General features: G+C 45.5%; 1 protein-coding gene across 1 annotated transcript; it reads left to right on the top strand.

Moving 5' to 3' along the window:
* Window positions 1-18,676: 18,676 nt before the first annotated feature.
* On the top strand, window positions 18,677-54,301 carry LOC140207643 (NACHT, LRR and PYD domains-containing protein 3-like). The gene is made up of 12 exons (XM_072276197.1): window positions 18,677-18,886; window positions 24,005-24,096; window positions 25,733-25,899; window positions 31,440-31,611; window positions 31,709-31,774; window positions 39,698-41,453; window positions 42,370-42,456; window positions 42,612-42,782; window positions 42,938-43,108; window positions 52,881-53,051; window positions 53,207-53,374; window positions 53,540-54,301. Exons 2-12 carry the CDS (start codon window positions 24,087-24,089, stop codon window positions 53,625-53,627), a joined length of 3,027 nt encoding a protein of 1,008 aa, XP_072132298.1. The 5' UTR covers window positions 18,677-18,886; window positions 24,005-24,086; the 3' UTR covers window positions 53,628-54,301.
* Window positions 54,302-72,089: the final 17,788 nt, after the last annotated feature.

The following is a 72,089-nucleotide window of genomic DNA, read 5'->3' as shown; positions in this document are numbered from 1 at the left end:
CGGTGGGACTAGGATAGGGTAAGAGTTCGGAAAGGAATAGAAGGGCCGAGATGGCCTGTTTCCGTGCTGTAATTGTTATATGGTTATATATATGGTTATAGAACATAGAACATAAAACATAAAGCATAGATCATAGAAAACCTACAGCAGAATACAGACCATTCGCCCCACGAAGCTGTGCCGAACAATTCCTTACATTTAGAAATTACCTAGGGTTGCCTAGAGCCCTCTATTATTCTGAGCACCAGACACCTGTTCAGGAGTCTCTTTGAAGACGCTATCTTATCCACCTCCACCACTGTTGCCGGCAGCCCACTACAGGCACATACCACCCTCTGCCTAAAAAAAAACTTCCCCGGACATCTCCTCGGTACCTACTTCAAATCACGGTAAAACTGTGCGCTCTCGTGTAGTCATTTTAGCCCTGGGAAATCTCCTCTGACTATCCGCACAATCAATGCCTGTCATAATCTTATACACCTCTGTCAGGTCACCACTCACCCTGCGTCGCTCCAAGGAAAAAAAGCCCGAGTTCACTCAACCGATTGTCATACAAGCAATATCCTTGTAAATTTCCTCTGCACCATTTCTATGGTTTCCACATCCTTCCTGTAATGAGGCAACCAGAACTGAGCACAGTAGTCCAAGTGGGGTCTGACCAGGGTCCTATATAGCTGAAACATTACCTCTCAACTCCTATACTCAATCCCATGATTTATGAAGGCCAATGGACTGTATGCTTTCTGAACCGCAGAGTAACCTGCGCAACAGCTTTGAGTGTCCTATGGACTTTACCCCAAAATCCCTCTAATCCTCCATATTCTCAAGAGTCTTACTATTAATATCATATTCTGTCGTAATATTTGACCAACCAAAATGAACCACCTCACACATTTGGGTTGAACTCAATCTGCCACTTCTCAGCCAGTTTTCCATTCTAACTATGTCCCGCTGTAACCTCTTACAGCCCTCCACACTATTCACAACAGCCCCCCTCAACCTTTCTGTCATCAGCAAATTTAGTAAACCGTCCCTCTACTTCCTCATCCAGGATATATATATATATATATATATATATATATATATATATATATATATATATATTTAAATCACGAAGTGTCGGGGTCCCAGAACAGATCCATGCAGAATATAACCCGTCTATAACCACTTTGTGCCTTCTGTGGGAAACCACTTCTCGATCCACAAAGCAATGTCCCCTTGGATCCCATTCCTCCTTAACTTCTCAATAAGCCTTGCATGGGGTAGCTTGTCAAATACCTTGCTGAAATCCATATACACTGCATCTGCTGCTCTACCTTTATCAGTGTGTTTAGTCACATCCTCAAACAATTCAATCAGGCTCGTAAGGCACGACCTGCCTTCACAAAGCGAAGCTGACTATTCCTAATCTTGTTATTCCTCTCCAAATGTTCATAAATCCTGCCTCTCAGGATGTTTTCCATCAAATTACCAACAACTGAAGTAAGACTCACTAGATTAAATTTCCTGGACTATATTTACTCCTTTTCTTGAAAAATGGAACAACATCCGCAACCCTCCAATCCTCCAAAACCTCTCCCGTCCTCATTGATAATGGAAAGAACATCGCCAGAGGCTCAGCAATCCGCCCGCTTACCTCCCAAAGTAGTCTGGGGTACATCTTGTCCGGTCCAGGTGACTTATGCAACTTGATGCTTTCCAAACGTTCCAGCGCATCGTTTCCCTTAATATCTACATGCTTAAGATTTTATATATGGTTATATAAGATTCTATAAGTCATCCCTACAATTGCCAAGATAATTTTCGTCGTGAATACTGAAACAAATTACTCAATAAGTACACCTGTATTCGCCTCCTGTTCCATATACACTTTTCCGCTGTCACACTTGATAGGTCTTATACTCTCATGTGTTACCCTCTTGCTCTTCACATATTTGTAGAATGCCTTCTGGATTTTCTTAATCCTGTCCACAAAGGGATTCGCATGGCCCCTTCTGATTTTCCAGGTTTCTTTCTTAATTTCTTTCCTGCTGGCCTTATAACCTTCCAGATCTCTATGGTTACCTAGTATTTTGAACCTTTCATAAGCTCTTCTTTCCCTCCTGACTAGATTAACAGCAGCTTTTGTACACCACGGTTCCTGTACCCTACCATCCTATCCCTGTCTCATTGGAAAGTACCTCTGCAGAGCTCCACCCAAATATCGCCTGAACATTTGCCACATTACTTCCGCACATTTCCCTGAGGACAACTGTTCCCAATTTATGCTTCCAAATTGCTGCCCGATAGCCTTATATTTCCCTTACTCCAAGTGAACGCTTTCCTAACTTGTCTATTCCTATCCCTCTCAAATGTTATGGTAAATGAGACAGAATTGTGATCACTATCTTCCATATGCTCTCCCTCTGAGCGATCTGACTTCTGACCAGGTTCATTTCCAAACACCAGATCAAGTATAGCCCCTCCTCTTCTAGGCTTATCTACATATTGTGTCAAGACCTTCCTGAACACACCTAACAAACTCCACCCCATCTATTCTCCTTGCTCTACGGACGTGCGAAATGATATTTGGGAAATTAAAATCTCCCACCACGACAGCCCTGTTACTACTACACCTTTCCAGAATCTGTCTCCCGATCTACTCTTCCATGTCCCTGTTACTATTGGGTGGTCTATAAAATCACCCAGTAGATTTATTGACCTTTTCCTGTTCTAACCTCCACCCGCAGAGACTCCGTGTGTTCTTCTTTTTCTTCAGCCATGACACTATCTCTGATCAACAGATCCACGCCGCCGCCTCTTCTTTCCTCCCTCTTTTTTTTTATTTCCCGAAACACCTAAAGCCTGGCACTCGACGCAACCATTCCTGCCCCTGCGCCATCCAAGTCTCTGTAATCGCCACAACATCATATCTCCGAGAACGGATACACGCTCTAAGCTCATCAGAATACTCCTTGCATTAAAATAGACAGATCACAAACCATCGTTTTGAGCGCATACCTTCTCCGTCAAATGCCTATCCTCCCTCTCGCACTGTCTCCATGCTTTCTCTATTTGTGAGCCAATCGCCTCTACCTCCGTCTCTTCGGTTTGGTTCCCACCTCCCCCCCCCCACCCCAGAAATCCGAGTTTAAACTCTCCCCAATAGCCTTAACAAACCTCCCCGTCAGTACATTATTAACCCTGGGATTCAAGTGGAACCCATCCATTTTGTACCGGTCACTCCTGCCCCTGAAGAATTAAGGAAAAAAAAACTCAAGACGTCGGAAGATAGAGAGAAAAAAAAGGCAAAACACAGATCATAAAATAAATTGAAGCTAACAGCAACAATCAAACCACAATCTGTGTTTTCATCTGAAACCCGAAACAGCCCCAAAAGCTCTCTCATCAGTTTTTCATATCAGCGAATACGGAGCACAACAGTAAGGACAGTTTTCATTGCTTGAACGGCTTAAGGAACTTATCATGACCATCACACAGCCCGAGCGACGACGGCTGTCACCGCGGACGCCATCACTTTGTCTTTTCAGTCTGTCCAGCAGACGTTTAAATTGACAAGAACACGGACCGGCGAAAGGATTCTGTGTCCCGAGAGAGGATGAACTTCGATGAATACGAGCCAAATCCCGTCTGCAATCTGGGCTGTTTATTTTATATTATATTATTGTTTAGATAGCTTGTGCTGCTTTACACTGGGACTTAGGCACCGCTGCAGCGAAGGCCTTCAGACCGAGAACACGCTGTCTGGCGACAGGCAGCGGGAACATACTGCAAGGCAGTTTGGCGAACCAAGTCTCATCATCCCGGGCTGTGCCTTCTCCTTCGTCGCTCAGAGCGCTCCAAGCACAGCCGGGCCATTTGCATGGTCTTCACAACTCCAGCTGCCACGATTCTGCAACAGCCCATCTCGGCACATCCCTCACGTAGCCTCACTGTCGTTAGCCTGTTCACTGTTTGTGGCGATGCAGACTATGTCTCATAAGACTCTACCACCATCCCTAGCCCCCAGCAGTCTGTGCAGAAAGGCCAGTATATCTAATATTTCCCCTTCAGTTTCCTCCAATCACCTTCAACGCTCTCTAATATCAGCCATTACGGCTCTCAGGAAAAGAGAAAATCTGGTTGTCGACTCTATCTATGCCTCTTATCATCCTACACACCTCTATCAGTCACCTCTCATTCTACCTCTCTTCAAATATTAAAGCCCGAGCTTGCACAGATACCCTCAGAGGATATACCCCCTAATCCAGCCAGCATTCTGGTAAATATTTACTGCACCTTCTCTAAGACTTCCACGAACTTCGTACAACTTGGCGAACTGAACTGAACACAATGCCACAAGTGTGGTATAGTCAGGATTTGAGTTCGCGGCTCCTTAACTCAAATTTAATAGGGGCCTCAAGGCCAATGCTTTCATGCTAAGCGTGTTCGGGATGGGAAATGAGGTGACAGAGGCCGGTACAATAACAAGAATTAAAAGTGATTAGATTGGGTACATAGATAGTAACTGTTTAGAGGGATATGGGCAGTAATGGTACGAACTCAGGTATATGAATCGGCTGGGCTGGATAAAAGGGGCTGAATAGCCAGTTTCCGTTCATCATAGATTTTGGACTCGATGACTACCTCAGCTCTATTCTGGTCTGGGAATTCACCATCCATGTGGCGTGCATTGAAATGGCGCTTCTATCACCGTATCGTGAGCACCACATTTAGCAGATGTACCGTGTAACCCCACACGTTGCGAAAACAAACAGTCCTCAATACCAGCCGACAGTGCGTCTAGATGAACGTGTCGTGCTGTTGGAGCATAGTATAACTTCAACCTGTTCTCTGTTTTACTGAGATCTTAGAGAAAATTGTACCACCATTTTTCCAATTTACCCAATCAGCATATCAGCATTTCCAATGAAATTAATAAGCGATTGCCACTTTCGACAACCACCTCCTGCAGCAACATAACGCGGGGGGCGGGGGGGGGGGGACTTGGTAGTTGCAGTATATGCCTCTAAAAGTTTTGCTGATATTAGTTTCATTGTTCAACTGCAACCTGAGGGGATAGCTACAATTGTATCACAAAACGGCGAAATTGACTGCACCAGTGCACTACGAAATATAACTCTTCTTTCAATAAAACTGATTGCCCCGGAGGGAAGCGGTCAGCGCGATTTCCAGAGGTCGAATAGCAATTCGGTGCTGCTCAGTCCCCGTAAAATGCACGGGTTCTCCCTGTCCCATAGTTTCACCCACAGTACAAAAATGCATCGTAGAACTGGTCATTGCAAAAAAATCACGAGATTACATTCTGATTAATCGTGTTTTTCCGGGGTTGCACGGGCGAAACGTCTCAAAGGGCCAGACGGTTATATTCTGCACTGTCTCGTTAAATGGCGAATTAACTCTACAGACAAACCACTTAATTGCAAATATTTTAAACCGTCTTTGTAACATTTATTTGATTATGCAGATTAAGGCTGAGTCAATTACAATAAACTACATCGAAATTGTCCAAATCAGTGTTACAGTCAGGACGCTGGAGCAGGGATCCAATCGCAGACCCAGTACTGTGCACACAGTGATAGTAATTGAGTAACAAATCCCGAGGTGCAAACAAAGTCGGCGTCAAAGTTCAGGCAAAGATCCAAACATCCAGAGAAATCCAAAAACCAGAATCGGGAAACAGGCAGAGTCAATATTGAGACGGGCAGAGTACAGATATGAATGCTGGAAAGACTCACGAAAATTCACTCGTACGATCTAGCAACAAACAGGTGAAAACAAAGGACTAAAATGTACTAAACAAGAACACATGGCAATACAAAAAAGACAGACTGACGGCGAGCGGGAAACACGCAAAATTACAGTTACACTGTTGGTACTGACAGTTACTTCAATAACTCTGTTAAGTAACTTGCTATAACATACTTCATTCTTGGTATTCCATGATTCACAACCGTCTGTAACATTTATTTTGATTGCGAATAGACTTAATTCTATAACAAAACATTTTTTTTATAAATGAATTTGCCTGTGAGCAGCGATTATTGAGAAATCGTGAAGCCTGAGAATATGTAGGTCAGTCAGGTTCTCCGACTGAGTGGGAAACGCACCGACTGGCGGCATTTTGGAGTTTTGAGCAGCGATAAATTGGAGAACTGAAGCCTGATCACACGTAACTTGCTCAGGTTCTCCGATTGGGTTGAAAAGGAAGCGAATCGCGGCTACTTGGAGCTTTGATTTTCAATTGATTGGCAACAACAAATTAACGTGAGGCAAGATCGTGTGGGTAGGCATTGTCTGATCAGTCATCTCTAGACAGATCAGAAATAGAGTGGAGATTTCTTGGGCATTGGCTCATCTAGGTTTCAGAAAAGAGAGGTTTGAGTGAGAGAAGGCAGCGTTCCTCCCTCACAATTCTTTGTTTTCTTGCTCAGTTCCAGATGCCAGGAAGGACAATGGAATGCATGTCGTGGGAAGTGGGAAGGCAGGAGTACTTTCATTGTTTCTGATAATTACGCCTGCGAAAAGTGCATAGAGATGCAGCTTCTTACCTCCACGCAAGGAGCTGGAGATGAGATTTAATAGAATCTGGATTATCTGGGAGCCTAGGTCTGACAGTCACGGCATATAGATGTGCAGATCACAAGTAATTCGGTGACAGCCTGTCAAGTTAAGTCGGTTAAACAGACAATGCCGAATGCCATTGTGGCCTTTCCCCTCAACAGCAGATATCACTTTGGATATGTTGTGCGGAAAGACCCAGCAGAGGTCAGAGTGGTCAGGTATCTAGTACTGAGACTGACTCTGCGATTCCAATTGAAAAGAAGAAGAAGAGGCTACCCGTGGTTATACGAGATTCGCTGGTTAGGGGAATAGAAATGATGTTTTGAGGCGGTGAACGATATTCCAAGATGCCACATTGCCTCCCTGGGTGCCAAGCTCCGCGATATCTCGGATCACGACCTGAGCAATCTGAAGTAGAAGGAGGACCAGACAGAAGTCGTGGCATCGGTAGGAAGAATGGCGAGGTTCCTCAAAGCGTATTCAACTGTAAAGTGCTAAGTTAATTGGCCGGAACTTCAAGCTTCTCATCTCAGGATTGCTACCCGTACAGTGAGGTCCGAAATAGGAAGATGTTACAAGAGACGCAGGCTCGTACTGTGAGTGTTACTTTAAGAGCTCCTAAGTAAGGCGAGACTATGTCGTCGGTCGCAAGCTGCGGCAGCCGGCTGCAGACTTAATCCGAGAGAGAGAGAGAGAGAGAGAGACTGCAAAAGCTATTGGAACTTCAGTTTGTTGCTGTCATTGTAAGACTGAGAGTTCCATACCCTCCCACGAACAAAACGTTGGGTTGTTTTATCGTCACGCAGTGCACACTGGATGTGTGACTGCCACTTTGTATAATCCATATGTATGGATTTGTTGGAGTATCCTTTTGTTGTGGTCCAGTCCGTGAAGTCCGCATTACGGTTCACGGTCCGCTTCATCGATCCTTGTTCTGGGTTTTCCTGTTTTATCCCTTGTTCTGTTGAGTGCCTCAATTGAGGCACCTGATTCTCATTTTGGTCTGGCTACTTAAATAGCTCCGAGGTTCAGCTTCATTTGGTGGACTGTTCCCTTCCCCTTTCATCTGAAGCCTTGCCCTGAAGCCCTGCCTGCAACCTTCTCCTGAAGCCCTGTCTGCAACCTCGCCTGCATCGTCGTCTGTAATGCCGTCAAGTTTAACCGCTGGAGCAAGACCAGGGCTTTGCAGTCTCAAGATAAGGAACAGTCTGTCGTTGTTTGGAATTGTTTCTTTGTTTCCTCGCCTTGGCTAGGTAGGTCTCGCCGTTTGCCGCTACCTTGAGTTGGAACTGTTTCTGTATCCTCACTTCGCTAGATAGGTCCGGCCATTTACTGCTACACTGAATAGAGAACTGCCTCTTCCTGTTCAGTGTACTGTGTACAGAAAGAGCTCCGGCCCTTGGTCCATTCCCAAGGAGGGGGTTCTGGCTTTGTGTGCTGTGTACGAGTCCGGGCCCTACGTCCTGCTCCCAAGGAGGGGTCCCGGCTCTGTGTTCCGTGTTCCTGTGTTCAAAGTCCAAGGCTCCGAGGTTCCAGTCTCCCAAGACCAAGGATCTGTGTCCCAGTCTCTCAAGACCAAGTCAAGGCTTCGTGTTCTCGTCCTGTCTACGTGCCTCGCCCAGCCCCGTGCTGAAGTTTCCTCGCCCTGTGCTGGAATTCCCTCGTCCAGTCCTGCAGCCACGCCTCGTCCTGTTGCCATATCTTGTCCTCGCCTGGATCCGGGGTCCGAGTTCGAGTCAAGATCCATGTTCCGGGTCCCTGTCCAGTCTTTGGCTCGAAGTCCTAGACGAGGCTCCAAGTTCCAAGTTCCTCATCCAGGTCCAGTTTTCCTATTTAAGTCCTTGTCCAGGCTCTGAATCCTAGTCTCATCCAGGGCCTGTGTCAATGTCCAGCGTCCTTTCTTCCCCACTACCCTTGCTTTCTTATCACTCCGAGTCCTGTTCCGAGTACTTCAGTGTCTGTGTCTTCCATTTGGGTCCGCTACTAACGCCCTCCTCATGGCACCTGTGTTATCAGTTTTGTTGGACCTTACCTGGAATCGGGGCGTTATGTGACAACCACTTGAAGACGATATTCTTGTGACTGTCGTTTGGTGATATCTCCAGGTGGATTTCGGAACGACTCGACGTCTGCTATTTCGTTCTACCAGTGCGGAACTTGTTGAATTCGACAATCTCCTTCTCCCTACATGATATTCTTGATTACAAATCTCTCTCCCGTCACTTATTCTGTGGATTACTGGATTTGTTCGACTTTGCCATCTTAAGGTTTTAAGAACTCTTCCTAAAATTGACTTTTGGCAGCTACACACACATTTACACGCATAAAACTGTTAGCCTCCGTTTATTTCGTTTAATTTTCTACACTGTGAGTAGATACTAATAAAAATAGTGGTTTTAGCATTGAAACCCGACTCAATGTGTGAAATATTGCTGCTGGCACGTGGTATACATTTGGGGGTTCGTCCGCGTTATGAAAAAAAAATACAGATCATTAATCGAGTGACTGTCGGTCTGATTGATTATTTTCTTTTCCTTTGAGTGATTTGCGTGTGGAAAGCAGCAGCAATGGATAGTGCTGCATATCTGGCATTACCAACCTCTGCGACATTAGGGGTAGCCAAAAAGAAAGACGTTGACCATTGCTAAAGAGCTGGACCTTACAGAGTTAAAGTGATGTATGATGAAGCCAGATATTCAGAGGAAAATAGCTGAGCACTATATAGCTAAGGAGGAATTTGAGGAGGAGGAGGTGTTAGAGAGGTTTCCTTAAACAAACCTGAGATCCAGTTACGACTGGAACAAGTTAAGTTAGAGAGATTTAAACCAGACTGCGGAAAAGAGAAAGAGGCAAACAAAGGCAGTTTGAGATAGTGATAGACACGTTAAGGCTCGGGAGGCAAACGTCTGGCTCTAGGAAACTGGATGTACCGTTTGTTGCCGGTCAGGAAGTTAAACTTGTCCCTCCATTTGATGAGGCTGCGGCTGATAAATACTTCCAGCATTTTGAGAAAGTTGCTTCGGGACTACAGGGGCCAAAAAGGATTGGCCTTTTCTCTTACAAAGTGTAATTAAGGGTAAAGCTCAACAGGTTTATTCTGCCCTATCAATTGAAGACGCAGCTAATTATGAGGACGTGGAACAGGCTATGCTAAACCTTATGAAGTGTTTCCACAGCCTATAGGCAAAGGTTTAGGAATTTGAAGAAGTCTGTGAAACAGTCTCATGTGAAATTTGCTTATGAGAAGTCTATGTGTTTTGAGCGATAGTGTACATCCGAAAATGTGGGTGATACTTTTGATAGACCGAAAGAGTTGGTTTTAATTGAAGAGTTTAAAAGGTGCGTCCATAACGATGTAAAGGAAATTTAGATTAGAAGTATGCAGCGACTTTACAAGACTCTGTGAAGTTAGCAGATGAGTTTGCTGTAACCCACAAGATTATGTTTACCGAGAGTAAGACTTTCCAAAAGAGTAGCATAGATAGTCATGGTAAATCAGAAATTAAATCTGGAACTAGTGACAAAGGTAAGAATGAAGGGAAACAGTTAAAGGAGAAATATTCTGGTCCTACTTGTGACTATTGTAGAAAACCTGCTCATGTTATGGTTGTTTCCTCTTAAAGAAGTAGAAGGAAAAAGAGGCAGTTCCAGATGCCTGTATACAAAACATTGAAACACCTGTGAACCCACAGGGTTCCGGACATTCTGATGAAGCTCTGTCAAAGGCTAAGACGTCTAGCCTGGTTCGGAAAGAATTCCTTCCTTTTACGTCATATGGGTTCGTTTCAGTGAATGAAGGGTCAACCCTGGTGCCAGTGAAATTATTTTCCAGATACCGGCGCTTCTCAGTCACTCTTGTTAGACAATGTTCTGGAATTTTGTGATGAGACTGAAGGTGAAGTAAATCTTATTCGAGGCCTCGAGGGCGGCATTGTTTCAGTACGTCTGCACAAGGAGATTCTGAAATAAAAAAAACTTAGTCTCCCGCCCTGTTAAGATAGAACTGCGACCCGGCTGACCGGTGGAAAGTGTGTTTTTGTTGTTCGGCAATGACATGGCATGTGATAAAGTTGCTCCTGCAGTGCAGCTGCAGACTAAGCCGATCACAGACGCCCTGAAGATGGACTCTAATGTTTATCCATCCTGCGCAGTAACTTGAGCTGTGGCCAAGAAGTTAGTCAATGCAGATGGTTCTGTGCAGAATGATTTTGCTATATCATGGTCCGGATCAGGTTCCTTTTAAATTTACTTTGTTTGTCTTACGACCCAGACCGTTCACTCCCTGTTTCCCTATAATGCCCTATGTTCCAGTGTCCCTCGGGCTTGGTGATTAAAGGCAATTTATTCTCGACTGACACGGCAGTTTATAAGTCTCCGGCTTTCAGCCGTTCCGGGCGAGAGCGTTATGGAGCATTAACGAAGTCGCCGAAGCTAGTGCGAGCCAATGTCATCTGCAGGAGCCAACTAAGTTTCTTGCCGGAGCAAGCCTAGTCTCCTCCCGAAGCAAATGCCAGCAAGCCGCCTTCCCTTGCCAGAGCGGGTCCGTCAAAGTTAACCCGCCGGGGTAAATCAAGAGTTTGCCGCTGCTTGGAGCGTACTTCTGCCCAGTTATAGTAGTGTCCATTGTTGTGTGGTCTCCGTATCCATGTCTTGCGTCTAAAAGGGGATCTGGCCCTGTACGCTGGGAGGGTCCAGACCATGTGTCAAGAAGAGTCCCGACTCCGTCCTGTGCCTAAGGAGGATTCCCGGCTTGGTGTTTTATGTCCTGTGTCTGAGTCTGACCCGTGAATAAGAAGAGTCCCTGGCTCCGAGGTTCAAGTATCAAGTCCTGTTTCATGTATCAAGTCCTGGCTCCGAGGTTCAAGTATCAAGTCCTGGCTCTGAGGTTTCAAGTATCAAGTCCTGGCTCTGAGGTTCCACGCATCAAGTCCTGGCTCTGAGGGTTCAAATATCAGGTCCTGACTCTAAGGTTTCAAGTAACAGGTCCCGGTTCTGAGGTTTCAAGTAACAGGTCCTGGTTCTGAGGTTTCAAGTATAGAGTCCTGGCTCCGAGGTCCGTGTTCCGTGTCCTGGCTCCGAAGTCCGTGTTCCGAGTCCTGGCTCCGAGGTCCGTGTTCCGAGTCCTGGCTCCGAGGTCAGTGTTCCGAGTCGTAGCCCAGACCCTGAGTCGCAGCCTATTCCAGGGCCTGAGTCCTTGTCCATTACGCTATTCGTCCTTTCGCTTTGCTGTCCCTGTAACAAGAAATAAACTCAATTTAGTTAACCTTGCAAAACGTGATGTGTGTTCTGCATTTGGAAGGACAAACTCCAAGGCAGAGTACAAAGTAAATGGCAGGATACTTGGTGGTGTGGAGGAGCAGAGGGATCTGGGGGTAGATGTTCACAGATCCCTGAAAAGTTGCCTCACAGGTGGATAGTGTAGTTAAGAAAGCTTATGGGGTGTTAGCTTTCATAAGTCGAGGGATAGAGTTTAAGAGTCGCGATGTAATCATGCAGCTCTATAAAACTCTGGTTTGGCCACACTGGGGGTACTGTGACCAGTTCTGGTCGATTCACAATAGGAAGGATGTGGAAGCATTGGAAAGGGTACAGAGGAGATTTACCAGGATGCTGCCTGCATTAGAGAGTATGCATTATGATCAGAAATTAAGGGAGCTAGGGCTTTACTCTTTGGAGAGAAGGAGGATGAGAGGAGACATGATAGAGGTGTACAAGATAATAAGAGGAATAGATAGAGTGGATAGCCAGCGCCTCTTCCCCAGGGCACCACTGCTCAATACAAGAAGACATGGCTTTAAGGTAAGGGATGGGAAGTTCAAGGGTGATATTAGAAGAAGGTTTTTTACTCAGAGAGTGGTTGGTGCGTGGAATGCACTGTCTGAGTCAGTGGTGGAGGCAGATACACCAGTGAAGTTTAAGAGACTACTAGACAGGTATATGGAGGAATTTAAGGTGGGGGCTTATATGGGAGGCAGGGTTTGAGTGTCGGCACAACATTGTGGGCCGGAGGGCCTGTACTGTGCTGTACTAATCTATATTTGGGTCCACCCTTGCTCCGCTTTTATAGCATGCTACCCATGATAGCCCAAATCGGGACTCAAATTTGGGCTATCAGATCTTGATGATTTGTGAGCTGCATTTCTTCCTTCATTATTGGAACAGGATCATCATATTAGGTCTGATAATAAAGATTTTTCTTTGTCCAGAAAGGCGTTTATAGCAGAACAGAGTAGAGATCCTGGTATTACAGCTTTGAGAGAAAAGACTCATAGATAATGAGATTGAGAAAGTGCCAGTAGGGTATTATATCAAGAATGGAGTGTTAATGAGGAAGTGGAGACCACCTGATATTCCTGCAAGTGAGGAATGGGCAATTGTTCATCGAGATGTAGTTCTTAAAGTCCATAGGAATGAGATTTTAACCTTGGCCCATAGTAAGCCCTTGGTGTCCATTTAGGTGTGAATAAAACTGTGAACAAGATTTTTTAAACAATTCTTCTGGCCTGGTTTGAGGAAAGATGTTGCGACATTTTGCAGAACTTGCAACACTTGTCAGGTTGTGGGTAAACCTAATCAGGTCACCCCAGTGGCCCCGCTGCAGCCTATTCCTGCATTTGGTGAACCCTTTTCTAAAGTTGTTGTGGATTGTGTTAGCCCATTGCTGAAGACCAAAGCTGACGATCTGTATTTATTAACCATCATGTGTACAGCATCCAGATTTCCCAAGCAATATCGCTCAGAAATATAAAACTCAACCTATCGAAGGCTATCATAAAGATTATCACTTGGTTTGGTTTACCTAAAGAAATTCAGTCTGAACAAGGAAGTAATTTTATGTCAGGTGTATTCCAGTAGGTAGTTTATGAACTGGGAGACCAGAAATCATTTCGTCTGCGTATCATCCGGAATCACAAGGGGCCTTAGAAAGATTTCGTTCTACCCTCAAAGCTAAGATTAAGACATTCTGTACTGAAAATGGTAAGGATTGAGACGAGGGAGTTCACTTGATTTTATTTGCAGTAAGATAGTCTGTGCAAGAGCCCTAGGCTTTAGCCCTTTTGAACTTGTGTTTGGACACCAATTCCGGGGTCCTTTGGCATTATTAAAGGAACATTGGTTTAACAAAGACCTGCATATTAATTTGCAAGACTATGTGTTGAAATTCAAGGACAGATTACACCAGGCCTGTAGCTTAGCAAAGGAAAACTTTAAAGTTTCTCAGGAAAGAATGAAGACGTGGTATAATAAACAGGCTAGAATGAGGTCATTCGAGCGGGGAGATAAGGTTCTTGTGTTTTTTCCCACGCCAGCGAACCCTTTGCGAGGTAGGTTCCACCGTCCTTATGAGTCTAAAATTAATGATATGGATTATGCATTCAAAACACCAGACAGACAAAACTCAACATAGCTCAGTTATATAAACATGTTAAAACTATATTTTTAAAAACAAACAACAGCTGTGCCTGCTGGTGTCAATAACAAGGCGTCTGTCCTCTCTGGGAATGTGTTAGCTGATTCATCTGAGGTTTGTTTTAACATAAACATTATTTCAGCTAGACTAACAAATTCGATTGTTTTGGAAAACATTGATAAGAAATTGGGTCATTTGTAGCCACAGCAGCAGCAGATGAAGCAGTTAATTATGAAAATTAGGGATTTATTTCCTGATGATCCAAAAGAACCCCATTGCCTCACATGATGTAGATGTCTGTGATTCTAAACGAATAAAGCAACATCCGTATCGCATGAACCTAGAAAAATGCAAACTTGCTGAACAAGAAATTGAGTATATGCTAGAAAATAGTAATATTAAGCGTTCAACTTTAGATTGGAGGTCACCTTGTGTTATAGTACCAAAACCAGATGGTAGTGTTAGGTGATGCACTGATTATAGAAAGGTGAATGCTATAAACAAGACAGATGCTTATCCTATCCATGGGGTGGATGATTGTGTGGACAAGGTGGGAAAAGCTAAGTCTGTAACAAAGATTGATCTGTTAACAGGATATTGGTGTGTTCTATTAACAGATAGAGGTGGAGAAATCTCTGCACTTGTAGCACCTTCTGGATTGTATGAATACAATGTTCTGCTATTTGGAATAAAAATGATCCAGGAACATTCCAGAGAATGATTAGTTCTTTAATTCAAGGGTTAAAACACCCATATGCCTACATTGATGATTTGGTCACGGGAAATGATACATTGGATGCTCACGTCTCTGTAGTGGAAAAGCTGTTTGACAGGCTTTCATAGGCCAATATTACAATTAACTTAGCTAAGTGTGAATTTGTCTATGCCACTGTGACCTATCTTGGTTATGTTTTTGGACAGGGCGGGTTGGCCCCTGTTCAGGCAAAAGTTCCGGCAATTTCTGAGGTTCCCATTCCAACCGGTGAAAAAAGGCTCTCATAATATATCTGGGAATGGTCGGATATTATCGCAATCTCTGTAAGGATTTTGCTGATATTGCTCTCCCATTGTCTAAGCTCCTAAAGAAGGGTGAAAAGTTTGTTTGGACAGAGCTTTGTCAGAAGGTATTTGATAAATTGAAAGCCATCTTATGTCACCACTCTGTGCTCAGGTCACCTGACTTTGCAAAGCCATTTTCTATAGCTGTGGATTCCAGTGTTGAAGCTGCAGGAGCAGTGTTATTACAAAATGAGTATTATGACGTGGTTGAACATCCTGTGGTTTACTTATCAAAGAAATTCAATGAGCATCAAGATATTACTCCACAAGAGAAAATGAATTGTTATCACTTATTTTGGCTCTGCAGCATTTTGATGTGTATGTTTGCCCAGCTCAGAAACGACTTGTGGTTTATACAGATCACAATCCATTAGCGTTCTTGAGTAACGTGAAAACAACAATCGACGGTTGCTAAATTGGCGTCTGATTTTGCGGGAGTCTGATATCCTGATAACTCACATTAAGGGCAAGGATAATATAATTGCCGGTTGTCTTTCCAGATGTTAAACTTGCAGTGTATTATTAATAGTAGAGTGGATTTTATTATTTATATATGCTTCTGCAATATGTTGTATTAGTCTGGTGGCATGCTATAAGATAACCGCAGATGTATTGTTTCCTCTCTTGAAGGTTGCAGTTTAAAACTTTGCTCTTCCAGTTCAAAATTTTCCTTTTTGTTGGGGGGTGTTACGAGAGACGCAGGCTTGTACTGTGGGTGTTACTTTGAGAGCGCCTAAGTGAAGCGGAACTATGACGTCAGTCATAAGCTGCGGCAGTCGTCTGCAGATTTAAAGCGAGGGAGAGGGAGAGGGAGAGGGATTGGAAAAGCTGTTGGAAGTTCAGTTTGGGGCTGTCATTATAAAACTGGGAGTTCCATACTCCCCCAGGACCAGAACATTGGGTTGTTATTACAACGGGTATGTAACTGTCACTTAGTATAATCCATATGTATGGCTTTGTTGGAGTATCCAGTGATGCCACTTTATTGGCCCTTACCTGGAATCGGGGTATTATGTAGTAACCACTTGAACACGATATTCCTGTGACCGTCATTTGGTGGATTTAGAACCGACTCGACCTCTGCTATTTCGTTCTACCAGTGTGGAACTTGTGGAATTCGACATAATCGCCTTCCCTCTAAGTTATATTCTGGATAACAGATCTCTCTCCCGTCACTTATTCTGTGGAGTACTAGATTTATTTTAGACTTTGAAATCTTAAGACTTTAAGAACTATTCTGAAACTTGACTGTTTGGGAGCTACGCACACATTTACACGCATAACACTGTTAACTTCCGTTGATTTCTTTTAATTTCCTGTATTATGAGTAGATACTAATAATGATGGTGGTTCTAACATTAGAACCTTACTCGCTTGTGATATATTGCCGCAGGTACGTAAGAAAGATTATACAATTTATCACGTACCCTGCGGGTTGCTGTAGGAGGGAGGACCTAAGTCATTTTGCATCATTGGAATCTCTTCCAAATTCGGTGGGACCTGTAATGTCGTTATGCAAATGTTTCCTCCTGTAGCACGACATGTTTTAAACTACAGTTGCAGCGAAAGTGAACTACAGTGCAAGAACACCTAGTTGAAAGGCTGTGGAGTCAGGTGAGTGCGGAAATTGCAGGGATGTAGCCGATATGCTTAAATTCTGCTTCGCGATAGGAGAGCTACCAGAAGAAGGAGTGCTAATTTGGTTTGCTGTTGAAGAAAGACTCTAAAATTAAAGCAGGAAATTATAGGCCGGTGCGCCTGACATCAATAGTGGGAAAACATTGGACGAACCGGAATAATAAGCATTTGCATAAACAGGACTTATTAGGGATATTAAACATGAGTTTGTGTGTCCTAAGCAATCTTATAGAGTTCTTCGAAGAACGTTAGAGAAATGTTACCAGGAAAGTTTTTGAAGGCAAGACACTATCTTTTGACTACGAGGACTTATTAAGGCATTTGACAATGTCCAGCATAGGATTTTGCTTAATAAAGTTCATTTGCCTGGCCATCAAGGTGACTTAGTCCATTGGAGTAGACATTGGCATTGTGGGTAGATAGTGGCAGCAGATGGTAGCTTCTGTGACTGGAGGCCTGTGACTGGTAGAATGCCACAGTGATCCCTGCTGATGTCGGTTATTGTTTGTCATCTATATCAATGATCATGATATTAAGTTGATTTGCTAGATCAGCAAATTTACTGATGATACTGAGATCTGGGGTGTTATTGATAGCGAGTAAGACTATCAGAGCTTGCAGTGGGATCTGCCTCAGGTGGAAAAATGGGCTGAAATGGCAGAAGGAATTTAATGCAGGCCTGCGGGCTGTCACACTTAGGTAGGATGAGCCAAGGTAGGCCTTACACAGTGAACGGCAGGGCACTGAGTGTGGTAGAACACAGGGATCTGGGAATACAGGTCCATAATTTTTTAAAGTGGCGGCAAAACTAGATAAGGTAATACAGAAATCTCTTCCACCTTTATAAATTAAAGTACCAGTACAGGAGATTGGTATGATATGTTGAAGGTGTATAAGACATTTATGAGGTCCAATTAGGAGTATTGAGTGCAGATTATGTCACCACCTACAGGAAAGATTTAAATAATTTGACAGCGTACAACGAAAATCTACAAAGATATTGTTGCGATTGGAGGACCTGAGTTATAAGGGAAGATTGAAAAGGTTACGACTTTGTTCCTTGGAACGCAGACAATTTGGGGGAGATTTGATGGAGGTGTACAAAATCATGGTGGGTCTAGATGAGGTAGATTCGGCAGAGGGATCTGGAGTGTGCAGATTAGCCAGGGGATAGAGGGAGTGAGGCTCCCATTTTAATCAGAACACAATTCCCTCCCTAGTGCTCATTTTCCATTAGTACGTCATTCCCTCCCTGTCGGCCATTTTAACGTATGCGAATATTTCCAGTGAATACGTCATTCCCTCCCAGGCGGCCATTCTCACATTAGCCTCCCTCAAAAGTGCCGATTTTCAATCAGCCCATCATTACCTCCCTCGGTAAAACTTCTGGTCATTTCAAACAGGTAACTTTTAAGAGAAACAAATTCCGCAAGTGTTTCCGTCGGGGCGTGGATCAATAACCACTGCTTGTGAAATGAAACCCGTTGTTAACAGTGGGCGAGGGAGATTACTGTGACAATAGTTGTCCGGATTGGAATACAATAATCGCTCAATGATAGAGTTAATAAATGAATGTTAGTAAATTCCTCTGAATCGAGAGGCGCTGAGAAAATCATTGACCAGATCTTTTTTTCACAGTTTAGTGGGAATATATATAGTCGAACGTATTTGGTTTAATTTCAGCAGAAGTGAAGCTCCCTGTACCTGAACAGCTGAGGGAAGTTTGAGCTGAAACTCTACCTACGCCGGACAGTCCCATATACACAGGGGGCGGAGCTCAGACTGTTCCAGAACCCGGGCTGGATCAAGTTCTCAGCCTGGGACTCGCTGAGTTAAATAGAGAAACTCCGTCCCACTGGTTGCAGTGAAACCAAAAGGAGAGATCTACCCGGAAATCCAGACAGAATGGTTAACGCAGCCTGTTTGTTTTCCTCGTTAGGGTTGTTACATTGATCCCACTCCCGCCTCCTCCCGCTATCAGACCCGTCCTGGGCCGGTGAGAGTTAGTGTGACACGGACTGCGGCAGTCCCGCTCTACCCCAGCTCACCCGGCCCTGTCCATGTGTAATAAGCGACGGACTCGGGAATAGCAGCTCTGGCTCAACTCTCCGTACATTGTGAGCACATCGGTGCAGGACAATTGCCGATCACCCGGGAAGTCAGACTGTGATCTCCCGGGACCACACTGAACTCCGTCAGGTTACGATATCAGAGGTAAGAGTTGCCGATGATTCTGTACAATTATTCAGCCTTTACAGCGAGGCTCGGCTTTGGTCGGGATCGGGAGTGAATTTAGTGGGAGAGGGGAGTCCTGACATGTTCATGTTAACGGGTCGATCATTGTCCAAATGGATTACGAGAAACGAGAGTGGTTACTAGTGAGAGCGAGTGAAGAAATCTTTCACACTAGTGGTAACATATGACATATCCCACGGGGCAGTGACCCGTCACCAATCTCTCTCAAACAAGAGAATACAATAAATGCTGGAAATCCGAGCAACACACAAAAAATGCTGGTGGAACTTGCAGGCCACAGAGCAGCCTTGGACAAAAAAAAAAACAAAAAAAAAAACAAAGTATAGTCACCTTGGAGGCCACAGGTAATGTTCTTTACATTGCACCATTGGTTTTATCGCTCTTTCCTGTAGCAGAAAGGGTTAAGTAAAATATCAGACTTTCTTCACACTTGAATGCCAGTGTTTTGTCGAACCGGTTGGGTTTGATTTCAGAAGAACAGCCGCTCCCTGTTCTGAGGAATGTGCACGGACAGGCAGCTGCTGGCACGCAAACTCTGAGCCTACGTCTCACAGTACAACAACCCGCACCTTCCAAATCAGTCAATCACTTGGCCTCTTCCCCTTTCCATTCCAGTCTTGATGAAGGGACTCCGTCCGCAACGTCGACTGTTTACACACATCCATCGATGCTGTCTGACCTGCTGAGTTCCTCCAGCATTGTGTGTGTTGCCATGGTTATGGAGAGAACCGTGTGGGGTAGTGGGCGGGGTTATTTTAAGAAACTATGCACAGTATCCACACTCAGAATATTCTTGGGGAATTAAGGTGAGAATAATTCAGCCTCTGATATTTAGTTCTGATTTTTATCTTTATTTCCAGTTGTCTGTGCATTGAATCAGTGATCAAGGAGATATTTGTGTTTTTTAAGCTGCTTCTGGTGGTGGTGCTTTTTGTGTTCCCACTGTTTCCTGTTTGCTCGATTGACATTTTCCACAGGTTAGGTAAAGATTAAGAACAATGGCCACTAGTTTCAAAGCAAGGGTGCGAGTTGTACAGCAAACATCTGTTCCGTTTCCAGAATTTCCCATTTCAGACGAGTGCATCTATTGTTCCTGTGTCGATTGTGTGTGTTTTTTTGAACTCCTCTCCTCAATGGCCAGTGGAAGCAAAGACTTATTCTGTTGAAGGCCGAGATTTTTGATAAACAGCGGGTTTGAAGTGTAACAGCGATGGACATAGGGAAATAGAGAATGAAATTTTAGATCAGTTCAGCGGTGATCTCATTATCTGCAGCAACAGTCTCGAGGGGCAGTGTGGTCCAGTTCTGCGTGTTGTTTTGTTGACTGAAAAAACTCTGACAATTTAATTAATGTAAGCTTACTAGCATGTGAAGGGAGATATGATTTTATTTATATAGTTGAACTGAACACGAGCAGTTTGCTTGATTTAATGATTTGCATTCAGCTTTGTGCGTTAAGTATGTGCCGCAGCCACATTAAGGGTCGAACTTTTGAATCATTCGTCACCCTCGCGCTCTCGGGCTGACGTGGAGACAATTTCATCACGCTGCGCACGCCCGGCATCTATCAGATACCTTCCATGATGTGACGTGAGATTTACTTATCTCCCATTGGTGAGAGCAAATGCCAATTTAGCAGAGCAGCCAATGGGGTTATGGGTTTCGTTATTAAAGTATTCCTTCCCGTAGACTTGCCACGTATTTACCACCCTGACTCCCGGGAAATACCCAATAAGCTTTTTTTTTAATGTCACTCTTCCTCGGCAAGGAGCTTGCGGAGCTGGAAGGCCGACGGATTGAAGTGGGAGAACAGAGGGGTTATCTCCTCCTAATTAGCAAGGACGAAGAAGGCTTCAGTATATTTGTAGCGGACACTGGTCAGGTATTCACCTGCAAGTGCAGTGTGGGCTGATTTTGAGGGCAAGCAATGATGTTACTATATGATCCGGTGGCTGGCTGTTGTTTGAGGTGTCTGGGTTTAAAGAACAGAGTAAACAGACCCACCTCAGGCCAACAGGCTGTCCCAGTGCGTGTTGTGGGGACAGATGCTTGGAGTATGGTTGTTCCCTGCATGCATTAGCAATTTATCTGAGGGACAAAATGCAACATTTGCAAGTCCATTATTGACTGAAAACATTTATATTTATTCTGTATTTTGTTTATGATACAACCATTGACTAATTTATGTTCAAATTCAATAGTCATTCAACCATACATGAAAACCCATGAATACAGCGAATTAAAACAGCGTTACTGCACACCAAGCCGCCTTGCTGGAAACTGCTTATCCAAGATCCCACAAGGTCATGCGCATTGCCTGAGTGGTATTATCTATCCATCATCGCCTCTGTTGTCCTCTCCTTCTTTTACCTTCCGTTTTACACAACATGGAATACTGTCTTCTCTTGATGTGGCCAAAATATTTGAGCTTTTCAAGTCTCCTCGTCAGCAGTTTGGCTGTATATCATTAAGTATTGTCTTGTTGGATCTGCTTGGTGCCCAATAAACTCTAAACATTTTCCTCCAGCATCCAAGTTGAAAGGTGACGATTCTTTTGTATTCAGCCTTACTAATAGTCCAGCTCTCTTAGGCATACATCATAACTGGAAATGCCATAGACTTGAGTCTACGGTCCTTCGTAGACAATGTTATGTCTCTGCGTTTCAGTATTTTATCTAAATTCCCATTGCTGCTCTCCTCAGAAGTAAGCGGCCGTTTAATTTCGCGGCTGCAATTACCATCTATAGAAATCTTTGAACTGAGGAAGACACAATCCATCACTGCTTCCACTTCCTTTACATTTATTACCACGGGGTTAAAGGACTGGTCGACATAATATTGAGTAACACGTCAGTTTTTCCATTTCTTCTTTCACTTTGATTAGAAGCGTCCTCAGATCCTTCTAACTTTCAGCCCTAAGAGTAACATCACCTGCATATCTGGGGTTTTTTTGCATTTCGTCCGGCGATTTTGATTCCAACATTTGACTCCTCTAGACCAGCATTCATCATGACGTGTCCAGCATATAGATTAACTGAGTAGGGTGAAGTATGCAGCCTTGTCGTACTCCTTTCCCAATCTTGAAACAGTTTGCTGCTCCGTGTTCAGTTCTAAATGTTACTGCTTGATCTTTGTACAAGTTTCTGATAAGGCGGATCAGTTGTCCAGGCATCCCCATTTCTTTAAGGATTTCCCATAGTTTATTATGGTCCACACTGTCGAAGGCTTTAGAGTGATCAATAAAGTATAGATAAATATCTCAAAACAAGGAAATCTGCAGATGCTGAAATTTCAAGCAACACACATAAAAGTTGCTGGTGAACACAGCAGGCCAGGCAGCATCTATAGGAAGGGGTACAGTCGACGTTTCAGGCCGAGACCCTTCGTCAGGACTAACTCAAAGAAGAGCTAGTAAGAGATTTGGAAGTGAGAGGGGGAGGGGGAGATCCAAAATGATAGGGGAAGGCAGGCCGGGTAGGAAACAAATTAAAACGCAAACACGAGGAAATCTGCAGATGCTGGAATTTCAAGCCACTCACGTAAAAGTTGCTGGCGAACGCAGCAGGCCAGGTAGCATGCCCTTACACTTCCTCCCTTACCACCATTCAGGGCCCCAGACAGTCCTCCCAGGTGAGGTGACACTTCACCTGTGAGTCGGCTGGGGTGATATACTGCTTCCGGTGCTCCCGATGCGGCCTGCTATATATTGGCGAGACCCGACGCAGACTGGGAGACCGTTTCGCGGAACATCTACGCTCTGTCCGCCAGAGAAAGCAGGATCTCCTAGTGGCCACACATTTTAATTCCATGTCCCATTCCCATTCTGACATGTCTATCCACGGCCTCCTCTACTCTAAAGATGAAGCCACACTCAGGTTGGAGGAATAACACCTTATATTCCGTCAGGGTAGCCTCCAAACTGATGACATGAACATTGACTTCTCAAACTTCCGTTAATTCCCCACCTTCCCCTCCTACCCCATCCGTTATTGCCCATCCTCTGGGCATCCTCCTCCCCCTTTCTTTTCCGTAGTCCTCCCGTCCCATGATCCTCTCATATCCCTTTTGCCAACTAACTGTCCAGCTCTTGGCTCCATACCTCCCCCTCCTGTCTTCTCCTATCATTTTGGATCTCCCCCTTCCCCTCCCACTTACTTGCTCTTCTTTCAGTTAGCCCTGACGCAGGGTCTCGGCCCGAAACGTCGACTGTACCTCTTGCTAGAGATGCTGCCTGGCCTGCTGCGTTCATCAGCAACTTTGATGTGTTTTGCTAGATAAATACATTTCTGGAATTATCCAGCGTAGGTTAGCAATTTGGTATCTGGTGCCTCTGCCTCTTCTAAAACCAGCTTGTACATCTGGCAGTTGTCAATTCATGTATTGCTGGAGTCTTGCTTGAATGATCTTTAGTACTACCTTGCTAGCCTGTGAAATGTTTTGGTAATTTGAACATTCCTTTACATTTTCCTTCTTAGGTATTGGGATAAAAATGGATCTTTACCCAGCCTAAAGGTCGTCGTTGTTTTTTTTTTTTTCAGATCTGCTGGAAAATTGCATGGAACACGTTTACAGCATCACCTTTTCAAGTTTTAAACAATTCAATTGGAACCCTGTCACATCCTGCAGTATTATTATTGGCAATGTTTTCTATCGCCCATTCGACTTCACTTTCCAGAATGTTCTGCTCCAGATAGATGAGGGAGTCATTGCAGGTGTCTTTGCTGTTGGAACTTTCTACGATTCTTCTGAGTGTTCCTGCAACTCTTTTTGATGTCTTCTGCTTCTGTAAGGTCCTTCAATTCTTTGCCTTTTCCTATACTCATTTGACATGGAATGTTCTTTTGATTTCTCTAATCTTCTTCAACCGAACACTTGTTTTTCTTCCCCCTCAATTCTGTTGGCTTCTTCAGCTTCAATGCATCGCTACTTCTTGAACTTTGCGTTCAGTTGAAGGTATTTGTTCCAACCTCCATTTACTCCCTGGAATGTAGGAGAGTGAGCAGTGACCTTGCAAAAATGATCTAAATTATGAATGGCAGAGTAACTGACTCACTCTGTTTTATTTGTGTAATTCAGATCATCGCCAGCAGGTGGGGCTTTCTTTCTCTCGGACGGCAGACAAGGAAGCGACAATCTACCAACGTCAGTCAGAGTCAGAATGGACACAGGTATGCTCACTGGGCTGTTTCTAATTAAAGCTCTGTCCTTATGGTACACGTGTAGTCAAGTCATCAATAGCTCAGAGGAATAATCTTAGGCGAGAAAGGGGCAGAGAGAAAGTACCATCAAACGGGGTCAATGTTCCTCTTGGTAAAGCGATCTTGAGCACTGGAACAATTCACCAGGTCCAACGCAGGGACCTGACAACAGGAATGCTCGAATCACTCCGCTCACCGTGCAAATCTTCACCTGAGTGAAAGGAGAAGGGGCTCCCGAATAAGGTGGGCTGGGCGAAACTCAGACAGGAATACAACAGCGGGCAATATAACAGTCCAGAGAACAGAGTTTCTGTCAGTATTTGTTACATCCGGATGTGGGAAATGTCTCCGACAGCCAGTGACAGAAACAGATGCTGTTTTCTCTCTTGGAAGGGAAATGGTGAATTCTCCCCGGATTTTCGGGTTGTTGCACAATGGAGGTGAGGGGAGTTTCCCGGTGTCTCTTTTCTGTCGGGTTAAATAACGTTATATTGTGGGAGAACAGGCTGGGTGTAGGAAACAGTGAACAAGAGAATTTTTAAACAGGGAATCTGGGGGGTTGGTGTGATTGTGGGGCGGGGGCTACCGAAGCAATGAAATGTACTTGACGAATAGCATTAAAGTAAAACAAAATGGTAAGTAGAGAGGGCACTACAGAAAATGCTGGAGGAACTCAGCAGGTCAGGCAACATATATAGAGAGTAATTAAATATCGACGTTTCGGGTTGAGGAATCTTAATCAGAGAATTTGTAAATTGATTTCAAAGTTGTCTTGGGCACATAAAATACAGCCAGGACTGGAGGAGCGTTATTCTAGCTGAAGGCCTGTGACCAGTAGTGTCCGCAAGGATCACTGTTTCACCATGCGTCGTGTGTAATGTAAACAAATTAATAATAAATTATGTATTACTCAAAATGATATACTGGGCGGACTGACTCGTTGATTTACAGATTTGGTGGAGTTGAGTAAATTTGGGACTGTTGTCAAAGTGTTTAGAATCCAACAGAGTTTCACCAAGTACGGTTAATTCAGACAAATGTGAGAATTTGCACTTTGGGAGGTCAAGTTCGCGAGGTGCACAGTGAATGCTGAGACCGTTAATAAGATTGATGCACGGACGGGTCTTGTGATGGATATGCATAGCTCCCTGAAAGTGCCAACACAATAGATAATGTGCTGACGATGTGTTGAGGTACAGGTATTTGTTAAATTTGGGCTGTAACTGGATGAACGTTGGGTAAGAGGCGATTTCATTATTGTGCACAAATCTGGTAACAACATCACAAGAATGATTAGGATCCGGAGAGGGCGCAGACGAGTTTCACCACAAATACCAAAGGGAATAGGTTTAAGGTTAGAAGGGAAAGTTTAAAGGGGATTTAGGACGCATGTTTTCCACAGACGGTGATCAGTGTGTGGAATGTGGGGCCTACGGAGGGGCTAGAAACAGATACTCAGCAGCATCTGAGAGGCGTTTGAATTTCTGAGTAGGCCGGGACCGGAGTGATATTGACCATGTTCCTAAGATGGGATTGGTTTAAGTTGGCATCGTCTCCGTATAGGTATGGTACATTCTACTATTTTATGTTCTGTGACTGACTACAGATCTGAACTCCGCATTCTCCGCCTTCCTGTCAAACTGTGAGGATCACCACCTGTTCCGGTTGACGAGATTCTACATGGAGCGACTGGAGCAGGCGATTGAGGAGGGTGTGGAGGGAGTCAGCTTCATGTTAACACATGATCATCATTTCAATGAGCGAGAGTACCAGGTAAGTGGTAGGAACATATACTGAGTGTAGATTCTACTGAATCTATCACAAACCCACAGAATCGGCGGAAAGGTAACTCTGGACAATGAAAATCCTACAATGCTTGTGGTCAACATCAAGAAAAGGGTTTTCATCTGTGGAAACCCTGAACCTTTATTCACCAATACAAGCCTCTCTCCAGTTTTCTGAACACATTCATTTTTAGACAGGTTATGATGCAGGCAATGATTGACAAGTAACTTTAGTAATATGACACTTGACGGACATTGCAAGTGGACAGAGAAACACTTTACACCACTCTGTCTGACATCACATCATGTTCCCAATGCTCGACTTTAATTGCCATTCACCACTGTGAGTTCTCACAAGCCCATCTCCCATGGGTTTCCCACAAATCAAATGACCTTATTTCCCAGCTCATCCCTCGAGTCTACCTTCAACCCATCTTTCAATTGACCAGGTAACACTGACTATCGTCTCTTATTTAAACTGCTGCCCTATTTTTGATCAATATCCCAACATGCTTCAATGGTTTTTTACCTTATGTTCCTTGTGACTGTTCCACTTTGAGTTGGTAATTACCACAGCATATATTGTCAGCATTGAGAAGTACAAAATTAGTATCATTGAAAATATTCCAAGCATCTACGGCTAACGTAGAATTACAAAGAAACAGTTTTCCAATGGTCGTCGTGCTACTGGAGTGCATTCACCTATTGCCTCCCAGACTGAATTTTAGTGAGGAGCCACACACCATACCAAACCCTACATTTCACGCGAGGCAGCTGACAATTTCAGTCTGAACTTCTTTCTCAACAATACTACCAGTTGGCTTTGGTCTCTCACACATGCACAGAAGTCCAGAATTTGCTGTCTTCCTCACTGCTAATTCCCAGCTATAGGCTGATACTGGACCCCTCATGGAGCCTGGCAGTGAAGTGTGAACCTGTTGCGGACCACCAGCAATTACCCTGGGGAAAATCAACAGTGACCCAGTCATAGTTCGACCTAGTCGTAGTCATCGAACTCTACAGCAACTGGCTCTTCGGCTCATCTAATCCACATCGACCTATTATATGCCTAGTCCCACTGATCGGCACAAGAACTAGAGACATCCATACCCCTCCGATCCATGTACTTATCCAAACTGTTCTTAAATCGAATGCACATGAACCACTTCCGATGGCAGCACGTTCCACACTCTCACCAGCTTCTGAGTGAAGAAGTTCCCCTTCATACTCCCTTTCACCTTTCATCCTTAATCCAATGACCTCTATTTCTGGTCTCACCCAACCTCAGTAATAGATGCCTGTTTGCATCTACCCTATCTATACCCTTTTATAAACTTGTTTACCTATCAGTGCCTCCAGTTGAACTCTGTATTTTTGTGTGTTTTTCCCCTAGCTGTCATTCTGTGGTTTTGTATTGCCATGTGCTCCTGTCCCCGCTCCTGCTCTACTCCGGCCCTTGTATTACTGAGTACTCCGTCTCTCATCTATTTCTCATTACTACCTGCATTGCTGCCAGCTGTGTCTCATTGCGCTCCACTTATCATCTGCCATTCTGTTTATTGCTCAGCAAATTTCAGTCCTGTGTTTTCACCTGTTTGTTGCCAGATCATGCCAGTGAATTTTTCTGAGCCTTTCCAGCATTCGTATCTGTACTCTGTCCGTCTGAATATCGACTCTGCCTGTTTCCCGATTGTAGTTCTTGGATTTCTCTGGTGTTTTGATTTCTGCCTGAACTTTGACACCGACGTTGTTTGCAGCTCGGGATTTGTTACTCAATTGATATCACTGTGTGCACAGTACTGGGTCTGCGATCGGATCCCTGCTACATGGTCCTGACAATCTATCACATCTCTCCTCATCCTCCTGCACACTATTGAATAAAGTGTTAACCTATTCAAGCTTTCCCTATATCTCAGCGCCTCAAAACCTGGCAACAATATGTAATTTATTTTTCTGCACTCTTTAAATCTTACTGATATCCTTCCCAGAGGTATGTGCTCACATTGCTCCAAATTAAGCCTCTGCTATATCAATTTCGACATAATTAAATATCCCAACATCTGTATTCAGTATTTTGATTGATGAAGGCCCATGTTTTAGAAACATTACAACGCCATCTACCTTCATCATTCAATGTCTTAGTGCTATAATAGTTTGTCCTCAAAAAGTGCAACACCTCACACTTGTGTTCATTAAATTCTATCTGCCATTTTCCATTCCACACTTTTCCAGCTGTTCCAAATCCCGCTGCAAGCTCTGATAATATTCCTCGCTGTCACTACCTTGGTGTCATCCACAGATTTGCTGATCCAGTTTACCACATTATCATCCAGAGCGTTGATATATATGACAAACAACACCAGGCCAAATACAGATCCCCGAGGCACACCACTAGTCATAAACCTACAGTCAGAGAAGCAAACCTCTACTACCTCTCTTAGCTTCTTTCACAACCTCGGTATCTGAACTAACTTACTACCATGTCATGATTGCCAAGTGACCTAACCTTATTGACCAAGCTCCCATGAGGGACCTGGTAAAGTGCCTTGTCTCAAATGCTTCAAGTGCCTTAAGTCCACTGACTTGCTTGGTAACTTCCTCGAGGATCTATAAGATTGGTTAGAAAGGATCTACCAGGTACAAATCAGTGTTGACGACCCCTAATCAAGCCTTGTCCATCCAAATACTCATATCTAGTCCCTTAGAATACCTGCCAATATCTTACCACCACTGGTGTTAGGCTCACCAACCTGTAATTCTCTGGCTTATTCTTACAGCTTTTTCAAACAGCAGAACAACATTAGCTATCCTCCAATACTTCCGCATCTGACGTTTTAAAGATCTTAGCTGGAGCGCATGCAATCTGTGCACTTGTCTCAAACAAGATGCGAAGGAAAACCCTGGGGATTTATCCACCCTAATCTGTCTAAAGACAGAAACACCTCCTCCTCTTTAATCTGTATAGAGTCCATGATCTCACTGCTCCTTTGCCTCACTCTAAAGTCTCTTCATTTTCCCTAGTAAATATAAATGCAAAAGTTCCATTTAAAATCTCCCCAACCTTTTTCAGCTTCATGCATAAAGGCCCACTCTGAAATTCAAAGGGACCAGTTTTTATACCATTGGTATGCTTTTGTTCTGAATATGTTGATAAAGAGTTTGGGGTTCTCTTTTTCCTAGTCTGCTAGAGCAAACTCATGCCGTATTTTCGCCCTCCTGATTTTCTCCTTTATTAACTTTTGCATTTCTTGTACTCACCAAGTATATCATCTGCTCCTTCGAGCCTGCACTTGCGATGCGCTCAGGGCCTCAATACCTCTCAAAGACCAAGGTTCCTTAAACATGTTACCCTTGACTTTTATTCTGTCAGCAACGTTCAAACACTGTACCTGCGGACATTTATGCACTGTACTCTCAAAATATCAGTTTTGAAAGCCTTACACTTAGTAGGCATATCTGTTACCAGAGAACAGCCTGTTCCAATCCACTTTAGTCACACCCTTTCTGATTCTATTAAAATTGACTTTCCCCAATTTAAATTCTTACCCGATGACCACACCAACCCTTTTCCATAATGATCTTTACACAGATGGCATTATGATCACCAGACCCAAAGTGTTCCCCTGCACACACCTCTATCACCTGCCCTGTCTTGATCCCTAATAGAATTCCAGTATGTACTCTCTACAGTTATGACCTCAATGTATTGATTACAGAAACTTCCCTGGACGTATTTGACAAACACTATCCCATCCAGTCCTTTAAAATATGGGTGCCCTAGTCAATAAATGGAAAGTTAAACTTATCTACCATAAAAACCTTGTATTTCTTACAACTGTCTGTGATCTCTCGACAAATTTGATCCTCTAAGTCCCATTGAGTATTGGGTGCTCTTCAATATAATCCCACTAACGTGGTCAACCATTTCTTATCCCGTAGTTTTACCAATGTAGTCTCAGTTTACCAGACGTCGATTTTGTCCGTTCTGAGCAATGCAGTGACATTTTCCCTAACGAGTTGTACCACCCCTTGTTCGTTAATCCCTCCCGCTCTATCGAACCGTGTCTAATGCAACGGAAACCTGGAATGCTGAGCTGCCAGTCCTGCACCTCCTTGAAACAAATCACGTTAATGGTTTCAATGTTGTAATGCAATGTGATGATCCATGCTTTAAGCTCATCTGCTTTTCCTATAATACTCCTTGTAATGAAAGAATACACATTTTGGAACAGTAGTTTCACCATGATTATCCTTTAGTGTCCTTACTTTATATATCAGTTTAACAAAATCTTTCCCACGCAACCACTCTGGTCCTTCAACCCCTGCAACTCAAGTTTAACACCTTCCCCTCCTCATGCAGCGCTAACAACCCTTCCTGCAAGTCCATCAGTCCTCTTCCAGTTCAGGTGCAAATCGATCAAGTCTGTCAAGATCCCAACTTCTTTGGAAAAGCACCCAAAGCGTTAGACTGCGTTATGGTCCTATTACCGGCCTCACTAGCACGTGGCACAGGTAGCAGTCCTGAGACCACAACCCTGGAGGTCGAGCCTTTTAGCTTAGCATCTGACTCCATTAACTCACTTTGCAGGACGTCGTCACCCTTCCTACTCTTGTCATTGGTACTGACGTGGACCGCGACCTTTAGCTGCTCACCCTGCCCTCTGATTCGATGGGAGATATCCCTGCCCTCAACAACACGCCATCCAGAGATCTTGTTGTCGTCCACAGAATCTCCAGACTGTTTTCATAACCATTGAATTCCCACTGTCTGTGCAGCTCACCTCTTCTCATCCGTTCCGATTCACAAAGCCAAACTGAATGCCAGAGGCATAGCCTCTATATATATCTGCTCTGCTAGTTCATACCCCACAACAGTAAGCCTTATACCTATTATAGAGGGGTTTCTTGCATTGACGCATTCCGATTTCCCCCTCCTGACGGTCACCCAGTTGCCTGTGTCCTGCGCCTTGGTTATAGCTCTCTCCCTGTATAGACTCTCAGTCAACCTCTCACCCTCCTCAGTAATTATGGATTCATCCAGGTCCAGCTCCAATTCATCAGCACAGTCTGTAAGAAGCTGCAGCTGGATGAAATTCCTGAAGGTGTAGCTGTCAGGGACAGGGGACGCCTCCCTGTCTTGTCACACTCTATAGGGACAGCATTCCACTATTCTGCTTGGCATTCCTGCTGTTCTCACCGTGAAAAATAGAACGGAAAATAATATCCAAAATCTACCTATAGCCTCCGCCTCTCCTCAACTCAAGACTCAACTACCGACTGTATCACTGGCTCACTCACACTATGTCTGCCCCGCTTAAAACTTCCCAAGTGGATAATTCCCCGCAATCTGTGTTGTTCAATAAGTCCCGACTGACCCCGCTCACTTCTTTTAAATTTTCCCCCCGCTATGAACACTTCAATGGCTGTTAGTGATCTGTGGCGAGCAGAATATGCTGGGTCAGTACATGCTCAGGGTAGATTTTTACCCATCACTCCGCTCATCAATATATTCCCCATTGTTCATTACAGAGCGTGACTGAGCTTGCGGAGAGGGAAAACCGATCGGGTGCTTCCAAACTCCTCCTGGATCTGGTGATGGAGAAGGGCTCCGGGGCCCGGTGGGTGATGTGGGAATCCTTTGTGAAACTACATCACCATTTACCGAAGCTGAGCAAAATATTGAATGAAATTCGAGAACGTGGTACGGCGAACAATAACTGTGTGTTACAGATATAACTGATGATGAATTTACAATATTACACAGGCCAGACTTCATGCAGGTTAATCTGTTTCAACAGGTGATGGCCAGTTCGCGTACATGGACACTGAACGGGATTTATCTGAAGCGCCCACTGACCTGAAGGGTAAGCGATGGACCGGAAATCTCACAGTCTTTATTTCGCACTGAGAGTCTCAATAGCTATATTTAGAAGCCTGCTTAGAGACTGTCAGAAACTGGGAGACAGTTTTTTTTTCTTTGCTGCAGCTGGAGGACAGGAAAGCACTTGCATTTGTCACAACACCCGGCACCTTCTGGGTCTCGGGCTCTGCATCCAGAGACCTCTATGGGTTTTATAAACAGACAATCCCGTTGGTCAGAGAGGAATCCTCGGCGTTCCCCTTTCTCTAGCGCCGAATATCTGGAGATTTGAGAAAGCTGAAGGCAAACACTTTCAATTGGAACATCCAACTCCAGCAAGCGAAATCTCACAGCTTGGATCCAAAGTGGAGCCGAGATTTGCTGTTATTCCTCCATAAGAACATAAGAACATAAGATCACAAGACATGGGAGCAGAATTATTGCATTCAGCCCAACCACTCTGCTCCTCCATTCCATCATGACTGATCCCGTATCCTACTCAACTCCATAAACCTACCTTCTCACCATATCCTTTTCTTGCCCTGACCCATCAAGAAACAATCAACTTTCGTCTTCAATATACCTACAGTCTGTGGTAGAGTACACAATGCATACAGTACTCTGACTAAACAAAAAAAAATCTCCTTACATGTTCTATAGGATGGCCCACAAATTTTGAGGTTGTGCCTTCCAGTTCTTAATACCCCCACCATGGGAAATGTCCTCTCCATATCCATCCTATCTGGTCCTTTTAAGTAGATACCCCGCATTCTTCTGAATTCCAATGAGTACAGGCCTAAAGTTTCCAAAATGATTTTTGGATGTTCACACCTTCATTCACGAAATCATCCTCGTGAATTTCTTCTGCACTCTGTCCAATGACAACAGATGCTTTCTGAGATATGGGGCCATAAACTGTTGACAATACTCCAAGTGCGGCCTAACTACAGTCTTATAAATGCTCAGCATTTATCACCTTGCTTGTATATTCGCTTCCCCTCGAAATAAATGTCGACATTGCATTTGCCTTCTTTACCACAGACTCGGCCAGTAAATTAAAGTCTGGGAGTCTTGCACGAGGACTCCCAAGTACCTCTGCACCTCTGATGTTTGAACTCTCGTCCCATTTATATAATGGTCTGCGCTGTTGTTCCTTTTACCAAAGTACATTTCCCAACACTGTATGCCATCTGCCACTTTTCTGCCCCACTCTTCCAATTTGTCTTTGTCTTACTGCGTTCTCAGCACTACCCAATTTTCCACCGATCTTTGTATCATCCGCAAACATTGCCACAAATCCATCAATTACATTATCTAAATCATTGGCAAATAATGTGAAAAGTAGTGGTCCCAATACTGACCACTGTAGAATACCAATAGTGACTGGAAACCAACCAGAAAAGGCCCTTTTGATTCATACACGCTGCTTCTTGCCTGTCAGCCATTCCGCTACACATGCTAGTATCTTTCCTGTAATGCCAAGGGTTTTAAGACCATAAGACAAAGGAGCAGAAGTAGGCCATTCGGCCCATCGAGTCTGCTCCGACATTTTATCATGAACTGATCCATTTTATCCTATTTAGTCCCACTGCCCCGCCTTCTCAACATAACCTTTGATGCCCTGGCTACTCAGATACCTATCAATCCCTGCCTTAAAGACACCCAATGTCTTGGCCTCCACTGCTGCCCGTGGCAACAAATTCCATAGATTCACCACCCTTTGACTAAAAAATTTTTTTCGCATTTCTGTTCTGAATGGGCGCCCTTCAATCCTGAAATCATGCCCTCTCGTACTAGACTCCCCCATCATGGGAAACAACTTTGCCACATCCACTCTGTCCATGCCTTTTAACATTTGAAATGTTTCTATGAGGTCTCCCCTCATTCTTCTAAACTCCAAGGAATACAGTCCAAGACTGGACAAACGTTCCTCATATGTTAACCCTCTCATTCCCGGAATCATTCTAGTGAATCTTCTCTGTACCCTCTCCAACGTCAGCACATCCTTTCTTAAATAAGGAGACCAAAACTGCCCACAGTACTCCAAGTGAGGTCTCACCAGCGCCTTATAGAGCCTCAACATCACATCCCTGCTCCTATACTCTATTCCTCCAGAAATGAATGCCAACATTGCATTCGCCTTCTTCACTACCGACTCAACCTGGAGGTTAACTTTAAGGGTATCCTGTACGAGGACTCCCAAGTCCCGTTGCATATCAGAACTTTGATTTTTTCCCCATTTAAATAATAGTCTGCCCGTTTATTTTTTTCTGCCAAAGTGCATAGCTATACACTTTCCAACATTGTACTTCATTTGCCACTTCTCTGTCCATTCTTCCAATCTATCCAAGTCTCTCTGCAGACTCTCCGTTTCCTCAGCACTACCGGCCCCTCCACCTATCTTCGTATCGTCAGCAAACTTAGCCACAAATCCCTCTATTCCATAATCCAAATCGTTGATGTACAATGTAAAAAGAAGCGGCCCCAACACTGATCCCTGCGGAACACCACTGGTAACCGGCAGCCAACCAGAATAGGATCCCTTTACTCCCACTCTCTGTTTCCTGCCAATCAGCCAACGTTCTATCCACGTATGTAACTTTCCCGTAATTTCATGGGCTCTTATCTTGTTAAGCAGCCTCATTTGTGGCACCTTGTCAAAGACCTTCTGAAAATCCAAATATACAACATCCACTGCATCTCCCTTGTCTAGCCTATTGGTAATTTCCTCAAAAAATTGTAATAGGTTTGTCAGGCAGGATTTTCCTTTAAAAAATCCATGCTGATTTCTGCCTATCTTGTCATATGCCTCCAGGTACTCTGTAACCTCATCCTTGACAATCGACTCCAACAACTTCCCAACCACCGACGTCAAGCTAACAGGTCTATAATTACCTTTTTTGCTTCCTTGCCCCCTTCTTAAATAGCGGAGTGACATTTGCAATCTTCCAGTCCTCCGGAACCATGTCAGAATCTATCGACTTTTGAAAGATGATCGCTAATGCCTCCGCAATCTCCACAGCTACTTCCTTCAGAACACGAGGGTGCATTCCATCTGGTCCAGGAGATTTATCGACCTTTAGCCTATTCAGCTTCCTGAGTACTTTCTCTGTCGTAATTGTGACTGCGCACACTTCTCTTCCCTGCCACCCTTGAGTGTCCGGTATCCTGCTGTCTTCCTCAGTGAAGACTGATGCAAAATACTTATTCAGTTCCTCTGCCATCTCCTCATCTCCCATTACAATTTCTCCAGTATCATTTTCTATCAGTCCTATATCTACGCTCACCTGTCTTTTACTCTTTATATACTTGAAAAAGCTTTTAGTATCCTCTTCGATGTTATTTGTTAGTTTCCTTTCATAGTTAATCTTTTCTGTCTTAATGACCTTCTTGGTTTCCTTTTGTAAGGTTTTAAAGACTTCCCAATCCTCTGTCTTCCCACTAATTTGTGCTTCCTTGTATGCCCTCTCCTTAGCTTTAACTTTGGCTTGGACTTCTCTTGTCAACCACGGTTGCATCCTTTTTCTACTCGAAAATGTCTTCTTTTTTGGAATATACCTGTTTTGCACATTCCTCATTTCTCGCATAAACTCCAGCCACTGCTGCTCTGCCGTCTTTCCAGCCAGTTTTATCTTGTTCAGTTGTCTCATATGTGGCAACTTATCAAATGTCTTCTGAAAATCTAAGTAAATGGCATCCACTGACTCTCCTTTGTCCAGCCTGCTTGTTACCTCCTCGATTTTTTTAGGCATGACTTTCCTTTACAGAAACCATGCTGATTTTAATTCATTTTGTCATTAGTCCCCAAATACGTCGAAACCTCAACTTTAATAATAGACTCCAACTCTTTCCCAACCTCTGAGGTTTGGCTAACTGGTCCATAATTTCCTTCCTTTCTCCTTCCTCCATTCTTCAAGACTGGAGTGACATTTGCAATCCTCCACTCCTCCGGGGCAATGCCAGAATCAAGTGATTGTTGTAAGATCATGACCAATGTATCTGTTACCTCTCCAGCAACCTCTCTTAGGACTTGGGACATAGTCCATCTGGATCAGCGACCGACCCACCTTAAGACCTTTCAGTAGGCAGAGCACATTTTCTTTTGTGATAGCAATGGCACTCATTCCTACTGTCCGTCTCTTACGGACAAAGACACGCTGCAAGGTGAAGACATATGCAAAGTACCAATTAAGTTCATCGGTCGTTTCCTTGTCCCCCATTACAACCGCTGGAGCATCGTTTTCAAGTTGTCGAATATCAACTCTCACTTCCCTTTTACTCTTTATATAACTGAAGAAAGTGTTTATTATCCTGCTTTACATTATTGGCTTGTCTGCCCTCATATTTCATCTTTTCCCTTCTTACAGCTTTTAAACATAGAAACATAGAAAATAGGTGCAGGAGTAGGCCATTCGGCCCTTCGAGCCTGCACCGCCATTTATTATGATCATGGCTGATCATCCAACTCAGAACCCCGCCCCAGCCTTTCCTCCATACCCTCTGACCCCCGTAGCCACAAGGGCCATATCTAACTCCCTCTTAAATATAGCCAATGAACTGGCCTCAACTGTTTCCTGTGGCAGAGAATTCCACAGATTCACGACTCTCTGTGTGAAGAAGTTTTTCCTAATCTCGGTCCTAAAAGGCTTCCCCTTTATCCTCAAACTGTGACCCCTCGTTCTGGACTTCCCCAACATCGGGAACAATCTTCCTGCATCTAGCCTGTCCAATCCCTTTAGGATTTTATACGTTTCAATCAGATCCCCCCTCAATCTTCTAAATTCCAACGAGTACAAGCCCAGTTCATCCAGTCGTTTTTCAGTTGCCTTTTGTTGGATTTTAAAGGTTTTCCATTCATCCAACTTCCCCCTCACTTTTTCTACATTATATGCCCTTTACTTGGCTTTTATGCAGTCCTTAACTTCCTTTGTCAACCATGACTATTCCTGCCATTTGAGAACTTCGTGGGCCATGACCATCCTATATTGACCTATTCCCAGAAACTTAGAAACATGCAAAAACTTAGAAAACCTACAGCACAATACAAGCCCTTCCGCTCACAATGCTGTGCCGAACATAAATTTACTTTAGAAATTACCTAGGGTTAACCATAGTCCTTCATGTTTCTAAGTATCATGCACCTATCCAGGAGTCACTTAAAAGACCCTATCTCATCTGCATCCACCACCGTGGCCGGCAGCCCATTCCACGCACTCACCACTCTCTGCGTAAAAAAAACTTACCAATGACATCTCCTCTGTACCTGCTTTCATGCACCTTAAATCTCTGCCCTCTTGTGTTAGCCATTTATGGCCTGGGGAAAAAAAAGCCTCCGACAATTCACACGATCGCAATCATCATCTAATAAATCTCGATTAGTTCACCTCTCATTCTCCGTCGATCTTAGGGGAAAAAGGCCAAGTTCACTCAACCTATTCTGATAAGGCGTGCTCCCCAATCCAGACAACAGTCTTGTAAATCACCTCTGCACCTTTCCTATAGATTCCACATCCTTCCTGTAGTGAGTTGACTAGAGCTGAAAACAGTACTCCAAGTGCCGTCTGACAGTGTTCAATATATCAGTACCATCACCTCTTGACTCTTGCACTTAATCCCACTGTTGGTGAATTCCAATGCACCGTGTGCCTTCTTAACCACAGAGTTAACATGCTCTGTTACCTGAGTGTCTTTTGGACTCGGACGTCAAGATCCGCCTTCCTCCACACTGCCAACAGTCGTACTATTAATACTATATTCTGCCATCATATTTGACCTACAAAAATGAACCACTTCACACTTATCTGGGTTGAACTCCATCTGCCACTTCTCAGCCCTGTTTTTCATACTATCGATGTCCCGCTGTAACCTCTGACAGCCCTCAACACTACGCAAAATGCACTGAACCTTTGTGTCATCAGCAAATTTACGAACCCATCCCTTCACTTCCTCATCCAGGTCATTTATAAAAATCACGAAGAGTAGGGGTCCCAGAACAGATCCCTGAGGCACACCACTGGTCACCGACCTCCATGCAGAATATGACACGTCTAAACCACTCTTTGCCTTCTGTGGGCAAGCCAATTTTACACAGAAATGATTTCCCTGTGTATTCCTCCCATGTGTATATTCTCATTTAGGTAGGGTAAAAAGAATGTATCAATCAATTTTTAATAATTGAGTAATATAAAATTCACATTATAACACGTATTTGTCGAGATAGGTATATCACCGTCTATTTTTGCTTCTGTTTAGTTTATCAGCACCTTTAAAGTTAGGCAAACCTTATGGCTCTTCTGGAGGAGGTGAGGGCTGCCCTCGGAGAACTGACAGTCTCTTCCTAATATCCTTCCTTCGTCCTGCTCCCGTCCCCTGCTTTCTATGTTCTCTTGCTATTTCCCAATCAGTTGGTTTGACCACGCTAATGGGCAGTCCTCTGTTGTTCATGTCTGTAGTCGCCTCTTCCACCGTCTGGTATAGTCGTAACCCTTCTTGGTAAAATATCTCGGTTTAGCAGAGTACGGGGTTTGGAATTTAATCTTTTCTTGCTTTAATATTCGTTTCGCTTCGGAATACTCGTTCCGTTTCTGAAGGACCGCCGGGGAGTAATACTGATCGCTGGATGAGCGAACGATGTGTCCTCTGAATTTCAATCTCCATACTCAGGGGAATCCCCAGCGCCTCCCGCAGCAACTTTTCCACAAAGTTCATCATCGACAATCCCTCCGCTCCTTCGGGAACATTATAAATCCTGATTTTTTTTTTCCGTCGCAATCTTCACTCCTGGCAGAGCAATTTACTTTCCTGTTGATTTAATACCTTTATCGGCTTACTTAGTATCCGTTCCACGTTTTGCACGCGGTCTTCCATCTTTTCAATTAGAGTCTCTGCCACCGCTATTTTCTGATTGACGTTGACGACCTCTGAGTTATATCATTGAGTTTCTGCTTTATACCTTTTTGGACTTCCCTTATCTCTTCCAGAATCCTTATTATATTTGCCGCTTCGCCGCTACACACACCTGTAGGAGAGCCGCGCGTTGTACCTGTCGCTTCCATAGGCTCCGCAGTGATGATTTTTTATCTCCATTCTTTTTCCCTATTCTTGCCCCCCTTATCAATTCAGATAATTTCGAAAGATCTTGTATTTGATGGATTAACAGGGCAAAATATGCGTATTTCCGGAGGAGCTGTTGATTTCAGCTGTCATTCTGCACGATGACGTCACCGGAACCTTAATCTCAACTCCTTTCCTAACTGCCGTGTAGTCTGTTTTCAGGACCTCCTCCCTTTTCCTCCAAATGTCGTTGGTCATAATATGTACCACGACCTCTGTCTGTTCTCCTTCGTGGACTTCGTGGACGCGATCAGAAACATCTCGGACCCTGGCACCTGGGAGGCAAACTACGATCCTTGTTTCCTTCCTACGCCCAAAGAATCGCCTGTCTGACCCCTATAGGGTGCCCTATAACTGCTGCCATCCTCTTCCTTTCCCTACCCTTCGGAGTGACAGGGCCAGGGAAGAAGTAAATTGCTCCCCCCTCCCACTGTTGCCCTCTGCAGTGTTGCCCAGCTCAGCAGAAGCTGAGCAGTGAAAGCGTTGGAACCAGCCGCTCCACACAACACTCTCCTCTCCAGAATCACGTGTGCACTTGGCACTCTCTGGAACACCGAGGAATCTGCAAACTACGAACAGAGGGGAGAGAGGAGCCTTTAACAGCGAATCTGAATCAGATCAGAAATATTTCTGGGCCATCGTTCATTTACTGACATTCTTACATCTGATATCCTAATTTCACCCAAACAATGTCTTTAACATTTTTTAATTAAAGAAAATATGTTGTGTGCTCCCTGTTATTATTACCGTAAACACGTGAGGGCTCCATCTTCATCACATCAGGCATTGACAACCTATTTCTCTCCTTCCTAAGACATTCGACGGAAACACATGGAGACTCTGCGGAGACAGACTGAAAAACTGAGCGTGAACACGATCCTGATGAAGGAGAAGGTGAAAGTTTTCCAGCTGGTTGATCGATACGCTGAGCTCACGGTCATTTCTACTATTCGTGATCGGAGACTGGTGGAACATGAGCTGCTGGCAAGAGGCAGAGACCACGAGGAGTGGAGAGAGAAACATCTCCGCGGAAAGCTGGAAAAAATGCGGACAGATCAGTTATTCAAGAGGAGATATGTTCACAAATGGAAAAAGTCTGTCTTTGGAAACAAAACAGGGATGTCCGCAGCAGTGGCCGGAGTCCCGGGGATCGGGAAAACAACAATGGTACAAAAGATTGTTTATGACTGGGCCACGGGGAAAATATACCAACAATTCCAGTTTGTCTTCAGTTTCAAATTCAGGGATTTAAACTCCATTAACTGTAGAATAAACCTGAGGGAACTGATTCTGGATCAGTATCCTTACTTTGGGAATTTACTGAGAAAGGTCTGGAAGAACCCAGAGGGATTGCTGTTTATATTTGATGGTTTGGATGAACTGAAGCACAGAATTGATTTTGCTGACAGTCGGAGAGACACAGAACCCAAGCACCAGTGCCCAGATCCCGAGTGGTGGTGTGAAGTGTCTGACATTGTGTACAGTTTAATCCAGGGCAAACTGCTCCCAGGGTGTTCAGTGCTGGTAACCACCCGCCCCACTGCGTTACATTTATTGGAAAAGGCAGAGATCAGTGTCTGGGCTGAAATCCTGGGATTTGTTGGTGAGGAACGGAACAAATATTTCATCAGGCACTTTGAAGATCAGACGGTGGCAGCAGCTGTTGTCAACCATGTGGAGAAGAACGAGATCCTGTACACCATGAGCTACAACCCCTCCTACTGCTGGATCCTCGCTCTAGCACTGGGTCCCTTCTTCGCACAAAGAGTCAGGGACCCGCAGCGAGTTCCCAAGACCATCACCCAACTGTTCTCCTACTATATTTACAACATCCTGAAAAACCACGGCCGTGAGATTGAGAAGCCCCGTGATGTTTTACTCAGGGTTGGCCAGATGGCCTTCAGAGGAGTGTTCGATAAGAAGATTGTGTTTACAGCTGAAGATTTGATCAACTACAACCTGCAGCCTTCCCAGTTCCTGTCCGGGTTCCTGATGGAGCTTTTGGAGAGAGAGGATTCTGCCCGGTGTGTGGTGTACACATTCCCACACCTCACCATCCAAGAATTTGTAGCTGCAGTCGCACAATTCCTGAATCCACATCCCGGGGATACCCTGAAATTCCTCGCTGAAGCCCACAACACTACTGATGGACGATTTGAGGTATTTCTCCGTTTTATTGCTGGTCTCTCCTCCCCAATGACAGCTCGGGGCCTGGAGGAGTTTCTGGGTCCATTTCTTCATCAGACAACCTGCCGGGTGATTGACTGGGTGAAGGAGGAGGTTAAACGCCAGATTGGAAACGTGAGGAATGAAGCTGGTAAACGAAGCCTCCTGAACACATTGCACTACCTGTTTGAGTCTCAGAATAGTGGACTGGCTCAGACCGCATTGGAATCACTGGAAACACTTTCATTCGATGGAATGACGCTGACCCCGATTGACTGCGCGGTCCTGTCTCATGCCATCGGACTCTGTGATACAATAAAACACCTCAAACTGGGGAACTGCCACATTCAGTGTGAAGGAATCCAGCGGCTGGGACCCGGGCTGCACAAGTGCCAAGAGTTAATGTAATTTGATTTATCTCCCACTCTGAACTGTGAAACTGTCCCATTGTGATTTGGCTAAAAGGGCAGTGAATCAGATTGCGAAGAATTGTGACAAATGCCAGGGAATCGGTCAGTAATTCCCTAAGGAAGGAAGGTTTCTGTGGTTCCCGGTGAAGAGATTTTGGAGACTTTAGATCAGTGCACAATGGCTATTTGTTTAATGGTAGTAAATCACATGACTGTGACAGCAGCAGGTGGGTTAGGGCTTCACACCATCTTCCTGGTGAGGGACAAGAGACCGACAGCCCACCGTCCCAGCAACAGAGTAAGAATTACCATTGTGAGATTGTCCTCCCCTGCGCTTCCCCGTGTGTGACTATCACCATCAGTCACCTGCGTGACTCTGCTCACTACCAGATACCCAGACCCCATGGGTGCATCTTCTCTCCCAGTTCTGGGCCACAGTTCAGACCCACCCCTCCTGTGCACTCTGTCCCTGCAACCCTCGTCTTAGTGAATTATCTTTTCCCAATGATATCCGCCTATGGTTCATCTGTTCCCCATCCCTCTTCCTCCTGTTGGATATCTCCTCTTTCATCCTGTGGGACCCCTACTCCTTCCTCCTCTGGGATCTCTGTTTCTCAATCACCTTCCTCCTGCAGGAGCTCTTGTCCTATCCCTTTGCTTCAGGGGGGATCGCTTCCATCGACACTTACCCATTATTATATCTTCCTCACAGTGGGACTTTCTCCCACCCTTAAACCCTGCCCCTTCCGACCCTCTCACGTCAGGAACAGATTTCTTACCGTCGGGGAATGAGACAGAATAGGGGGACTTTACAGGGTCACACAGACAGATTAAGTTACTGACGTTCGGAGAAATTCCCTCAGACGCACAGTCTGAATCTTTGTTCATCAATTTGTCTGTTTGTGTTTAGCCTTGGAGGTAATGACCTGGGAGATTCAGGAGTGAAACAGGTGTCTGCGGCTCTGAGGAACCCGGAGTGTAAAATACAGCAACTGCGGTAAGTACCAGACTGTGGGTGATTGTGTTTATAGTCACTGGGTGTCTGACACTGAACATTAATGTGATCAGTAATTGTGTTACTGATAAACAACGGGGATTTGTACTGCCTCCTGCCTCTCTATGTCCTTCACCCTCACTCTTTCTCATCTCCAGGCTGAACAACGTGGGTCTCACAGATTCTGGTGCTGAGGATCTCGTCTCCGCTCTCAGTACAAATCCATCACTGATGGAGCTGAACCTGAGTGGTAATAAACTTGGAGATTCAGGAGTGAACCTGGTGTCTGCGGCTCTGACGAACCCGGAGTGTAAAATGCAGAAACTGAGGTAAGTACCAGACTGTGGGAGATTGTGTTTACAGTCACTGGGTGTCTGACACTAAACTTAATTGTGATCAATAATTGTGTTACTGATAAACAATGGAGATTTGTACCGATTCCTGTCTCTCTATGTCCTTCACCCTCACTGTTTCTCATCTCCAGGCTGGACAATGTCGGTCTCACGGATTCTGGTGCTGAGGATCTCGCCTCCGCTCTCAGTACAAACCCATCACTGACGGAGCTGAACCTGAGTGGTAATAAACTGGGAGATTCAGGAGTGAAACTGGTGTCTGCGGCTCTGAGATGCCCGGATTGTAGACTACAGAAACTAGAGTAAGTACCAGACTGTGGGAGATCGTTTACAGACACTGGGTGTCTGACACTGAACATTAATGTGATCAGTAGAACTACTTCTTCCTTCTCCAGTCTGCGTGAGATGTGGGACATTTGAGAGACTTTGAACTTTTTACTGTGCTCATGGACTTCTTCACCAAGTTATGTTATTGTTGCATTGTTGTAACTATATGTTATAGTTATATGGTTTTGTCAGTTTTTTCAGTATGGTCTGTCCTGTGTTTTGTGATATCACACCAGAGGAAATATTGTATCATTTCTTAATGCATGCATTACTAAATTACAATAAAAGAGGACTGCGCGTCTTCATAATCATAAAAATATTGAAAACATACAGCACCATACAGGACCTTTGGCTCACAAACCTGTGCCGAAGATGTCCCTACCTTAGAACTACCTAGGTTTTACCCACAGTCCTCTATTTTTCTGAGCTCCGTGTAGCCATCCTGGAGTCTCTCAAAAGACCTATGGTTTCCGCGGTCCACCGCAGCCGCCGGCGGCCCATTCCACGCACTCACCACTCTCTGTATAAAAAGCTTACCCCTGAAATCTCCTCTGTACCTACTTCTAAGCACCTTAAAATATGCCCTCTCGAGTTAGCCATTTCAGCCCTGGGGAAAAGTCTCTGATATCCACAAGATCAATGCCTCTCATTATCTTGTGCACCTCTACCAAGTCACTTCTCATCCTCCGTCGCTCCAAGAGAAAAGGACGAGTTCACCCAACCTATTCTCATGAGGCATACTTCTCAATCCAGGTAACATCCTTGTAAATCTCCTCTGCACCCTTTCTACAGTTTCCAAGTCCCTCCCATAATGAGGCGTCCAGAACTGAGCATTCTATTCTATTCAAGTGGGGTCTGACCAGGGTCCTTTATAGCTGCAACGTTACCTCTCGGCTCTTAAACTCAATCCCATGATTAATGAAAGCCAGTGCATCGTGTACCCTCTTAACCACAGGGTGAACCTACGTAGCAGCTTTGGGTGTCCAATGGACTCGGACCCCAAGGTCCCTCTGATCGTCCACATCGCCAAGGGACTCACCATTAATACTATATTCTTGCCGTCATATTTGACCTACCAAAATGAACCACCTCACACTTATCTGGGTTGAAGTCCATCTGCGAATTCTCAGCTCAGTTTTGCATCCGATTAATGTCCCGTTAAAACCTCTGACAGCCCTCCACACAATCCACAACGCCCCCAAGGTTTGTGCCATCAGCATATTTACTAATCCATCCCTCCACTTCCTCATCCAGGTCATTTAAAAAAATCACGAAGTGCAAGGGTCCCAGAACAGATTCCTGAGGCACGCCACTTATCACCGACCTCCATGCAGAATATGATCCGTCTACAACCATTATTTACCTTCTATGGGCAAGCCAGTTCTGGATCCAAAAAGCAATGTCCCTTGGATCCCATTCCTCCTTCCTTTCTCAATAAGCCTTGCATTGGATACCTTATCTAATGTCTTGCTAAAATGTATACACACTACATCTATGGCTCTAAAATTCATCCTCAAAAAATTCAGTCAGCCTTGTAAGGCACAACCTGCCTTTGACAAGCCTTGTTGGCTATTCCTAATCATATTTTGCCTAACCAAATGTTCACAAATCCTACCTCTCAGGATCTTCTCCATAAATCAACCACTAAAGTAAGACTCACTAGCCTATAATTTCCTGAGCTATCCCGACTCACTTTCTTGAATAAATGAACAACATTCGCAACCCTCCAATTGTCCGCAACCTTCCCTTCTCACTGATGATGCACGGATCATGCTCAGCAACCTCGTCCTTCACTTCCTACAGTAACCTGACCTATATCCCGTCATGTCCCGATGCTTTCCAAAAAACTCTAGCACATCCTCTTTCTTAGTATCTGTATTCTCAAGTTTTTCAGTCCACTGCAAGTCATCACTACAATTGTCAAGGTCCTTTTCTGTCTTGAATACTGAAGCAAATGATTCATAAAGTACCTGCACTATTTCCTCCGGTTCCATATGCACATTTCCATTGTCATACTTGATTGGTCCTATTTTCTCGCATACTATTCACATACTTGTAGAATACCTTGGGGTTGTAGCTAATCCTGTCCGGCAAGGCCTTCTGGTGGTCACTTCTAGCTCTCCTAATTTTATTATTAAGCTCCTTCCTGCTAACCTTATCATCTTCCGGATACTTATAATTACCTTTCTTTTTTTTTAACCTTTCGTAATGTCTTCTTTTCTTCTTGACTTGATTTACAACGGCCATTGTGCACCACAGATCTTGTACCCTACCATCATTTCCATGTCTCATTGGAACATATCTACTCATACCTGCGAGTGAAACAAGGAACAGAAGGATTATACAGATCAATACGTGGCTGAGAGGATGGTGCAGGAGGGAGGGCTTCAGGTTTTTAGATATTTGGGCTTTGTTCCAGGGAAGGTGGGATCTGTTCCGACAGGACCGTTTACACCTGAACTGGAGGGGTACTAAGATTCTTGCAAGAAAGTTTGCTAGTGCTGTTTGGGGGTGGGGGGGGCGTTAAACTAAATTTGGAGGGGGAAGGGATCCAGAATGTGAGAGAGGATAGCGAGATGAAGTATAAAGGACAGGTGGGGATTACACGGTTCCGGAATATCAAGTGTGAAGTAGAGAAAGGTGAGGCGGATCGAGTGATAAGGAGGATACATGTGCAGAGGGATGGTCTGACGGAGCATGGAGTTAAATGTGCAGAAAGAGTAAGTAAATTTAAGAAGGACAACAAAATTCAAGGGGCGTATAGCCCGGTGACAGTTCGGGGAGTTGGGTTACGCACAATAGGCAGCGATTTAAACAGAGAGAGGAGAAATGGGTTAACAATTATATATCTGAGTGCGCGAAGTGTCAGAAATAAGGCCGATGAGCTTGAAGCTCAGGTGCAAATGGGTAACTATGATGTTGTTGGGATAACGGAGACATGGCTGCAGGGGGATCAGACCTGGGAATTGAATGTACAAGGGTATAGGTGCTATCGAAGGAACAGAAAGGTGGGCAGAGGGGGTGGGGTGGCCCTGTTGGTGAGGAATGAGATTCAGTCCCTTGCAAGGGGGGACATAGAATCAGGAGAAGTAGAGTCAGTGCGGATAGAACTGAGGAACAGTAAGGGGGAAAAAAAAAGACCCTAATAGGTGTTATCTACAGGCCTCAAACAGTAGCATGGATATTGGGTGCAAATTGATCAGGGAGTTAACAATGCCATGTGGCAAAGGAAATGTTGCAGTAGTTCTGGGGGATTTCAACATGCAGGTGAACTGGTAAAATCAGGTTGGTACTGGACCCCAGGATAGGGAGTTTGTAGAGTGCCTACGGGATGCATTTTTGGAGCAGCTTGTACGAGAGCTGACCAGGGATAAGGCTATTCTGGATTTAGTGTTGTGCAACGAACAGGATTTGATAAGTGATCTTGAAGTAAAGGAAGCATTAGGAGGTAGTGACCATAATATGATAAGTTTTTATCTGCAAGTTGAGAGGGATAAGGGCAAATCAGAAGTGTCAGTATTGCAGTCGAACAAAGGAGACTGTGGAGCCATGAGGGAGGAGCTGGCCAAAGTTGACTGGTCAGATATCCTAGCAGAAAAGACAGTGGAACAGCAATGGCAGGTATTCTTGGGAATAATGCAAAAGGTGCAATATCAGTTCATCCCCCGGAGAAGGAAGGATTCAAAGGGGGGAAAGTGGCCACAGTGGTTGACAAAGGAAGTCAGAGATAGCATAGCATTAAGACAGAAGTATAACAGAGCTAAGGTGAGTGGGAAGACGGATGATTGGGAAATTTTTAAGGAGCAACAGAACTTAACTAAAAAGGCAATAGGAGGAGAAAAAAATGAGGTATGAACGCAAGCTAGCTAGGAATATAAAGGAGGATAGCAAAAGTTTTTTTTTAGGTATGTGAAGAGAAGGAAGATAGTTAAGAACAATGTTGGGCCCTTGAAGAATGAATTGGCAGAAATTGTTATGGGAAACAGAGAAATGGCAGACGAATTTAATAAGAACTTTGGATCTGTCTTCACTAGGGAAGACACAAGCAATCTCCCAGATGTATGGGTGGGCGAAAGACATACGGTAACAGAGGAACTGAAACAGATTGACATTAGGAAGGAAACGGTGATGAGTAGACTGATGGGAGTGAAGGCTAACAAATCCCCACGTCCAGATGGTCTGCAGTCTAGGGTACTAAAGAAGGTGGCTCTGGAAATTGCGGATGCATTGGTGATCATTTTCCAATGTTCCTTAGATTCAGGATCAGTTCCTGAGGATTGGCGAATGGCTAATGTTATCCCACTTTTTAAGAAAGGAGGGAGGGAGAAAACAGAGAACTATCGCCCTGTTAGCCTAACATCAGTAGTGGGGAAGATGCTAGAGTCCATTATTAAAGAAGAAATAGCGGCATATCTTGATAGCAGTGATAGGATTGGGCCGAGCCAGCATGGATTTACCAAGGGCAAATCATGCTTGACTAATCTATTGGAGTTTTTCGAGGATGTAACTAGGAAGATAGACGTGGGAGATCCAGAGGATATGGTGTACCTTGACTTTCAGAAGACATTTGATAAGGTACCACATAGGAGATCGGTGAGTAAAATCAGAGCTCATGGCCTTGGGGGGAGGATATTGACATGGATAGGAAATTGGTTGGCAGATAGAAAGCAAAGGGTAGCAGTGAATGGGTGTTTCTCGGAATGGCAGGTGGTGACTCGTGGGGTACCACAGGGCTCGGTATTGGGACCACAGCTGTTTACGATTTACGTCAATGATTTAGAGGATGGCATTGTGAATAACATCAGCAAGGTGACTTGGATAGGCTGGGTGAGTGGGCAGAAACTTGGCAGATGACATTTAATCTGAATAGGTGTGAGGTTATTCACTTTGGGAGCAAGAACAGGAAGGCAGATTATTATCTGAATGGTGTGGAGTTAGGTAAGGGAGAAATACAAAGAGATCTAGGAGTACTTGTTCATCAGTCTCTGAAGGTGAATGAGCAAGTGCAGCAGGCAGTGAAGAAGTCTAATGGAATGTTGGCGTTTATTACAAAGGGAATTGAGTACAAGAGCAAGGAAATCCTTTTGCATTTGTACAGGGCCCTGGTGAGACCACACCTGGAGTATTGTATACAGTTTTGGTCTCCAGGGTTAATGAAGGACATCCTGGCTGTGGCGGAGTTGCAGCGTAGGTTCACTGGGCTAATTCCTGGGATGTCCGGGCTGTCTTACACAGAGAGGATAGAGAGACAGGGCTTGTACACGCTGGAATTAAGGAGATTGGGGGGGGGGGGGGGACCTGATTGAGACATACAAGATTATTAAGGGATTGGACAAGATAGAGGCAGGAAATATGTTCCAGATGCTGGGAGAGTCCAGTACCAGAGGGCATGGTTTAAGAATAAAGGGTAGGTCATTTAGGACAGAGTTGAGGAGGAACTTCTTCTCCCAGAGAGTTGTGGATGTGTGGAACGCGCTGCCTCAGAAAGCAGTGGGGGTCAATTCTCTGGATGCTTTCAAGAAGGAGCTAGATAGTATCTTATGGATAGGGGAATCAAGGGTTATGGGGACAAGGCAAGAACCTGGTATTGATAGTAGATGATCAGCCATGATCTCAGAATGGCGGTGCAGGCTCGAGGGGCCGAATGGTCTACTTCTGCACCTATTGTCGATTGTCTACTCGGAATCCCACGCAAAAAAAAAAACCTTGAACTTTTCCCACATTTCTTCGGCATGTTTCCCTGAGAATATTTGTTTCCAATTTATGCTTCTATGTTCCTGCCTGATAACCTCATAGTTTCACTTACTTCTGTTAAACGATTCCCTAACTTGCCTGTTCCTATCCTTCTCCAATGCTATGTTAAAGGAGATAGAATTGTGATCACTATCTCCAAAATGCTCTCCCACTGAGAGATCTGATATCTGATCAGGTTCATTTCCCAATACCAGATCAAGTACAGCCTCTCCTCCGGTAGGCTTATCTACATATTGTGTCAGGGAACCTTCCTGAACACACCGAACAAACTCCACCTCATCTAAACTCCTCACTCCAAGGAGATGCCAATCACTGTCTGGGAAATTAAAATCTTCCACCTCAAAAACCTTATAATATTACTCCTTTCCAGAATCTGTCTCCCTATCTGCTCCGCGATATCCCTGTTACTATTGGGTGGTTTATAACAAACACCCAGTAGAGTTATTGATCCTTTCCTATTCCTAATTTCCATGCACAGAGACTCCTTAGACAACCCCTTCATGACTTCCTCCCTTTCTGCAGCCATGGCACTATCTCTGATCAACAGTGTCACGCCCCCACCTCTTTTGCCTTCCTCCCTATCCTTTCTGAAACATCTAAAAACCTGGCAGTTGAAGTTGCCATTCCTGCCCCTGAGTCATCCAAGTCTCTGTAATGTACACAACATCATAGCTCCAAGTGCTGATCCGCGCTGTAAGCTCATCTGCTTTGTTCATAATACTCCTTGCATTAAAATAGACATATCTCAGACCATCGGAGTGAGCGCGTCCCTTCCCTATCACCTGCCTATCCTCCCTTTCGCACTGTCTCCAAACTTTCTCTATTTGTGAGCCAACCTCCCTTGCCTCCGTCACTTCAGTTCGGTTCGCAACCACGCCCCCCCCCCAACAATTCTAGTTTAAACTCTCCCTTATAGCCTTAGCAATCCTCCCTGCCAGGATATTGGTCACCCTCAGATTCAAGTGCAACCAATCCTTTTTGTACAGGTCACACCTGCCACAAAAGAGGTCACGATTATCCAGAAATCGGAATCCCTGCCCCCTGCTCCAATTCCTCAGCCACGGATTTATCCTCCTCATTCTATTCCTATACTCACTGTTGCGTGCCACAGGCAGTAATTCCGAGATCATTATACTTGCGGTCCTGCTTCTCAACTTTTTTCCTACTTTCCTGTAGTCTTTTCTTCGGGACCTCTTCCCTTTTCCTACCTATGTTATTGGTACCAATATGTTCCACGACCTCTGATTGTTCTCCTTCCAACTTCTGTCATGTTCCGGTCTGTAAAGTCGCATTCTGGTTCACGGTCCGGTCCGTGCACTCAGTACTCCGGGTCCTCCAGATGTCCCTTGTTTCAGTTGAGTTAATCATAGGTACCTGATTCCCATCTTGATGCTTGGAATATATGGCGCCTTGGGATTGAGTGTAGGCTGCTGGTTTGTCTTGTCAAGATTTCCATGGGGCAACCTGCTGGTGGAAGGCTAGAACTGCCACTTGCCATCTTTCGGTCGCGTTGGTGAAACATTGCCTCATGGAGCCTTGCTGTCGGTACTCGGATCTGTCTTTGCGGTATGGATTCGCCCGTTTCCGGGGCTAATTAAATGGCCGTCAGCCACTCCGAGCTAGGTAGCGATCCGGCTGTTTCCTTAGCCAGCTGAGGTTGCTGGCCGTAACTGCGACTCGGAGCAACCCCGTTGCGGAGATCGATCTGTCTGCCGTCGTTCTTTGGTATTTGTCTCCTGTCCTCGACTCCGTGGGGTAAGTCAGGCCGTTCTGCCGTTGGCCTGCAGGGGGATCTGTCTTGTCTCGTCCTCGCCTCCGTGGGGTAAGACAGGCCGTTTTGCCGTTGTCCAGCGGGGGGGATCTGTCTTGTCTTGTCCTCGCCTCTGTGCGGTAATCAGGCCGTTCTACCGTTGCCCTGCGGGGGGACCTGTCTTATCTTGTCTTTGCTTCTGTTGGGTAAGTCCGGTTGTTCTGCCGTTACCCGACGTATGGACCTGTCCCACCTTGGTGTGGAGATAAAGTTGAGTCCCGGCTTGTCTAAGGATAAGTCCCAGCTCTATGTCTATGTACTGTGCAGTCTCATTTTAGTGCCGTGTTAAAGATGAGTCCCGGCTTTTCGAAGGATACGTCCCGGCTCTATGTTGATATACATAGTCCCAGTCTGTCTCCAAGCTCCAGCCTCCGAGTTATCAGCCTCAAGACCCAAGACCCAGGAACCAAAACCCCAGCCTCAAGCCTAAAGGCTCAAGCCTCAAGACCCAAGAGCCCAGCCTCAAGCCTCAAGCCTCAAGCCTCAAGCTTCAAGACTCAAGACACAAGACCCAAGCCTCAAGACCCAAGCCTCAAGACCCAAGATCCCAGCTTCAAGCCTCAAGACTCAAGACCGAAGCCTCAAGACCCAAGCCTCAAGACCCAAGATCCCAGCTTCAAGCCTCAAGACTCAAGACCCCAGCCTCAAGCCTCAAGACTCAAGTCCCCAGCCTCAAGCCTCAAGACTCAAGTCCCAAGCCTCAAGCCTCAAGACTCAAGTCCCCAGACTCAAGCCTCAAGACTCAAGACCCAGGACCCCAGTTGCAAGTCTCACGGCCCAACACCCCAGTCTCAAGACCCAAGACCCAAGACACCAGCCTCAAGCCTCAAGACCCTAGGCTCCAGACTCAATCCTCAAGACACTAAACAGCAGCCTGCAGCCTCAAGCCTCAAAACCCTAGCCTGCAGACTCAAGCTTCAAGACCCCAGCCTGCTGACTCAAGCCTCAAGATCCCAGCCACGTCCTATTCTGTAGCCATGTCATGTCCTTGCCTGGTTCTGTGGTCCGAAACCGAGGCAAGACCCAGGTTCTGGTTTCTTGTCCAGTCTCTGGCTCGGACTCCAAACACAGGCTCCTAGTTCATGGTTCCTAGTCCTGGTCCCGTTTTCCCAAGCCCAGGCTCCTAGTTCATAGTTCCTTGTCCAGGTTGTCTGTCTAGTCCATGTCCTAGCACAAGTCTGCGTTCTTGTCCCTGCTCCTTGTCTCTGTCCTGTCACGTCCCTACTCTAGTCAAGTCCTGTTCCTAGTTCTTCAGTATCTGTGTCTTACATTTGGGTCCGTTCCCAACGGTCCCCCCGCCCCCCCCCCGCCCCCATTGTGACAACGTCAGCATATCGTGAAGTTGTCACAATGAAACATCCCGGAACCTGGCACCTGGGAGGAAAACTACCATTCATGTTTCTTTCCTACGTCCACAGAATCGCCTGTCTGACCCCCTAACTATAGAGTCCTTTGTCACTAGTGCCTTCCTCTTCTCTTCCCTACCCTTCTGAGCTACAGGACCAGACTCTGTGCCAGAGGCACGGCTGCTGTTGCTTTCTCCAGGTACGTTGTCCACCCCCAAGAGTACTTAAACAGGAGTACTTATTGTCAAGAGATACAGCCACAGGGGTACTCTCTGGTACCTGATTCTTCGCGTTCCCTCTCCTGACTGTGACCCATTTGCCTGTCTCCCGTAGCCCCGGTGTGACTACCTGCCTATAACTCTTTTCATTAACCTCTTCGCTCTCCCTGACCAAACAGAGGTCATCGAGCTGCATCTCTTGCTCTTCAACTGGGTCCCTCAGGAGCAGCAGCTCGACACATCGGGTGCAGATATGGCCGTCCGGGAGGTTGGGAGACTCTAGGACCTCTCACATCTGACACCGGGGACTGTAAACCGGTCTAACACACATACTTTCTGTCTGTATTCTAAACAGATAACTAACCTCGCCTCGATCCTTTAATCGCTGAAGCCCCGTTGAGCCAAAGCCTTCCTACTCAGTCTCCCACTACTCCGTCGCCCGCGCCTCCGACGCCCGCTTTGTAAATCCGTCTTTCTTTTAAACTCTTCTCGCTGTTCTTACTGGCCGACTTGCGCCGCCGTGCAAAAATATCAGTAATTGTGTTACTGATAAACCTTGGGGATTTGTATCGTCTCCTGTCTCTGTGTGTCCTTCACTCTCACTCTCTCTCATCTCCAGGCTGAGTGGGGTTGGTCTGACAGATTCTGGTGCCGAGGATCTCGCCTCCGCTCTCAGTACAAACCCATCACTGACGGAGCTGAACCTGAGTGGTAATAAACTGGGAGATTCGGGAGTGAAACTGGTGTCTGCGGCTTTGAGATGCCCGGAGTGTAAAATAGAGAAACTGGAGTAAGTACCAGACTGTGGGAGATTGTGCTTACAGTCATTGGGTGTCTGACACTGAACATTAATGTGATCAGTAATTATGTTACTGATAAACACTGAGGATTTGTATCGTCTCCTGTCTCTCTGTCTCCTTCACCCTCACTCTCTCTCATCTCCAGGCTGGACAATGTCAGTCTCACAGATTCTGGTGCCAAGGATCTCGTCTCCGCTCTCAGTACAAACCCATCACTGACGGTGCTGCACCTGAGCGAGAACTGGCTCAGAGACGGATCTGTCCCGGCTCTCCGCCGCCTCATACTGACCCTCCCGAGAATGGAGCGGATCGTGTGAGTGTTTATGTTAATGTTCAATGTGATAAAATATCAGCGGATCTGCGGGTTTTCTGGTGGTATTTGTCTGTGAGTGCTGTTGAAACATTAATCCCCAGACCCCTGTTACTGACACCGTTGTTTAATCTGTTTATTTCATCTTTATTCTTCCATCTGTTTCAGGCTGTGGGGGAATCAGTTCAGTGGGAAAGGGATGAAGGAACTGAGATCTCTGCAGGAACCCAAACCAGGACTGACAGTGACTGTGTGAACATCTGAATGTGTGAACATCCCCTACCCCCAACCCCGCGGGATGGGGACATTTTGGCCGATTCCCCGCCCTCCCCTTTAACTCCCGCCCTTACCTTTAATGGGCGCGCTCCAGCTTTAATTCCCAACAGTTCTAACGGAACTAGCTCCAGTCTCGCGCTCTGTGACATCCTGAGCGATCCCGCAGTGACTTTTTTTCCGCCTCCCGTCCAGCAGTGCTGCTTCCGTCGGATGTGCGAGTTCAAGTCTCCCCTATGTGAAACCCCGGGAAATTACACAGACAAGCAGAGCCCAGGGGCCGGGGCTCAGTCTGGGACACGTGTTTCCCGGGGTGGTATTTTCCGGGGAGAGAATCCTTTTGCTCACTTTGCTGAGGACGGTGCATTCGGCAGTCCGGCGATATAATGATGTTAAACTGACAAAATACCTCGGTAGTGGTCCTAGACCTGCAACCATCTCAGGCACGGCCCCGAAATGTGATTATAATGATTATTGGTTCCCCGATGCGGAACGACGGTGAGATTATTCAATCTGTCACTCATTGTCGCAGTTAGTTAATTATGTGTGACTGTGAGTGAGTCGGGTGCAGTTTATTTATTCCCGCAAGTTGACAGCTAACACATTGTTTAATTTAAGTTTGTGATGATGAATTCAATAAATCTTTAACTTCCTGTATTGCTGTTCAACTTGAGTCGCATTAGAGGAGAAACAGTAACTTGGGGTTACAGCTGCCCCCTGTACCAAGTGAACTGCAATAATGGGTCTGAGCTCCTCACAGTGGTACAGCAGCGTCTCAGCTCCAGGCTGAGGAATGTCATTCTGGTGGTGTCTGGTCCCCAGGACCACTTCACTCCCCATCTCCATCCAGGCTGAGCACCGCTCCCGCCGGATGTTCTCGTTCGAGACGTCCCAACGTGAGACCCCGGGGAATTACACAGACAGGAAGAACCTGGGGGCCGAGGCTCAGTCTGGGGCGCCAGTGTCCCAGAGTGGGATATTCCGGGAGAGAATCTGTTTGCTCCCTTTGCTGAGAACGGTGCATTCGACAGTGTGACCGATATAGTGATGTTAAATTGACAAATCACTCGACATTGACCCTGGATCTGCAGTGATCTCGGACACTGGGCTGAAGTGTGATTTTATAATCATCGGTTCCCCGGTGCAGAATGACCATGAGAAACGGGACGGATCATTCAAACTGTCACCCGTTGTCGCCGGTCAGGTAATTGTGTGTGACTGTGAGTGAGTCGGGAGCAGTTTATTTATTCCCGCACGTTGGCAGCTCACACATTGCTTAATTGAAATTTGTCATGATAAAATCAATAAACCTCTGTAACTTCCTGTTTTAGTGTCGGACTTGAGTTTAATTAGAGGAAAAAGCAGTGACCTGGGTCACTGCTGTTCCCCGCACCCAGTGAACTGCAGTAATGGGTGAGGCACAAAGAATTCCCTCGACACCATCCCATGATACTCTTCCAGAGTCAGACATTGAGAAAATCAAACTCCGATTCGTCCCATTACAAAATTCCTGTATCAGACATAGAGTGAAGCTCCCTCCACACTGTCCCAATACACATACTCAGGCCCAGATACAGAGTGAAGCTTCCTTTACACCGTCCCATCACACACTCCCGGGATCAGTAACAGAGTGAATCTCCCTCCACACCGACCTATCACACATTCCCGGGGCAGACATTGAGATACCTCGCTCCAGGCCGTCCCTTTACGAAGTTCATGTGTTAGACACAGAGTGAGGCTCTCTGCACACCGTCAGATCACAGAGTCATAGGGTCAGACATTGATAGAATCTCCCTCCACACCACCCTACCTCACACTCCCCGGATCGGACACAGGGTGAATCTCCTTCCACAACACTATAGGGGCCAGAAACAAAGCGTAGATCGCTCCACAACGTCCCATCGCAAACTGTTGGGATCAGAAACAGAATGAAGCTCGCTCAATGCAGTCCCATTACACGCTCCTCGGATCAGACACAGAGTGAAGCTCCCTCCACAGCGTCCAATCATACACCTCCCAGATCGGACACAGACTGAAGGTCCATCGCATCGCCCTATCACACACTCCCCGGATCGGCCAGAGATTGTAGCTCCGTCCACTCCATCCCATTACACAGTCCACGGATCGAGCACAGAGCGAAGCTCCCTTTAACACGTCCCATCACAGACACACAGTGTCAGACACATAGAGTGAAGCTCCCTCTCCATCGTCTCATCACCCACTCCAAGGATCAGACACAACTTGCAGCTCCTTCCACATTGTCGGATCACACATTCACAGGGTCAGACGCAGAGAATTCCCTCCACACCAACCTATGATACACTCTCAGGGTCAGACACAGAGAATATCTCACTCCGGCCAGTGCCATTACAAAATTCCTGTGTCAGACACAGAGCGAGCCTTCTTCCACAACGTCACATCACACAGTCGCAGGGTCAGACACTGAGCGAATCTCACTCCGGCCTGACCCATTACAAAATGTCTGTGTCAGACATAGACTGTAGCTCCATCCACATCATCCTATTACAGAGTCCCCCGATTATACACGGAGAGAATCTCCTTTCACACCACCCAAACTCCACTCCCCGGATCAGACACAATATTAAGCTCCCTCGGCACCATCCCATCAAACACTCCCTGGATCAGACACAGAGTGAAGAACCCTACACACCGTCCCATCACGACTTTACTGTGTCGGAAACAGAGTGAGTTTCCCTCCACATCGTCAGATTACACACTCACAGGGTCATACCGTCTCATGCAGTTCCCTTCACACACAACTGATCACACAATCACAGGGTCAAATGTTGAGGAAATCTGCTTCCTCACCACACTACCTCGCACTCTCCGGATCAGACGCAGATAAAGCTCCCTCCACGCGGTTCGATTACACAAACCCAGGATCAGACACAGAGTGAATCTCCCTCTACACCGTCCCATCACACACTCCCAATGGCAAACACACAGTGCAGCTCCCTCTGCACCATTGTATCACCCACACTTAGGGGCAGACACAGTGCGAAGCTCCTTCCACACTATGCCATCACTCAAATGGTCAGACACAGAGTGAAGCTTCCTCCACACCATCCTTTCACACAATCATTCTCCGCATCACCCTACCTTATACTCCCCGGAGCAGATAGAGGATAATGCCCCCTCCTCATCTTCCCATTAAGCACTACAGGTGTCAGACACAGAGTTAATATCCCTCCAGGACAACCCATTACACATTCCCTGGATCAGACCCAGAATGTAGCTTTCTCCAAACCTTGTCATCACACACAGCCCGACTCAAACGCAAAGCGTAGCACCTTCCACAGCATCCCATCACATAATTCCTAGATCAGACAAATAAATCTCCCTCCACACCGTCACATCACACAGTCCAGGGATCAGACATAGTCAATCTCCCTCCACACCGTCCCATCACACACTCCAGGGATCAGACACAGAGTGAATATCCCTCCACACTATCTCATCAATCACTCCCGTGTTCAGACAGAGTGAATCTCCCTCCACACTATCCCATCACACACTCCCTGGGTCATACACAAAGTGAAGCACCCTCCACCCCATCCCATCACACACTCCCGGGTTCAGCAACAGAGTGAATTTCTCTCTACTCTCTCCCATTACACAATCGTCGGATCAGACACAATGATGCCCCCTCGACACCGTCCCATCACTGAATCCCTGGATCGGACACAGAATGAAGCTCCCTCCACACCGTCTCATCACACATTTCCAGGGTCAAACACACAGTGAAGCTCCCTGTGCACCATCCCGTCACTCACTCACAGGGTCAGACACAGAGCGAAGCTCCCTCCACAGTGTCCCATCACACAGTCCCCAGATCTGATATATAATGTAGCTCCCTCCACACCATCCCATCACACACTGCCGGATCAGACATAGAGTGGAGTTCCCATCACACTATCCCATCAATCCCTCCCCTGGTCAGATACAGTGTGAAGATCTGTTCACACCGTCGCATCACCCACTGCCCGGATAAGACACAGAGTGGAGCTCCATCGCATCGTCCCATCGCACACTTTCCAGATCAGACACAGAGTGAGGCTCCCTCCACACCGTCCCATCACTCACTCACAGCGGCAAACAGAAAACGAAACTCCTTCCACACTGTCTCATCACACACTTCCCAGATATGACAGAAAATGTAGTTCAGATATAGATTGAAGCTCTCCACACCATCCCATCACACACTCACAGGGAAAAGAAATAGAGTGAAGCTCCCTTCACACTGTCGGAACACACAGTAACAGGGTCAGATACAGAAAATTCCCTCCAAACCATCCGATGATACACTCCCAGGTTCAGACATTGAGAATATCTCACTCCGGTCACAGAACTAATCCCGATGGAGCATCACTAATCATAGAGCTCCAGCTACAAATGGTCCCTTTAACCACTACCCTCTGTCTCCAATGGGCAAGCCAGTTCTGATTTCAAACTGCCAATTCACAATTGATCCTAATATTCTGGAGGCTACCAAGGCTCCCACATGGGATCTTGTGAAATGCCTTTCTGAAATGTGTTAAAATGGCAGCCATAGCTCTGCCTGCATCAATCATCCTCGTCACGTTATTAATAAAATCAATCAATGTAGTAAGGCACAATTTACCCCACAGAAGGCCATGCTGGCTATGATTTTCCAAATACTCATAAATCCTGTCTCTCAGAATTCTCCTCAGTACCTTTCGTGCCGCTGACGTGAGACTTACCAGTTTGTGGTTTCCAGGATTATCCCGGGTTTCCTTCTTGAACAATGGAGCAACATGAGCTTCTTACCAATCCTCCAGGACCTCGCCTGTGGTTATGGAGGTCACAAAAATACTGGTCAAGACCTCAGCAATCTCTTCACTTCCCCCTCAATTACCTGGGGTATATCCCATCAGGCACGAGGGACTTATCCAAATTTTGCTATTTAAGATACCCGGCACTACCTCCTCCTACACTTCAAAATCCCTGAGCACATTAATACTTTTGGTACGGATCTCCACATCTTCCACGTCCTTCTCCTTGGTAAATATTGATGCAAAGTACTCGTTATGGACCTCACCCACGTACTTCACAACCAGGCAAATGCGCCCCCCCCACACCTTATCCTTGTGTGGTCCCACCCTCACCTTCTTATCCTCTTGCCCATGATGTATGCACATAATACCTTGGGGTCCTCTTTAATCCTACTTACGAAGCGCTTTTCGTGGCCTCTCCTGACTTTCTTAATTACGCTCCTAAATTATTTTCTGGCTTCTTTATAATCCACCAAGACCCCATTTTATTCTAACTTCCAAAGCCTTACCTATTTTTTCCTTTATATTCGGGACTACAGCAGAACCTCCCTCGACATCCACGATTCTCTTTGTCCTTCCTTCTGACTGGAACATACCTGTTCTGTACTCTGTGAAGTTAAAGTTTAAGCACTTTACACATGTTGGATGTGGACTTGCCCAAAAGAGCTGTTCCCAATTATCTCCCCCTAAGTCCTGCACGATGCTCTCGTAATGTTACCTGCTCCATTTTAATAGCCTTTCACAAGCTCGATGCTTGTCCTTCTCTGTAGCTACTTTAAACCTTAAGGAATTGTGGTAACTGTTTGCTCTAAAGAATCGGTCAGCTGGCCAGGTTCATTACCCAACGCCAGGTCCAGTACAGCTTCTGCTCTTGGACAACATGCATATTAATTTAAGAAACCCACCTGGATGTCCCATCTAACACATTTGCACTGAAACGGTCCCAGGTTATATTCCTTTGTTTGCTCTGTGCCGGGTCGCATGATATGGTGATCATGATCTTCCAATGACCATGATTGTTCGGCATTTTTTTCTACAGAAGTACTTTTTTATTGCCTTCTTCCAGACAGTGTCTGTACAAGACAGCTGACTACAGCCATTATCAATACTCTTTAGCGATTGACTGCCTGGTGTCAGTGGTCAAATAAGGAGAACATGTGACCGGCATCGGCTGCTCATACGACAATCCACCACCTGCTCCCATGGCTTCAGGTGACCCCGATTTCTGGGTTGGAAATGCATTTGCTACATCTTGCCCTAGGTTGACGGGCAGGCTAGTGAAGGGAAGACACGCTTCAGGTCGGAGGAGGCGCGGTAGGTGAAGCTAATTAAACAAATTATCAGCTAATATAAGCAAAGTGTTCTGTAAGGGAGAGGCCTGTCGGGGAGCGGCCTTGCCGAGGGAAGTGCCTTGTGAGAAAACTGCGAGTCTTTGACTCGAGAGTCTTCGGCGAGGAGGCTGAACGAGGAGACTACGCCACAGTTGGAGAGGGTAAGAAGAGGTGAAGAGATGACCGCTACGCTGAGTCAGTGTGCTGCGTGCATGGTGTGGGAGGTCAGGGACACTGATAGTGCCTCTGGATCCTACAGCTGCGGAAAATGTGTCCAGATTCAACTTCTGAAGGACCGTGTTGCTGCACTGGAGAGGAAACTGGAAGACCTTAGGTTCGTCCGGGAAAACGAGAGTTTTCTGGACAGGACCTACAGTGAGGTCGTTACACCCAGGATACAGGAAGAGAAAAGGAGGACGACGATGAGCAAGGAAAAGATGCTTGAAGTACAGGAGACCCCGGGAGATGTGCCTCTCGTAAACAGGTTCTCCCTCTTGGAAGCTGTCGGGACAGAAGACAGTGCCAGTCTGAGAGGCGGACGGGTCCGCGAGTCAACAATTGGCGCTGAGGCAAACCCGAGGAGACAGACGTCAGGTAGAGCCGCGGTAGTATGGGACTCCATAGTGAGACGTACAGAAAGGGTTTCTGTGGCAGCAGGTGAGATTTAAGGATGGTGTGTTGCCTCCCTGGAGCCGGGATATAAGAATTAAAGTGGATGTGCTTGAGGCACAGTTGGAAATTGGTAAGTATGATGTGGGAATAACAGAGACATGGTTTCAAGTGGGCAGGCCCTGGGAAATGAATATTCAAGGGTATACGTCCTATTGAAAGGACAGACTGATGGGAAGAGGGGGTGGGGTGGCAATGATGGTGAGGAATGATATTCAGTCCCTTGCGAGGGGGGGTGGGGGCATAGAATCAGGAGACGTAGAGTCAGTATGGATAGAACTGAGAAATTCTAAGGGTAGAAAGACCCTAATAAGAGTTGTCTACAGGCCCCCAAACAGTCTGGATGCAGGGTGTACGTTGAATCAATAGTTAAAATTGGCATGTCCCAAAGGTAATGTTACAGTTGTTATGGGGGATTTCAACATGCAGGTAGACTGGAAGAATCAGGTTGGTACTGGACCCCAAGAAAGGGAGCTTGTGGAGTCCCTCCGAGATAGATTCTTAGAACAGCTTGTACTGGAGCTTAACAGAGAGAAGGCAATTGTAGATTTAGTGTTGTGCAATGAACCGGATTTGATCAGGGATCTCGAGGTAAAGGAGCCATTAGGAGGTAGTGACCATAATATGATGTTTTAATCTACAAATTGAGAGGGAGAAGGGAAAATTAGAAGTATCAGTATTACAGTTGAACAAAGGGAAATATGGTTCTATGAGGGAGGAGCTGGCCAAAGTTCAATGGAACAATACCCTAGCAGGGATGACAGTGGAACAGCAATGGCAAGTGTTTCTGGGAATAATGCAGAAGGTGCAGGATCAGTTCATTCTAAAGAGGAAGAAAGATCCTAAGGGGAGTAAGGGGAGGCCGTGGGTGCCAAGGGTAGTAAAGGACAGTATAAAAATAAAAGAGAAGAGGTAAAACATAGCAAAGATGAGTGGGAAGCAGGAGGATTGGGAAACTTTTAAAGAGTAACAGAAGGTAACTTAAAAGGCAATACACGGAGAAAAAAAAATGAGGTTCGAAGGTAAACTAGCCAAGAATATATAAGAGGAGAGTAAAAACATCTTTAGGTATGTGAAAAGAAAAAAACTGGTTAAGACCAAAATTGGGCCCTTCAAGACAGAAGCGGGTGAATTTATTATGGGGAATAAGGAAATGGCAAACGGGTTGGACAGGTACTTTGGATCTGTCTTCACTACGGAAGACACAAACAATCTCCCAGATATAATTGTGGCCAAAGGATCTAGAGTAATGGATGAACAGAACGAAATTTATATTAGGCAAGAAATGCTGTTGGATAGACTGCAGGGTATGAAGGCTGATAAGTCCCCGGGTCCTGATCGTCTGAATCCCAAGGTACTGAAGGAGGTGGCTTTAGAAATCGTGGACGCATTGGTAATCATTTTCCAATGTTCTCTAGATTCAGGATCAGCTCCTGTGGATAGGAGGGTGGCTAATGTTGTCCCACTTTTCAAGAAAGGAGGGAGAGAGAAAACAGGGAATTATAGAACGGTTAGCCTGACGACAGTGGTGGAATAGATGCTCGAGTCAATTATAAAAGATGAAATTACGACACATTTGGATAGCAGTAACAGGATCGGTCCGAGTCAGCATGGATTTACGAAGGGGAAATCGTGCTTGACTAGTCTTCTGGAATTTTTTTGAGGATGTAACTATGAAAATGGACAAGGGAGAGCCAGTGGATGTAGAGTACCTGGACTTACAGAAAGCCTTTGATAATAGGAGATTAGTGGGCTTAATTAGGGCACATGCTATTGAGGACAGAGTACTGACACGGATTGAAAATTGGCTGACTGACATGAAGCAAAGAGTAGCGATTAACGGGTCCCTTTCGGAATGGCTGGCGGTGACCACTGGGGTACCGCAGGGTTCAGTGCTGGGACGCAGCTGTTTACAATATACATTAATGATTTAGATGAAGGGACTAAAAGTAACGTTAGCAAATTTGCTGGTGACACAAAGCTGGGTGGCAGTGTGAAAAGTGAGGAGCATGTTATGAGAATGCAGGGTGACTTGGACAGGCTGGGTGAGTGACGGACGCATGGCAGATGCAGTTTAATGTGGATAAATGTGAGGATATCCACTTTGGTGGTCAGAACAGGAAGGCAGATTATTATTATCTAAATGGAGTCAAGTTAGGGAACGGGGAAGTACAACGAGATCTAGGTGTTCTTGTACATCAGTCACTGAAAGCAAGCATGCAGATACAGCAGGCAATGAAGAAAGCTAATGGCATGCTGGCCTTCATAACAAAGGGAATTGAGTATAGGAGCAAAGAGGTCCTTCTGCAGTTGTACGGGGCCCTGTTGAGACCACACCTGGCGTATTGTGTGCAGTTTTGGTCTCCAAATTTGAGGAAGGACATTCTTGCTATTGAGGGAGTGCAGCGTAGGTTCACAAGGTTAATTCCCGGGATGGGGGGACTGTCATATGTTGAAAGATTGGAGAGACTGGGCTTGTTTCCACTGGAATTTGGAAGGACAAGAGGGGATCTGATTGAAATATATAAGATTATTAAGGGATTGGACACGCTGGAGGCAGGAAGCATGTTCCCGCTGATGGGTGAGTCCAGAAACAGAGGCCAAAGTTTGAGAATAAGTAGTAGGCCATTTAGAACAGAGTTGTCGAAAAGCTTTTTTCTCCCAGGGAGTGGTGGATATGTGGAATGCACTGCCCCAGAAGCCAGTGGTGGACAAGTCTCTGGATGCTTTCAAGAAAGAGATGGGTACAGCTCTTCAAGATAGCGGAATCAAAGGTTATGGGGATAAGGGAGGAACTGGATACTGATTGTGGGTGATCAGCCATGATCACAGTGAATGGCGGTGCTGGCTCGAAGGGCTGAAAGGCCTACTCTTGCACCTATTGTCTGTTGTCTATTGTCTATAGAGTAACCCTTGTGAATGAACCTATTAGCAACAGGCACGATGCTGGCGGAACTTTTCATGTCAAGCAGCATCTGCGGACGAATAGGGACAGTTTTTTTTTCTGGTCGAGACAGCTTATGTTGATCCTTCATGGAATACAGATGCTCGACACAATTAACCATATTAAACATTGTGTTCTCATGAGCACACAATGTCGGGAATTAGTGCCAAAATGCTCCCTGATATGCTATTAATCCCCTTTCCCCGAGAGGCAGATATTTGAGCAGCTGTAATTTTAAGCCACTGCACAGCCAAAAGCTCAGTTATTGATGCTGGTTTCAGAATGCTGCGTTCTTCCAAATGTGTCTCTCTTCGGACCTTCACTGTGTTCCCAGTGTCTGGAATTGACGAAGAATTCCTGTTGTAATCTGATGTTTCATGAAATGTCAAACAACCCAGGTCCCCTACTCCTGCATGTTTCCCTATCTAAACCCGAGAACAGCGAGTTTCAGGAGCAGCTCGCTTTATATATCCTGATGCTTCGCTGTGCACGTGTAGTGATGTTCCACAGCGCAGTTCATCTCTGTTTAATAAGCACCTTTTCTCTGAATCAATTTATTTCTGAAATCCAACTTTGAAAATCCTCTGGTGACTCTGTAATATCGTTACTAGTACTTATTTTCATTTAAACTGGTGTTGATACAATGCTTTCTATTTTACTCTGTCTCTGGTGCAGCAGCCGATAAAGGGAAGGTTATCCCTGTGGCGCGAGGGAGCGAGGGTCAGGTCGGAGGGAAGAGAAGGTGTCGTGGAGAGGGAAAGAAGTGCAGGGGAAGGATGTGAACGGCTTTGTCAGACCAATTGCGACAATGTGGCAGGTGCGCATGCGGCTGTTTGACAGCGCGGTGTGTATCGATTGGACCTCTCGCGCGTATGAGGCGCTGTCTCCGCGCGGTCTTTCCAGTGTCCATGTTTTTTTTGTCTCAGTGGGTTGGGTTCGGTCCCACACTGTAAATTTCACTGAGTGTCCCATTAGTAACATGACTCAGTATAAGTCTTTCATCATACTATGTTTGTACTTTGCGTGCTCTCAACAGGAGCCAACGATGTGGTCACAGAGACAAGGAGGAAAGGTGAAGATCGCGAAGACCGGTTGAGGAATGGGAGATCGCGGATACGGTGTGGGAAGGACTGCGTCAAACAGGCGGGGTGGGAGAGGTCAGCGAGGTGGCACGGGTTGCTCGTCTCAGAGGGACTTTGGAATGGAACCGCTGTAATCCCAGAATGCCCTACTGGAAGGGAATTCCTCTAATCGCTCAGTGCATTCCTGGGCAGTGTTCCATGACTCACTCTTCCCTACCTCATCTCTCTCTCTCTCTCTCTCTCTCTCTCTCTCTCTCTCTCTCTCTCTCTCTCTCAACCCACAGTGTCTATTTCCCTCCCTAAGTCACTTACTCCCGTCTCTCTGTATCCACCCGTCTCCCCAATCCCTCCGGCCACAGTGTATCTGAACCTGCCTCTCTCTCCCTTGTTTCACTCCCCAATCCCGGTCTCTCCCTCCCACCTCTTCCTCACACGAGTTTCTCTCCCTACCCTCTGTCACTCCAACCCTAACCCCCACAACCCCAACCCCCGTCCCGGGGTCTCTCCTTCCGAGTTCTCTTCCAATCTCCCTCTTCACACCGATCTCTCTCCCGTTCCCTCCTCACCCCAGATCTCTCACTAACCCTCGGTCTCTCTCTACTTCACGGGTCTCTCGTCCAAGTCTCTTCTCCACCTCTATACCCTAACTCTGTCATACAATTCTCCCTCTACCCTGCCCCACTCTGCCTCCCTCCGTTTCCCTCTCCCTCTGCCGTTTATCCTCTCCTAGAATCTCGGCTGTGTCTCTCTCTCCTTTCTCAGACTCCCGCCGCTCTCTCTCTTCATTTCCCAATCTCTTTCTCCTCTCACCCGTCTCTCACAGTCTCTCTACCCCATCTCTCCGTAACCCCGGCCTCTCTTTCCTTGTCTCTCTCTCTACCTACCCCAACTTCTCGCACTCCTCCGGACTTACCCTCCGCGATTCTGTTTCTCAGCCAGTCACTCTCTCGGCCCCCGGTCTCCGCATAGTCTCCTTCTCTCTCCGCGTTTCTCTCTCCCGTCTATCCCTCTCCGGCTTTCCACAGACACCAAACTCCCGACTCTGCTCTCTCTACCCATCTAAAATCTTTCCCCAAACCCCGATCTCTCTCCGCACCAGATCTCTCAAATTCCTGGGCCTCCCTTCCCATGGTCTTTCTCTGCCCTCCTCTTCTCTAGCTACCTCACCAGTCTCTGTCCCCGTTCCTTTATCCCTAGCGCCTCTCTCCCGTCTCTCTGGCCAGAGTCGACTCCTTTCCCGGGTAATAACTTTTCTCTTCACTGACTGTTCATGGAGCGTCATGGAGTGAAGATGGCGTGTGAACCTACGTGCTTTTTGAGCTGAAATAATAAAAGTTACTTCTTGTTAAATACAGATTCACTGTTCCTCACTGAGCTTTATTAGAAGGCGTGATTCTTGTAAAGTTCCCACCAACGGGGCACGCCCTCTGCACAGTGTTACCATCGGGAAGCCTGAAAGCTCACGCTCGGTGATTCAGGAACAGCTTCTTTCCCTCCGCCACCTGTAACTCAGCTTTTTTTTCTCTATATTTATTTATCCTGTATTTCATTACACTGTTACGGGTTAACACATTTCACGTCGTACGCCTGTAATATTAAATCTGGGTCTGATTCTGATTCAGATGCCGGAGGGCTGTGTTAATTTGAGTTTAAATTAGTTGAAAGGCTAACAGAACCACATGAGATGATGGGTTGTACTGTGCTGTAATATTCCATGCTCTATGCTATATCTAGGCGACTGTATCTTACTATTTAAGTCCAATCGATTAACTATTTAAATCTTCGACGCCTTCCTTTTCCAGATTACTCTCAATGCGTCTGAAATTACTGCAGGAGAGTTTAACAACAATAGGCCATAAATGTGAGTGCCGGCTGCTGTATGATATCGATAGTTTTGCTTGGAAAGGACTCGTCAAAAATTACGTAATGAGGAATTGACCTCGGTGTTCAGACAACGCTAGTCATGGAGTATGAAGGGAAGAATATGGACAAGCAGGAACATTAGCGATAGTCACTCTGGGCCAGTCCGTAGTAGGTCATGTCTAACCAATCTCAGAGAGCTTTACGAGTAGTTACCAGGAATGGAGTGGAAGGAAGGGCAGTGGACGCCGTCTACAGGGACTAAATCAAGGAGTTTGCAAGTTCCTGTATGGGAGCATGCCCGGGAAGGTTCAGTCGCTTGGCTTTCACGATGAGGTGGTAAATTGGATTAGCGATGGGCTGTGTTGGGGAAGCTAGAGTGTGGTAATGGATGATTGTCTCTCTGACCAGGACCTGTGACGAGTGGAGTGCCGCAGGGATCGTTGCTGTGTCCGTTGTTGTTTGTCATTTACATCAACGATCTGGATAATAATGTCGTTAACCTGATCAGCAAATTTGCCGATTACAACAGCATTACGGGTGTAGTTAACAGCAAGGAAAAATACCAGAGCACGGTACCAGAAACGGGATCTGGACCAGCTGGCAAAATGGGCTGAAAGATAATGGATCGGAATTAACGCAGATAAGTGTTAGATGTTGCACTTTGGCAGGACCGCCAGGGTTGGTCTGGCACAATGAGAAATAGGGCATTGAGGAGTACGATAGAGCAAACGAATCTGGGAATGCAGATTCAGAATTCAATGGAAGTTGTAGCTGAGTTAGACAGGGTCGTAAAAAAAAAAAGCTTTTCGCACGTTGGCCTTCATAGAGACCAAAGTACTGAGTTCAGGAGTTGGGATGTTATCTTGATCTTGCTTAAGACTTTGTTGAAGCCTAATTTCAAATTTTGTTGCGGTTTAGCTCAACTACCTGCAGGACAGATGTAACAAAGTTTGAAAGAACTCAGAAAAAAATTACACGGCTGTTGCCGGGTCTGAATGTTTTGAATTAAAAGGAAAGATTACGCATGTTAGCTCTTGATTCCCTAGCAGGTAGAAGACTGAGGGGAGATTTGACTGAGGTATACAACATTATGAGGCCTATAGAGAAGGTACATGCAAGCGGACTTTCTCCACTGATATCGGGCGAGAATACAACTAGAGATCATGGGTGAAGGGTGAAATGTGAGATGTTTAAGGGAAACATGAGGGGAAACCTCTTCATCCAGAAGGTCATCAGAGCGTAGACAGTGCTGCCGACGCAACCGGTAATTGAGATTCCGATTTCAACGTTTAAGAGATGATTGGATAAGTACTGGGATATGGATGGCCACGGTCCGTGTGCAGTCGATGGGAATAGGCAGCTTAAATAATTCCTCACCAACCTGACGGGCTGAAGACCGCTGCTACTGTGCAGTGGTTCCCTGTGGATGTCTCACTGTATGTCTGGGTTAGAACTTCAGTGTCTCACAGCACCGACCAATCTAGAAAGTCGGTGATACTGTTCTGTCTCTCTGTCCTTGCACACACTGAAGCATGGAAACTCAGTGAAATGGATGGTTACAGCATGAGAAGATGGTAGCTTTGGAAATAGTTTATTCTGCATTCTCCACTTGCCTGCGATAGTTTTGAAGGAAGACAAGTGTGAGCCCGGATATTTGCTTTGCCTTCGCTGCGTTTTTAGTTTGTGTAGTTTCGTATGTTTCATTTATTATTTATTTCAGAGGGAGACACGGATTCCACACCGGCCATGTGGATTCAGGGTTAAAGGGATCGAAATATGAGCGTATCTACACCTGATACGATAAAACTACAATTCAGAGGTAAGTTGGCATTGGGATTAATTGGTGTGTACTTGAATTGGGAATTTGGAATTGGCATTTTGGAAGGCTGGTTCTTTTAATAAGCGCCAGAAGCTGCTGCTGAACACTTTGACGTGCTAGTTTTAAGTTGTGGGGCTCTTTTGGAAAAGATGTTTCAAAGTCATTGTAGCATTTGCGCTGTAACATGTAAATGACAGGTCAGTTTAGAAAACGCGCTGGTGCAGCCAATCGCTCAGTGATTTGTTGACATCGTCAGCCCTAATTCCATTAATTATCCAAGTGCTGCTGTGTGGTCAGATTAAATCTGTCATTTCCAGAGCCCTATCTCTCGGAGCACTGTAACTGCAGACTCGAAATAGAGTTATAAAGTGCACCGAAATTTCGACTGTCCATGCGGAACACAACTGTCCGCAGTCTTCCAGTCAGAAATTCACTGTAATCATCTGCCTTCTGTTAGGAAGCCAACTCTGAATCAACGCAGCCAGGATTCCCCAGATCCCATGCCTCCTGACTTTCTGAATGAGTCTACTATGGGGAACTGATCAAGCGCCTGACCAAAATTAACATACCCACATCGACTGCTCTGATTCTTATTTTTATTTTATTTTCACTTTTTCAAATAATTCAATCTGGCTCAGAAAGGACAGTATGTCATGTTGTCTCTCCGTAGTCAGACTACGTTCCTCAAAATACTCATTAATTCCTTCTTCAATAATCCTCTCCAGTAGTTTACCCACTACTGATGTAAGACTCCCTGGTCTATAATTCCAAGAAATCTCCTTATTATCTTTAGTCAACAAATAAATAGCATTTTCCACCCTCCAGTCACCTAGTTCTACTTCCGTGGCCAGCGAAGACACAAATATCCTGTACAAAAGCTCTGCAGTAACTTCCCTCGCCTTGCAAAATTACCTGGACTATATCCCTTCCAAGTTTCCAGCGCATCCTCTTTCTCAGCGTCGGCATGATCTGGCGTATTTGCCTTTTTATGCTGTGTTCACATTCAGCAATGTATTCAGTGTGGAGCGTCACTGCCTCCTTGAACTCCAGACACAAGTTTTCCTCTGATCTGCCCACACTATCTCCAGTCTCCTCCTGTTCTTCACAGTGCAACTCGCCAAGGCCGTCTCAAGCCCCCTTCTAACTCTTTTAAGTCCATTGTTAAATTCTTTCCTGTCTACATTGTATATCGCCATAACCCTACCAGATCCTTTCTCCCTAAATCTTAAGTACTTTTTTTTTTCTTCCTCTTGACGAGTTGTTCCAACTTTCTTGTTATCCAGGGTTACTTTACGCTATCATCCTTGCCCTGCGTCAATGAGAGAAGCCTATACTGAACTCCATGTCAGTGCTCCCTAAACAATCTCAACATTTATGTTGCGCATTTCCCTGAGTACATCATTTCCCTATTTACGTTCCCAAGCTCAGGCCAGGCAGCACCGTACATCGCATACACCCAATTAAAGGCATTCCATGCTCCCTGGTCCTATCCCCGTGCAAGGTAAATTTCGGGGAGTTCTGCCCTATCGTTCTGACATGCTGACCCGCAGAGAAATCCGTCACCTGACCCGTTTCCTTTTCTAATATTAGATCCGGTGTGGACTGTTCGCTAGTCCACCTTTCTTCTTATAGTGACATGAATCCTTCCTGGTCACAACTGAGAAATTATGTCATTCCTAAATCTTTTACCCTGGAGAGATGCCAAAGAATATTGTGGAAGTTTCAGTTGCTCGTGCCAATAACATGACACAGGTTCCGGTTCCGCTCCCAATTGGTTCCCCAATGTTCATGTTGCGTTTTTTTTTTTTTGTTAATCTGGTGGGCGGCTGCATGGAATACAGTATTCCAAATGAGAATACAACACTCGAAATGAGGAGATCGCGCCCTCCATGTATCATGTTTCTGTGTTCGACTCACAGTCAATTAACAAACGAACGCTCCACGTTGTCCTCCCTTTCTGCATCTGCAATTCTATCGCTGGTTTGCCTGACACTCTGTTACCCGACCCTCTCCATCTTTCAACATCTAAAACACGGCAAGTCCTGAAGCCATTCCTGCCCTTTTGACAGTTGAGTGTCTGTGATAGTTTGGAACATAACTCAACCATTGTAACAATCACGCCAGCAGCATTGAGCGTTTGTATTGCTACCTATCTGAACTGTATGAAGTCAGCAATCTTCCGCCAATTCTACAATTTCAGTATGACCAGGCATATGATTGTTTGAGTTTATGACATATTTGCCAATCCTGTTCATTGTAAAACGGCTTTATTTGAAAATTCGCTGAATTGCCATTGGATGCGGGCCTTACCTACACAGATGGCTATTTAATGTAAACACATACATCATTCCATTCCTCAGCCCTTCTCTGAATTTCCTCTGTGTCAGTGTATAGATACAAGTATTGGTGCACATGCTGAGTACTTGCAAAATTAACCCGAATTGCTGCAGGATGTATACCGGAGAACTCAAATATCTGTCCTGGTAAAAATAGTTTTGCAGTTGCCATTTCAGGGAATGGGCTACATAGGGCATCCAAAATAATATGAAATTATCTGAAATAGAAAACAGCAAAATCATCGATTTTCTGCGGTTTTCCACCTCGGCATCTTTCTGATTTTCGCTGCTGTGCCGAAGCCTTCTGCGGACTCTATTTGCCACAACGATAATTCTTACGGTTAACCCGTTAAACACCAGGATTAAGCCGATTGGTAGCAATGGTTTTAAAATACTGTTCAGTAATTCGTATCCTCTCCACACGGGTGAAGTAACGAATTCGTATCTGCCGGTGCACCGCCACGGCGTGTTGTCAATGATGACGTAAGGTTCAATGACAAAGTAAACCGGAGCACATCTCCCGCAGCTCACTATAACCACGGTCACGATAACCACCGTTGCTGTTCTCTCAGTGCAGTATCGTTCCGCAGCTTTCGACAACATATTGCGATGAAGCGATCGAAAGTAAAACTGACTGTAAACCAAACAGAACAGTCCGTCGTTACAGTCCGAAATACAAGTGTCAGAGCGCATACAGGAGTGATGAGCAGGGATCTGGAATAAATGTAGACATTGTTGGTCTGTTCCACTAAAGCAACAACGATAACCACCATCAGATCCGCTGTTGCCATTCCAACCAGGTAACGGGTGATGCATTTGGAGAGTCCGCATTTTCCCCGAGAAAGGATCACAATCGCCGTTAAGTTAACTACAAAATTTGGAAACAAAATCGAAATATGGTCAGCTGCCTGAATGCCCCGATTCTACCGATGCTATGGAGGATATGGTCTGTTTGGAAGTGGAAAGCGGGAATCCAGTGTGTGCGGTCTCGGTCGCTGCGCTCCGGCTGGAGGACAATGACGGATGTGAGTGTCAGCGGATTGGCGACATTCCCACAGTTTAGACCGCGGCATCCGAGTTCCACGACTCACGTACCGGTGAGCAGTCGATCACTCCTGTAAAAAAACAGCATTTCCATTATTAGAGGTGAAATAGCTGAAGGGATTGTTGCGGTGACAAAGTGGAGTCAAGGAGATATAAAGGACACGTTCTGATTCACTAACATACAGAAGAACAGACCTGCGTGTGGAAAATAGACTGGGAAATCATTTAAATAAGCTGCCACGTTGTTATCAGGTCGAACTGTCTGCACTGATAGAAACTGGAACCTAGAAAAGGAGAGTCCAGCATCACTTCAGAAAGCCGAGCGAGGTGAAAGTACGAAACAACGACAACATCGACACCAACTTCATTGACCAAAGAAGAAAACACTGCGATCTAAGTACGGAAAATGAAAATAAAACAATCAGACAATATCCCATATTCCGTCAGAAGCAGCGTTCAGTTGTACGGAACGTTTCAGCTGCTCAGATGGACTGGTGATCGGTTTAGCAGATTGAGGAGAGAGCAATTCCACTGAGGCAATTA

Source organism: Mobula birostris, chromosome 13, assembly GCF_030028105.1.
Source record: "Mobula birostris isolate sMobBir1 chromosome 13, sMobBir1.hap1, whole genome shotgun sequence".
NCBI lineage: Eukaryota > Metazoa > Chordata > Chondrichthyes > Myliobatiformes > Myliobatidae > Mobula > Mobula birostris.
Note: the sequence above shows the minus strand (reverse complement) of the source record. Positions and strands in the feature narration are given on the sequence as shown.

Excerpts from the sequence above, each read along its gene's own strand:
- LOC140207643 (XM_072276197.1), top strand. Across the intron at positions 31,775-39,697 it reads AGCGCCCACTGACCTGAAGG|ACATTCGACGGAAACACATG; the intron begins GTAAGCGATGGA and ends CTCCTTCCTAAG. Across the intron at positions 42,783-42,937 it reads TGTAAAATGCAGAAACTGAG|GCTGGACAATGTCGGTCTCA; the intron begins GTAAGTACCAGA and ends TCTCATCTCCAG.